Genomic DNA, 72089 nt, shown 5'->3' on the forward strand with positions numbered 1-72089 from the left:
GGTAATGATCAGTACACTAAGGCGACTTGGTTCCCGAAACTTCGTTCTTCTATGTTGAAGCGTTCATTTCCAGTAACAGTTTGAATTTTTAGGTTTCATTCTGTTTTCTCCTATATTGATAGATGTATTTGGAACTCTAAATCCAACACGGTTTGTGCTAGCTTCTTGAAACTTGACACAATAAAGTAGTTTCACGATCTGTCTCTATGTTTTGTTTCCTCTTGATGTAGCCCTTAGCAGTGACTGGGAGAAACACTTTCATGGAAACGGGTTGCCAAGCGTCCAAAAATTAAGAATCTCCAGAAATCTCAGCAAATATTTTTTTCACCCAAACTTGATGATACTTTCAGGTAATGATCAGTACACTAAGCTGACTTGGTTCCCCAAATTTCATTCTTCTATGTTGAAGCGTTCATTTCCAGTAACAGTTTGAATTTTTAGGTTTCCCTCTGTTTTCTCCTATATTGATAGATGTATTTGGAACTTTAAATCCAACACGGTTTGTGCTAGCTTCTTGAAACTTGACAGAATAATGTAGTTTCACGTTCTCTCTCTATGTTTTGTTTCCTCTTGATGTAGCCCAAAGCAGTGACTGGCGAGAAACACTTCCATATAAAGGGGTTGCCAAGCGTCCAAAAATTACGAATCTCCAGAAATCTCAGCAAATATTTTTTCACCCAAACTGGATGATACTTTCAGGTAATGATCAGTACACTAAGGCGACTTGGTTCCCGCAACTTCGTCCTTCTATGTTGAAGCGTTCATTTCCAGTAACAGTTTGAATTTTTAGGTTTCACTCTATTTTCTCCTATATTGATAGATGTATTTGGAACTCTAAATCCAACACGGTTTGTGCTAGCTTCTTGAAACTTGACACAATAAAGTAGTTTCACGTTCTGTCTCTATGTTTTGTTTCCTCTTGAAGTAGCCCTTAGCAGTGACTGTCGAGAAACACGTTCATGGAAACGGGTTGCCAAGCGTCCAAAAATTACGAATCTCCAGAAATCTCAGCAAATATTTTTTCACCCAAACTCGATGAAACTTTCAGGTAATGATCAGAACACTAAGCCCACTTGGTTCACCAAATTTCGTTCTTCTATGTTGAAGCGTTCGTTTCCAGTAACAGTTTGAATTTTTAGGTTTCACTCTGTTTTCTCCTATATTGATAGATGTATTTGGAACTCTAAATACAACACGGTTTGTGCTAACTTCTTGAAACTTGACACAATAAAGTAGTTTCAGGTTCTATCTCTATGTTTTGTTTCCTCTTGATGTAGCCCTAAGCAGTGACTGGCGAGAAACACTTTCATGGAAAGGGGTTGCCAAGCATCCAAAAATTACGAATCTCCAGAAATCTCAGCAAATATTTTTTCACCCAAAATGGATGATACTTTCACATAATGATCAGCACACTAAGCTGACTTGGTTCCCCAAATTTCATTCTTCTATGTTGAAGCGTTCGTTTCCAGTAACAGTTTGAATTTTTAGGTTTCACTCTCTTTTCTCCTATATTGATAGATGTATTTGGAACTCTAAATCCAACACGGTTTGTGCTAGCATCTTGAAACTTGACACAATAATGTAGTTTCACGTTCTATCTCTATGTTTTGTTTCCTCTTGATGTAGCCCTAAGCAGTGACTGGCGAGAAACACTTCCATATAAAGGGGTTGCCAAGCGTCCAAAAATTACGAATCTCCAGAAATCTCAGCAAATATTTTTTCACCCAAACTGGATGATACTTTCAGGTAATGATCAGTACACTAAGGCGACTTGGTTCCCCAAATTTCATTCTTCTATGTTGAAGCGTTCGTTTCCAGTAACAGTTTGAATTTTTAGGTTTCACTCTGTTTTCTCCTATATTGATAGATGTATTTGGAACTCTAAATCCAACACGGTTTGTGCTAGCTTCTTGAAACTTGACACAATAATGTAGTTTCACGTTCTATCTCTATGTTTTTTTTCCTCTTGATGTAGCACTAAGCAGTGACTGGCGAGAAACACTTCCATATAAAGGGGTTGCCAAGCGTCCAAAAATTACGAATCTCCAGAAATCTCAGCAAATATTTTTTCACCCAAACTTGATGATCCTTTCAGGTAATGATCAGTACACTAATCCCACTTGGTTCACCAAATTTCGTTCTTCTATGTTGAAGCGTTCGTTTCCAGTAACAGTTTGAATTTTTCGGTTTCACTCTGTTTTCTCCTATATTGATAGATGTATTTGGAACTCTAAATCCAACACGGTTTGTGCTAGCTTCTTGAAACTTGACACAATAAAGTAGTTTCACGTTCTGTCTCTATGTTTTGTTTCCTCTTGATGTAGCCCTAAGCACTGACTGGAGAGAAACACTTCCATATAAAGGGGTTGCCAAGCGTCCAAAAATTACGAATCTCCAGAAATCTCAGCAAATATTTTTTCACCCAAACTGGATGATACTTTCAGGTAATGATCAGTACACTAAGGCGACTTGGTTCCCGAAACTTCGTTCTTCTATGTTGAAGCGTTCGTTTCCAGTAACAGTTTGAATTTTTAGGTTTCACTCTGTTTTCTCCTATATTGATAGATGTATTTGGAACTCTAAATACAACACGGTTTGTGCTAGCTTCTTTAAACTTGACACAATTATGTAGTTTCATCTTCTATCTCTACGTTTTGTTTCCTCTTGATGTACCCCTAAGCAGTGACGGGCTATAAACACTTTCATGGAAAGGGGCTGCCAAGCTTCCAAAAATTAAGTATCTCCAGAAATCTCAGCAAATATTTTTTCACCCAAACTTGATGATAGTTTCAGGTAATGATCAGTACACTAAGGCGACTTGGTTCCCGAAACTTCGTTCTTCTATGTTGAAGCGTTCATTTCCAGTAACAGTTTGAATTATTAGGTTTCATTCCGTTTTCTCCTATATTGATAGATGTATTTGGAACTCTAAATCCAACACGGTTTGTGCTAGCTTCTTGAAACTTGACGCAATAAAGTAGTTTCACGTTCTGTCTCTATGTTTTGTTTCCTCTTGATGTAGCCCTTAGCAGTGACTGGCGAGAAACACTTCCATATAAAGGGGTTGCCAAGCGTCCAAAAATTACGAATCTCCAGAAATCTCAGCAAATATTTTTTCACCCAAACTGGATGATACTTTCAGGTAATGATCAGTACTCTAAGCTGACTTGGTTCCCCAAATTTCATTCTTCTATGTTGAAGCGTTCGTTTCCAGTAACAGTTTGAATTTTTAGGTTTCACTCTGTTTTCTCCTATATTGATAGATGTATTTGGAACTCTAAATCCAACACGGTTTGTGCTAGCTTCTTGAAACTTGACACAATAAAGTAGTTTCACGTTCTGTCTCTATGCTTTGTTTCATCTTGATGTAGCCCTAAGCAGTGACTGGCGAGAAACACTTTCATGGAAAGGGGTTGCCAAGCATCCAAAAATTACGAATCTCCAGAAATCTCAGCAAATATTTTTTCACCCAAACTTGATGATAGTTTCAGGTAATGATCAGTACACTAAGGCGACTTGGTTCCCGAAACTTCGTTCTTCTATGTTGAAACGTTCATTTCCAGTAACAGTTTGAATTTTTAGGTTTCATTCTGTTTTCTCCTATATTGATAGATGTATTTGGAACTCTAAATCCAACACGGTTTGTGCTAGCTTCTTGAAACTTGACACAATAAAGTAGTTTCATATTCTGTCTCTCTATTTTGTTTCCTCTTGATGTAGACCTTAGCAGTGACTGGGAGAAACACTTTCATGGAAACGGGTTGCCAAGCGTCCAAAAATTACGAATCTCCAGAAATCTCAGCAAATATTTTTTCACCCAAACTGGATGATACTTTCAGGTAATGATCAGTACACTAAGCTGACTTGGTTCCCCAAATTTCATTCTTCTATGTTGAAGCGTTCGTTTCCAGTAACAGTTTGAATTTTTAGGTTTCACTCTGTTTTCTCCTATATTGATAGATGTATTTGGAACTCTAAATCCAACACGGTTTGTGCTAGCTTCTTGAAACTTGACAGAATAATGTAGTTTCACGTTCTCTCTCTATGTTTTGTTTCCTCTTGATGTAGCCCTAAGCAGTGACTGGCGAGAAACACTTCCATATAAAGGGGTTGCCAAGCGTCCAAAAATTACGAATCTCCAGAAATCTCAGCAAATATTTTTTCACCCAAACTGGATGATACTTTCAGGTAATGATCAGTACACTAAGGCGACTTGGTTCCCGCAACTTCGTCCTTCTATGTTGAAGCGTTCATTTTCAGTAACAGTTTGAATTTTTAGGTTTCACTCTATTTTCTCCTATATTGATAGATGTATTTGGAACTCTAAATCCAACACGGTTTGTGCTAGCTTCTTGAAACTTGACGCAATAAAGTAGTTTCACGTTCTGTCTCTATGTTTTGTTTCCTCTTGATGTAGCCCTTAGCAGTGACTGGCGAGAAACACTTTCATGGAAACGGGTTGCCAAGCGTCCAAAAATTATGAATCTCCAGAAATCTCAGCAAATATTTTTTCACCCAAACTGGATGAAACTTTCAGGTAATGATCAGAACACTAAGCCCACTTGGTTCACCAAATTTCGTTCTTCTATGTTGAAGCGTTCGTTTCCAGTAACAGTTTGAATTTTTAGGTTTCACTCTGTTTTCTCCTATATTGATAGATGTATTTGGAACTCTAAATATAACACGGTTTGTGCTACCTTCTTGAAACTTGACACAATAAAGTAGTTTCAGGTTCTATCTCTATGTTTTGTTTCCTTTTGATGTAGCCCTAAGCAGTGACTGGCGAGAAACATTTTCATGGAAAGGGGTTGCCAAGCATCCAAAAATTACGAATCTCCAGAAATTTCAGCAAATATTTTTTCACCCAAACTGGATGATACTTTCACATAATGATCAGCACACTAAGCTGACTTGGTTCCCCAAATTTCATTCTTCTATGTTGAAGCGTTCGTTTCCAGTAACAGTTTGAATTTTTAGGTTTCACTCTGTTTTCTCCTATATTGATAGATGTATTTGGATCTCTAAATCCAACGCGGTTTGTGCTAGCTTCTTGAAACTTGACACAATAATGTAGTTTCACGTTCTATCTCTATGTTTTGTTTCCTCTTGATGTAGCCCTAAGCAGTGACTGGCGAGAAACACTTCCATATAAAGGGGTTGCCAAGCGTCCAAAAATTACGAATCTCCAGAAATCTCAGCATATATTTTTTCACCCAAACTTGATGATCCTTTCAGGTAATGATTAGTACACTAAGCCCACTTGGTTCACCAAATTTCGTTCTTCTATGTTGAAGCGTTCGTTTCCAGTAACAGTTTGAATTTTTCGGTTTCACTCTGTTTTCTCCTATATTGATAGATGTATTTGGAACTCTAAATCCAACACGGTTTGTGCTAGCTTCTTGAAACTTGACACAATAATGTAGTTTCACGTTCTCTCTCTATGTTTTGTTTCCTCTTGATGTAGCCCTAAGCAGTGACTGGCGAGAAACACTTCCATATAAAGGGGTTGCCAAGCGTCCAAAAATTACGAATCTCCAGAAATCTCAGCAAATATTTTTTCACCCAAACTGGATGATACTTTCAGGTAATGATCAGTACACTAAGCTGACTTGGTTCCCCAAATTTCATTCTTCTATGTTGAAGCGTTCGTTTCCAGTAACAGTTTGAATTTTTAGGTTTCACTCTGTTTTCTCCTATATTGATAGATGTATTTGGAACTCTAAATCCAACACGGTTTGTGCTAGCTTCTTGAAACTTGACACAATAAAGTAGTTTCACGTTCTATCTCTATGCTTTGTTTCCTCTTGATGTAGCCCTAAGCAGTGACTGGCGTGAAACACTTTCATGGAAATGGGTTGCCAAGCATCCAAAAATTACGAATCTCCAGAAATCTCAGCAAATATTTTTTCACCCAAACTTGATGATAGTTTCAGGTAATGATCAGTACACTAAGGCGACTTGGTTCCCGAAACTTCGTTCTTCTATGTTGAAGCGTTCATTTCCAGTAACAGTTTGAATTTTTAGGTTTCATTCTGTTTTCTCCTATATTGATAGATGTATTTGGAACTCTAAATCCAACACGGTTTGTGCTAGCTTCTTGAAACTTGACACAATAAAGTAGTTTCACGATCTGTCTCTATGTTTTGTTTCCTCTTGATGTAGCCCTTAGCAGTGACTGGGAGAAACACTTTCATGGAAACGGGTTGCCAAGCGTCCAAAAATTAAGAATCTCCAGAAATCTCAGCAAATATTTTTTTCACCCAAACTTGATGATACTTTCAGGTAATGATCAGTACACTAAGCTGACTTGGTTCCCCAAATTTCATTCTTCTATGTTGAAGCGTTCATTTCCAGTAACAGTTTGAATTTTTAGGTTTCCCTCTGTTTTCTCCTATATTGATAGATGTATTTGGAACTTTAAATCCAACACGGTTTGTGCTAGCTTCTTGAAACTTGACAGAATAATGTAGTTTCACGTTCTCTCTCTATGTTTTGTTTCCTCTTGATGTAGCCCAAAGCAGTGACTGGCGAGAAACACTTCCATATAAAGGGGTTGCCAAGCGTCCAAAAATTACGAATCTCCAGAAATCTCAGCAAATATTTTTTCACCCAAACTGGATGATACTTTCAGGTAATGATCAGTACACTAAGGCGACTTGGTTCCCGCAACTTCGTCCTTCTATGTTGAAGCGTTCATTTCCAGTAACAGTTTGAATTTTTAGGTTTCACTCTATTTTCTCCTATATTGATAGATGTATTTGGAACTCTAAATCCAACACGGTTTGTGCTAGCTTCTTGAAACTTGACACAATAAAGTAGTTTCACGTTCTGTCTCTATGTTTTGTTTCCTCTTGAAGTAGCCCTTAGCAGTGACTGTCGAGAAACACGTTCATGGAAACGGGTTGCCAAGCGTCCAAAAATTACGAATCTCCAGAAATCTCAGCAAATATTTTTTCACCCAAACTCGATGAAACTTTCAGGTAATGATCAGAACACTAAGCCCACTTGGTTCACCAAATTTCGTTCTTCTATGTTGAAGCGTTCGTTTCCAGTAACAGTTTGAATTTTTAGGTTTCACTCTGTTTTCTCCTATATTGATAGATGTATTTGGAACTCTAAATACAACACGGTTTGTGCTAACTTCTTGAAACTTGACACAATAAAGTAGTTTCAGGTTCTATCTCTATGTTTTGTTTCCTCTTGATGTAGCCCTAAGCAGTGACTGGCGAGAAACACTTTCATGGAAAGGGGTTGCCAAGCATCCAAAAATTACGAATCTCCAGAAATCTCAGCAAATATTTTTTCACCCAAAATGGATGATACTTTCACATAATGATCAGCACACTAAGCTGACTTGGTTCCCCAAATTTCATTCTTCTATGTTGAAGCGTTCGTTTCCAGTAACAGTTTGAATTTTTAGGTTTCACTCTCTTTTCTCCTATATTGATAGATGTATTTGGAACTCTAAATCCAACACGGTTTGTGCTAGCATCTTGAAACTTGACACAATAATGTAGTTTCACGTTCTATCTCTATGTTTTGTTTCCTCTTGATGTAGCCCTAAGCAGTGACTGGCGAGAAACACTTCCATATAAAGGGGTTGCCAAGCGTCCAAAAATTACGAATCTCCAGAAATCTCAGCAAATATTTTTTCACCCAAACTGGATGATACTTTCAGGTAATGATCAGTACACTAAGGCGACTTGGTTCCCCAAATTTCATTCTTCTATGTTGAAGCGTTCGTTTCCAGTAACAGTTTGAATTTTTAGGTTTCACTCTGTTTTCTCCTATATTGATAGATGTATTTGGAACTCTAAATCCAACACGGTTTGTGCTAGCTTCTTGAAACTTGACACAATAATGTAGTTTCACGTTCTATCTCTATGTTTTTTTTCCTCTTGATGTAGCACTAAGCAGTGACTGGCGAGAAACACTTCCATATAAAGGGGTTGCCAAGCGTCCAAAAATTACGAATCTCCAGAAATCTCAGCAAATATTTTTTCACCCAAACTTGATGATCCTTTCAGGTAATGATCAGTACACTAATCCCACTTGGTTCACCAAATTTCGTTCTTCTATGTTGAAGCGTTCGTTTCCAGTAACAGTTTGAATTTTTCGGTTTCACTCTGTTTTCTCCTATATTGATAGATGTATTTGGAACTCTAAATCCAACACGGTTTGTGCTAGCTTCTTGAAACTTGACACAATAAAGTAGTTTCACGTTCTGTCTCTATGTTTTGTTTCCTCTTGATGTAGCCCTAAGCACTGACTGGAGAGAAACACTTCCATATAAAGGGGTTGCCAAGCGTCCAAAAATTACGAATCTCCAGAAATCTCAGCAAATATTTTTTCACCCAAACTGGATGATACTTTCAGGTAATGATCAGTACACTAAGGCGACTTGGTTCCCGAAACTTCGTTCTTCTATGTTGAAGCGTTCGTTTCCAGTAACAGTTTGAATTTTTAGGTTTCACTCTGTTTTCTCCTATATTGATAGATGTATTTGGAACTCTAAATACAACACGGTTTGTGCTAGCTTCTTTAAACTTGACACAATTATGTAGTTTCATCTTCTATCTCTACGTTTTGTTTCCTCTTGATGTACCCCTAAGCAGTGACGGGCTATAAACACTTTCATGGAAAGGGGCTGCCAAGCTTCCAAAAATTAAGTATCTCCAGAAATCTCAGCAAATATTTTTTCACCCAAACTTGATGATAGTTTCAGGTAATGATCAGTACACTAAGGCGACTTGGTTCCCGAAACTTCGTTCTTCTATGTTGAAGCGTTCATTTCCAGTAACAGTTTGAATTATTAGGTTTCATTCCGTTTTCTCCTATATTGATAGATGTATTTGGAACTCTAAATCCAACACGGTTTGTGCTAGCTTCTTGAAACTTGACGCAATAAAGTAGTTTCACGTTCTGTCTCTATGTTTTGTTTCCTCTTGATGTAGCCCTTAGCAGTGACTGGCGAGAAACACTTCCATATAAAGGGGTTGCCAAGCGTCCAAAAATTACGAATCTCCAGAAATCTCAGCAAATATTTTTTCACCCAAACTGGATGATACTTTCAGGTAATGATCAGTACTCTAAGCTGACTTGGTTCCCCAAATTTCATTCTTCTATGTTGAAGCGTTCGTTTCCAGTAACAGTTTGAATTTTTAGGTTTCACTCTGTTTTCTCCTATATTGATAGATGTATTTGGAACTCTAAATCCAACACGGTTTGTGCTAGCTTCTTGAAACTTGACACAATAAAGTAGTTTCACGTTCTGTCTCTATGCTTTGTTTCATCTTGATGTAGCCCTAAGCAGTGACTGGCGAGAAACACTTTCATGGAAAGGGGTTGCCAAGCATCCAAAAATTACGAATCTCCAGAAATCTCAGCAAATATTTTTTCACCCAAACTTGATGATAGTTTCAGGTAATGATCAGTACACTAAGGCGACTTGGTTCCCGAAACTTCGTTCTTCTATGTTGAAACGTTCATTTCCAGTAACAGTTTGAATTTTTAGGTTTCATTCTGTTTTCTCCTATATTGATAGATGTATTTGGAACTCTAAATCCAACACGGTTTGTGCTAGCTTCTTGAAACTTGACACAATAAAGTAGTTTCATATTCTGTCTCTCTATTTTGTTTCCTCTTGATGTAGACCTTAGCAGTGACTGGGAGAAACACTTTCATGGAAACGGGTTGCCAAGCGTCCAAAAATTACGAATCTCCAGAAATCTCAGCAAATATTTTTTCACCCAAACTGGATGATACTTTCAGGTAATGATCAGTACACTAAGCTGACTTGGTTCCCCAAATTTCATTCTTCTATGTTGAAGCGTTCGTTTCCAGTAACAGTTTGAATTTTTAGGTTTCACTCTGTTTTCTCCTATATTGATAGATGTATTTGGAACTCTAAATCCAACACGGTTTGTGCTAGCTTCTTGAAACTTGACAGAATAATGTAGTTTCACGTTCTCTCTCTATGTTTTGTTTCCTCTTGATGTAGCCCTAAGCAGTGACTGGCGAGAAACACTTCCATATAAAGGGGTTGCCAAGCGTCCAAAAATTACGAATCTCCAGAAATCTCAGCAAATATTTTTTCACCCAAACTGGATGATACTTTCAGGTAATGATCAGTACACTAAGGCGACTTGGTTCCCGCAACTTCGTCCTTCTATGTTGAAGCGTTCATTTTCAGTAACAGTTTGAATTTTTAGGTTTCACTCTATTTTCTCCTATATTGATAGATGTATTTGGAACTCTAAATCCAACACGGTTTGTGCTAGCTTCTTGAAACTTGACGCAATAAAGTAGTTTCACGTTCTGTCTCTATGTTTTGTTTCCTCTTGATGTAGCCCTTAGCAGTGACTGGCGAGAAACACTTTCATGGAAACGGGTTGCCAAGCGTCCAAAAATTATGAATCTCCAGAAATCTCAGCAAATATTTTTTCACCCAAACTGGATGAAACTTTCAGGTAATGATCAGAACACTAAGCCCACTTGGTTCACCAAATTTCGTTCTTCTATGTTGAAGCGTTCGTTTCCAGTAACAGTTTGAATTTTTAGGTTTCACTCTGTTTTCTCCTATATTGATAGATGTATTTGGAACTCTAAATATAACACGGTTTGTGCTACCTTCTTGAAACTTGACACAATAAAGTAGTTTCAGGTTCTATCTCTATGTTTTGTTTCCTTTTGATGTAGCCCTAAGCAGTGACTGGCGAGAAACATTTTCATGGAAAGGGGTTGCCAAGCATCCAAAAATTACGAATCTCCAGAAATTTCAGCAAATATTTTTTCACCCAAACTGGATGATACTTTCACATAATGATCAGCACACTAAGCTGACTTGGTTCCCCAAATTTCATTCTTCTATGTTGAAGCGTTCGTTTCCAGTAACAGTTTGAATTTTTAGGTTTCACTCTGTTTTCTCCTATATTGATAGATGTATTTGGATCTCTAAATCCAACGCGGTTTGTGCTAGCTTCTTGAAACTTGACACAATAATGTAGTTTCACGTTCTATCTCTATGTTTTGTTTCCTCTTGATGTAGCCCTAAGCAGTGACTGGCGAGAAACACTTCCATATAAAGGGGTTGCCAAGCGTCCAAAAATTACGAATCTCCAGAAATCTCAGCATATATTTTTTCACCCAAACTTGATGATCCTTTCAGGTAATGATTAGTACACTAAGCCCACTTGGTTCACCAAATTTCGTTCTTCTATGTTGAAGCGTTCGTTTCCAGTAACAGTTTGAATTTTTCGGTTTCACTCTGTTTTCTCCTATATTGATAGATGTATTTGGAACTCTAAATCCAACACGGTTTGTGCTAGCTTCTTGAAACTTGACACAATAATGTAGTTTCACGTTCTCTCTCTATGTTTTGTTTCCTCTTGATGTAGCCCTAAGCAGTGACTGGCGAGAAACACTTCCATATAAAGGGGTTGCCAAGCGTCCAAAAATTACGAATCTCCAGAAATCTCAGCAAATATTTTTTCACCCAAACTGGATGATACTTTCAGGTAATGATCAGTACACTAAGGCGACTTGGTTCCCGCAACTTCGTCCTTCTATGTTGAAGCGTTCATTTCCAGTAACAGTTTGAATTTTTAGGTTTCATTCTGTTTTCTCCTATATTGATAGATGTATTTGGAACTCTAAATCCAACACGGTTTGTGCTAGCTTCTTGAAACTTGACAAAATAAAGTAGTTTCATGTTCTGTCTCTATGTTTTGTTTCCAATTGATGTAGCCCTTAGCAGTTACTGGGAGAAACACTTTCATTGAAACGGGTTGCCAAGCGTCCAAAAATTACGAATCTCCAGAAATCTCAGCAAATATTTTTTCACCCAAACTGGATGATACTTTCAGGTAATGATCAGTACACTAAGCTGACTTGGTTCCCCAAATTTCATTCTTCTATGTTGAAGCGTTCGTTTCCAGTAACAGTTTGAATTTTTAGGTTTCACTCTGTTTTCTCCTATATTGATAGATGTATTTGGAACTCTAAATCCAACACGGTTTGTGCTAGCTTCTTGAAACTTGACGCAATAAAGTAGTTTCACGTTCTGTCTCTATGTTTTGTTTCCTCTTGATGTAGCCCTTAGCAGTGACTGGCGAGAAACACTTTCATGGAAACGGGTTGCCAAGCGTCCAAAAATTACGAATCTCCAGAAATCTCAGCAAATATTTTTTCACCCAAACTGGATGAAACTTTCAGGTAATGATCAGAACACTAAGCCCACTTGGTTCACCAAATTTCGTTCTTCTATGTTGAAGCGTTCGTTTCCAGTAACAGTTTGAATTTTTAGGTTTCACTCTGTTTTCTCCTATATTGATAGATGTATTTGGAACTCTAAATCCAACACGGTTTGTGCTAGCTTCTTGAAACTTGACACAATAAAGTAGTTTCACGTTCTGTCTCTATGTTTTGTTTCCTCTTGATGTAGCCCTTAGCAGTGACTGGGAGAAACACTTTCATGGAAACGGGTTGCCAAGCGTCCAAAAATTACGAATCTCCAGAAATCTCAGCAAATATTTTTTCACCCAAACTGGATGAAACTTTCAGGTAATGATCAGAACACTAAGCCCACTTGGTTCACCAAATTTCGTTCTTCTATGTTGAAGCGTTCGTTTCCAGTAACAGTTTGAATTTTTAGGTTTCACTCTGTTTTCTCCTATATTGATAGATGTATTTGGAACTCTAAATCCAACACGGTTTGTGCTAGCTTCTTGAAACTTGACACAATAAAGTAGTTTCACGTTCTGTCTCTATGTTTTGTTTCCTCTTGATGTAGCCCTTAGCAGTGACTGGGCGAAACACTTTCATGGAAACGGGTTGCCAAGCGTCCAAAAATTACGAATCTCCAGAAATTTCAGCAAATATTTTTTCACCCAAACTTGATGATAGTTTCAGGTAATGATCAGTACACTAAGGCGACTTGGTTCCCGAAACTTCGTTCTTCTATGTTGAAGCGTTCATTTCCAGTAACAGTTTGAATTTTTAGGTTTCATTCCGTTTTCTCCTATATTGATAGATGTATTTGGAACTCTAAATCCAACACGGTTTGTGCTAGCTTCTTGAAACTTGACGCAATAAAGTAGTTTCACGTTCTGTCTCTATGTTTTGTTTCCTCTTGATGTAGCCCTTAGCAGTGACTGGCGAGAAACACTTCCATATAAAGGGGTTGCCAAGCGTCCAAAAATTACGAATCTCCAGAAATCTCAGCAAATATTTTTTCACCCAAACTGGATGATACTTTCAGGTAATGATCAGTACACTAAGCCCACTTGGTTCACCAAATTTCGTTCTTCTATGTTGAAGCGTTCGTTTCCAGTAACAGTTTGAATTTTTCGGTTTCACTCTGATTTCTCCTATATTGATAGATGTATTTGGAACTCTAAATACAACACGGTTTGTGCTAGCTTCTTGAAACTTGACACAATAATGTAGTTTCACGTTCTATCTCTATGTTTTGTTTCCTCTTGATGTAGCCCTAAGCACTGACTGGAGAGAAACACTTCAATATAAAGGGGTTGACAAGCGTCCAAAAATTACGAATCTCCAGAAATCTCAGCAAATATTTTTTCACCCAAACTTGATGATAGTTTCAGGTAATGATCAGTACACTAAGGCGACTTGGTTCCCGAAACTTCGTTCCTCTATGTTGAAGCGTTCGTTTCCAGTAACAGTTTGAATTTTTAGGTTTCACTCTGTTTTCTCCTATATTGATAGATGTATTTGGAACTCTAAATACAACACGGTTTGTGCTAGCTTCTTTAAACATGACACAATAACGTAGTTTAATCTTCTATCTCTACCTTTTGTTTCCTCTTGATGTACCCCTAAGCAGTGACGGGCGATAAACACTTTCATGGAAAGGGGCTGCCAAGCTTCCAAAAATTACGTATCTCCAGAAATCTCAGCAAATATTTTTTCACCCAAACTTGATGATAGTTTCAGGTAATGATCAGTACACTAAGGCGACTTGGTTCCCGAAACTTCGTTCTTCTATGTTGAAGCGTTCATTTCCAGTAACAGTTTGAATTATTAGGTTTCATTCCGTTTTCTCCTATATTGATAGACGTATTTGGAACTCTAAATCCAACACGGTTTGTGCTAGCTTCTTGAAACTTGACAGAATAATGTAGTTTCAGGTTCTCTCTCTATGTTTTGTTTCCTCTTGATGTACCCCTAAGCAGTGACTGGCGAGAAACACTTCCATATAAAGGGGTTGCCAAGCGTCCAAAAATTACGAATCTCCAGAAATCTCAGCAAATATTTTTTCACCCAAACTGGATGATACTTTCAGGTAAGGATCAGTACACTAAGGCGACTTGGTTCCCGCAACTTCGTCCTTCTATGTTGAAGCGTTCATTTCCAGTAACAGTTTGAATTTTTAGGTTTCACTCTAATTTCTCCTATATTGATAGATGTATTTGGAACTCTAAATCCAACACGGTTTGTGCTAGCTTCTTGAAACTTGACACAATAAAGTACTTTCACCTTCTGTCTCTATGTTTTGTTTCCTCTTGATGTAGCCCTTAGCAGTGACTGGCGAGAAACACTTTCATGGAAACGGGTTGCCAAGCGTCCAAAAATTACGAATCTCCAGAAATCTCAGCAAATATTTTTTCACCCAAACTGGATGAAACTTTCAGGTAATGATCAGAACACTAAGCCCACTTGGTTCACCAAATTTCGTTCTTCTATGTTGAAGCGTTCGTTTCCAGTAACAGTTTGAATTTTTAGGTTTCACTCTGTTTTCTCCTATATTGATAGATGTATTTGGAACTCTAAATACAACACGGTTTGTGCTAACTTCTTGAAACTTGACACAATAAAGTAGTTTCAGGTTCTATCTCTATGTTTTGTTTCCTCTTGATGTAGCCCTAAGCAGTGACTGGCGACAAACACTTCCATATAAAGGGGTTGCCAAGCGTCCAAAAATTACGAATCTCCAGAAATCTCAGCAAATATTTTTTCACCCAAACTGGATGATACTTTCAGGTAATGATCAGTACACTAAGCTGACTTGGTTCCCCAAATTTCATTCTTCTATGTTGAAGCGTTTGTTTCCAGTAACAGTTTGAATTTTTAGGTTTCACTCTGTTTTCTCCTATATTGATAGATGTATTTGGAACTCTAAATACAACACGGTTTGTGCTAGCTTCTTGAAACTTGACACAATAATGTAGTTTCACGTTCTATCTCTATGTTTTGTTTCCTCTTGATGTAGCCCTAAACACTGACTGGAGAGAAACACTTCCATATAAAGGGGTTGCCAAGCGTCCAAAAATTACGAATCTCCAGAAATCTCAGCAAATATTTTTTCACCCAAACTTGATGATCCTTTCAGGTAATGATCAGTACACTAAGGCGACTTGGTTCCCGAAACTTCGTTCTTCTATGTTGAAGCGTTCGTTTCCAGTAACAGTTTGAATTATTAGGTTTCATTCCGTTTTCTCCTATATTGATAGATGTATTTGGAACTCTAAATCCAACACGGTTTGTGCTAGCTTCTTGAAACTTGACGCAATAAAGTAGTTTCACGTTCTGTCTCTATGTTTTGTTTCCTCTTGATGTAGCCCTTAGCAGTGACTGGCGAGAAACACTTCCATATAAAGGGGTTGCCAAGCGTCCAAAAATTACGAATCTCCAGAAATCTCAGCAAATATTTTTTCACCCAAACTGGATGATACTTTCAGGTAATGATCAGTACACTAAGCTGACTTGGTTCCCCAAATTTCATTCTTCTATGTTGAAGCGTTCGTTTCCAGTAACAGTTTGAATTTTTAGGTTTCACTCTGTTTTCTCCTATATTGATAGATGTATTTGGAACTCTAAATCCAACACGGTTTGTGCTAGCTTCTTGAAACTTGACACAATAAAGTAGTTTCACGTTCTATCTCTATGCTTTGTTTCCTCTTGATGTAGCCCTAAGCAGTGACTGGCGAGAAAAACTTTCATGGAAAGGGGTTGCCAAGCATCCAAAAATTACGAATCTCCAGAAATCTCAGCAAATATTTTTTCACCCAAACTTGATGATAGTTTCAGGTAATGATCAGTACACTAAGGCGACTTGGTTCCCGAAACTTCGTTCTTCTATGTTGAAGCGTTCATTTCCAGTAACAGTTTGAATTTTTAGGTTTCATTCTGTTTTCTCCTATATTGATAGATGTATTTGGAACTCTAAATCCAACACGGTTTGTGCTAGCTTCTTGAAACTTGACACAATAAAGTAGTTTCACGATCTGTCTCTATGTTTTGTTTCCTCTTGATGTAGCCCTTAGCAGTGACTGGGAGAAACACTTTCATGGAAACGGGTTGCCAAGCGTCCAAAAATTAAGAATCTCCAGAAATCTCAGCAAATATTTTTTTCACCCAAACTTGATGATACTTTCAGGTAATGATCAGTACACTAAGCTGACTTGGTTCCCCAAATTTCATTCTTCTATGTTGAAGCGTTCATTTCCAGTAACAGTTTGAATTTTTAGGTTTCACTCTGTTTTCTCCTATATTGATAGATGTATTTGGAACTTTAAATCCAACACGGTTTGTGCTAGCTTCTTGAAACTTGACAGAATAATGTAGTTTCACGTTCTCTCTCTATGTTTTGTTTCCTCTTGATGTAGCCCAAAGCAGTGACTGGCGAGAAACACTTCCATATAAAGGGGTTGCCAAGCGTCCAAAAATTACGAATCTCCAGAAATCTCAGCAAATATTTTTTCACCCAAACTGGATGATACTTTCAGGTAATGATCAGTACACTAAGGCGACTTGGTTCCCGCAACTTCGTCCTTCTATGTTGAAGCGTTCATTTCCAGTAACAGTTTGAATTTTTAGGTTTCACTCTATTTTCTCCTATATTGATAGATGTATTTGGAACTCTAAATCCAACACGGTTTGTGCTAGCTTCTTGAAACTTGACACAATAAAGTAGTTTCACGTTCTGTCTCTATGTTTTGTTTCCTCTTGAAGTAGCCCTTAGCAGTGACTGTCGAGAAACACGTTCATGGAAACGGGTTGCCAAGCGTCCAAAAATTACGAATCTCCAGAAATCTCAGCAAATATTTTTTCACCCAAACTCGATGAAACTTTCAGGTAATGATCAGAACACTAAGCCCACTTGGTTCACCAAATTTCGTTCTTCTATGTTGAAGCGTTCGTTTCCAGTAACAGTTTGAATTTTTAGGTTTCACTCTGTTTTCTCCTATATTGATAGATGTATTTGGAACTCTAAATACAACACGGTTTGTGCTAACTTCTTGAAACTTGACACAATAAAGTAGTTTCAGGTTCTATCTCTATGTTTTGTTTCCTCTTGATGTAGCCCTAAGCAGTGACTGGCGAGAAACACTTTCATGGAAAGGGGTTGCCAAGCATCCAAAAATTACGAATCTCCAGAAATCTCAGCAAATATTTTTTCACCCAAAATGGATGATACTTTCACATAATGATCAGCACACTAAGCTGACTTGGTTCCCCAAATTTCATTCTTCTATGTTGAAGCGTTCGTTTCCAGTAACAGTTTGAATTTTTAGGTTTCACTCTCTTTTCTCCTATATTGATAGATGTATTTGGAACTCTAAATCCAACACGGTTTGTGCTAGCATCTTGAAACTTGACACAATAATGTAGTTTCACGTTCTATCTCTATGTTTTGTTTCCTCTTGATGTAGCCCTAAGCAGTGACTGGCGAGAAACACTTCCATATAAAGGGGTTGCCAAGCGTCCAAAAATTACGAATCTCCAGAAATCTCAGCAAATATTTTTTCACCCAAACTGGATGATACTTTCAGGTAATGATCAGTACACTAAGCTGACTTGGTTCCCCAAATTTCATTCTTCTATGTTGAAGCGTTCGTTTCCAGTAACAGTTTGAATTTTTAGGTTTCACTCTGTTTTCTCCTATATTGATAGATGTATTTGGAACTCTAAATCCAACACGGTTTGTGCTAGCTTCTTGAAACTTGACACAATAATGTAGTTTCACGTTCTATCTCTATGTTTTTTTTCCTCTTGATGTAGCACTAAGCAGTGACTGGCGAGAAACACTTCCATATAAAGGGGTTGCCAAGCGTCCAAAAATTACGAATCTCCAGAAATCTCAGCAAATATTTTTTCACCCAAACTTGATGATACTTTCAGGTAATGATCAGTACACTAAGCCCACTTGGTTCACCAAATTTCGTTCTTCTATGTTGAAGCGTTCGTTTCCAGTAACAGTTTGAATTTTTCGGTTTCACTCTGTTTTCTCCTATATTGATAGATGTATTTGGAACTCTAAATCCAACACGGTTTGTGCTAGCTTCTTGAAACTTGACACAATAATGTAGTTTCACGTTCTCTCTCTATGTTTTGTTTCCTCTTGATGTAGCCCTAAGCAGTGACTGGCGAGAAACACTTCCATATAAAGGGGTTGCCAAGCGTCCAAAAATTACGAATCTCCAGAAATCTCAGCAAATATTTTTTCACCCAAACTGGATGATACTTTCAGGTAATGATCAGTACACTAAGGCGACTTGGTTCCCGCAACTTCGTCCTTCTATGTTGAAGCGTTCATTTCCAGTAACAGTTTGAATTTTTAGGTTTCATTCTGTTTTCTCCTATATTGATAGATGTATTTGGAACTCTAAATCCAACACGGTTTGTGCTAGCTTCTTGAAACTTGACAAAATAAAGTAGTTTCATGTTCTGTCTCTATGTTTTGTTTCCAATTGATGTAGCCCTTAGCAGTTACTGGGAGAAACACTTTCATTGAAACGGGTTGCCAAGCGTCCAAAAATTACGAATCTCCAGAAATCTCAGCAAATATTTTTTCACCCAAACTGGATGATACTTTCAGGTAATGATCAGTACACTAAGCTGACTTGGTTCCCCAAATTTCATTCTTCTATGTTGAAGCGTTCGTTTCCAGTAACAGTTTGAATTTTTAGGTTTCACTCTGTTTTCTCCTATATTGATAGATGTATTTGGAACTCTAAATCCAACACGGTTTGTGCTAGCTTCTTGAAACTTGACGCAATAAAGTAGTTTCACGTTCTGTCTCTATGTTTTGTTTCCTCTTGATGTAGCCCTTAGCAGTGACTGGCGAGAAACACTTTCATGGAAACGGGTTGCCAAGCGTCCAAAAATTACGAATCTCCAGAAATCTCAGCAAATATTTTTTCACCCAAACTGGATGAAACTTTCAGGTAATGATCAGAACACTAAGCCCACTTGGTTCACCAAATTTCGTTCTTCTATGTTGAAGCGTTCGTTTCCAGTAACAGTTTGAATTTTTAGGTTTCACTCTGTTTTCTCCTATATTGATAGATGTATTTGGAACTCTAAATCCAACACGGTTTGTGCTAGCTTCTTGAAACTTGACACAATAAAGTAGTTTCACGTTCTGTCTCTATGTTTTGTTTCCTCTTGATGTAGCCCTTAGCAGTGACTGGGAGAAACACTTTCATGGAAACGGGTTGCCAAGCGTCCAAAAATTACGAATCTCCAGAAATCTCAGCAAATATTTTTTCACCCAAACTGGATGAAACTTTCAGGTAATGATCAGAACACTAAGCCCACTTGGTTCACCAAATTTCGTTCTTCTATGTTGAAGCGTTCGTTTCCAGTAACAGTTTGAATTTTTAGGTTTCACTCTGTTTTCTCCTATATTGATAGATGTATTTGGAACTCTAAATCCAACACGGTTTGTGCTAGCTTCTTGAAACTTGACACAATAAAGTAGTTTCACGTTCTGTCTCTATGTTTTGTTTCCTCTTGATGTAGCCCTTAGCAGTGACTGGGAGAAACACTTTCATGGAAACGGGTTGCCAAGCGTCCAAAAATTACGAATCTCCAGAAATTTCAGCAAATATTTTTTCACCCAAACTTGATGATAGTTTCAGGTAATGATCAGTACACTAAGGCGACTTGGTTCCCGAAACTTCGTTCTTCTATGTTGAAGCGTTCATTTCCAGTAACAGTTTGAATTTTTAGGTTTCATTCCGTTTTCTCCTATATTGATAGATGTATTTGGAACTCTAAATCCAACACGGTTTGTGCTAGCTTCTTGAAACTTGACGCAATAAAGTAGTTTCACGTTCTGTCTCTATGTTTTGTTTCCTCTTGATGTAGCCCTTAGCAGTGACTGGCGAGAAACACTTCCATATAAAGGGGTTGCCAAGCGTCCAAAAATTACGAATCTCCAGAAATCTCAGCAAATATTTTTTCACCCAAACTGGATGATACTTTCAGGTAATGATCAGTACACTAAGCCCACTTGGTTCACCAAATTTCGTTCTTCTATGTTGAAGCGTTCGTTTCCAGTAACAGTTTGAATTTTTCGGTTTCACTCTGATTTCTCCTATATTGATAGATGTATTTGGAACTCTAAATCCAACACGGTTTGTGCTAGCTTCTTGAAACTTGACACAATAATGTAGTTTCACGTTCTCTCTCTATGTTTTGTTTCCTCTTGATGTAGCCCTAAGCAGTGACTGGCGAGAAACACTTCCATATAAAGGGGTTGCCAAGCGTCCAAAAATTACGAATCTCCAGAAATCTCAGCAAATATTTTTTCACCCAAACTGGATGATACTTTCAGGTAATGATCAGTACACTAAGGCGACTTGGTTCCCGCAACTTCGTCCTTCTATGTTGAAGCGTTCATTTCCAGTAACAGTTTGAATTTTTAGGTTTCATTCTGTTTTCTCCTATATTGATAGATGTATTTGGAACTCTAAATCCAACACGGTTTGTGCTAGCTTCTTGAAACTTGACAAAATAAAGTAGTTTCATGTTCTGTCTCTATGTTTTGTTTCCAATTGATGTAGCCCTTAGCAGTTACTGGGAGAAACACTTTCATTGAAACGGGTTGCCAAGCGTCCAAAAATTACGAATCTCCAGAAATCTCAGCAAATATTTTTTCACCCAAACTGGATGATACTTTCAGGTAATGATCAGTACACTAAGCTGACTTGGTTCCCCAAATTTCATTCTTCTATGTTGAAGCGTTCGTTTCCAGTAACAGTTTGAATTTTTAGGTTTCACTCTGTTTTCTCCTATATTGATAGATGTATTTGGAACTCTAAATCCAACACGGTTTGTGCTAGCTTCTTGAAACTTGACGCAATAAAGTAGTTTCACGTTCTGTCTCTATGTTTTGTTTCCTCTTGATGTAGCCCTTAGCAGTGACTGGCGAGAAACACTTTCATGGAAACGGGTTGCCAAGCGTCCAAAAATTACGAATCTCCAGAAATCTCAGCAAATATTTTTTCACCCAAACTGGATGAAACTTTCAGGTAATGATCAGAACACTAAGCCCACTTGGTTCACCAAATTTCGTTCTTCTATGTTGAAGCGTTCGTTTCCAGTAACAGTTTGAATTTTTAGGTTTCACTCTGTTTTCTCCTATATTGATAGATGTATTTGGAACTCTAAATCCAACACGGTTTGTGCTAGCTTCTTGAAACTTGACACAATAAAGTAGTTTCACGTTCTGTCTCTATGTTTTGTTTCCTCTTGATGTAGCCCTTAGCAGTGACTGGGAGAAACACTTTCATGGAAACGGGTTGCCAAGCGTCCAAAAATTACGAATCTCCAGAAATCTCAGCAAATATTTTTTCACCCAAACTGGATGAAACTTTCAGGTAATGATCAGAACACTAAGCCCACTTGGTTCACCAAATTTCGTTCTTCTATGTTGAAGCGTTCGTTTCCAGTAACAGTTTGAATTTTTAGGTTTCACTCTGTTTTCTCCTATATTGATAGATGTATTTGGAACTCTAAATCCAACACGGTTTGTGCTAGCTTCTTGAAACTTGACACAATAAAGTAGTTTCACGTTCTGTCTCTATGTTTTGTTTCCTCTTGATGTAGCCCTTAGCAGTGACTGGGAGAAACACTTTCATGGAAACGGGTTGCCAAGCGTCCAAAAATTACGAATCTCCAGAAATTTCAGCAAATATTTTTTCACCCAAACTTGATGATAGTTTCAGGTAATGATCAGTACACTAAGGCGACTTGGTTCCCGAAACTTCGTTCTTCTATGTTGAAGCGTTCATTTCCAGTAACAGTTTGAATTTTTAGGTTTCATTCCGTTTTCTCCTATATTGATAGATGTATTTGGAACTCTAAATCCAACACGGTTTGTGCTAGCTTCTTGAAACTTGACGCAATAAAGTAGTTTCACGTTCTGTCTCTATGTTTTGTTTCCTCTTGATGTAGCCCTTAGCAGTGACTGGCGAGAAACACTTCCATATAAAGGGGTTGCCAAGCGTCCAAAAATTACGAATCTCCAGAAATCTCAGCAAATATTTTTTCACCCAAACTGGATGATACTTTCAGGTAATGATCAGTACACTAAGCCCACTTGGTTCACCAAATTTCGTTCTTCTATGTTGAAGCGTTCGTTTCCAGTAACAGTTTGAATTTTTCGGTTTCACTCTGATTTCTCCTATATTGATAGATGTATTTGGAACTCTAAATACAACACGGTTTGTGCTAGCTTCTTGAAACTTGACACAATAATGTAGTTTCACGTTCTATCTCTATGTTTTGTTTCCTCTTGATGTAGCCCTAAGCACTGACTGGAGAGAAACACTTCAATATAAAGGGGTTGACAAGCGTCCAAAAATTACGAATCTCCAGAAATCTCAGCAAATATTTTTTCACCCAAACTTGATGATAGTTTCAGGTAATGATCAGTACACTAAGGCGACTTGGTTCCCGAAACTTCGTTCTTCTATGTTGAAGCGTTCGTTTCCAGTAACAGTTTGAATTTTTAGGTTTCACTCTGTTTTCTCCTATATTGATAGATGTATTTGGAACTCTAAATACAACACGGTTTGTGCTAGCTTCTTTAAACATGACACAATAACGTAGTTTAATCTTCTATCTCTACCTTTTGTTTCCTCTTGATGTACCCCTAAGCAGTGACGGGCGATAAACACTTTCATGGAAAGGGGCTGCCAAGCTTCCAAAAATTACGTATCTCCAGAAATCTCAGCAAATATTTTTTCACCCAAACTTGATGATAGTTTCAGGTAATGATCAGTACACTAAGGCGACTTGGTTCCCGAAACTTCGTTCTTCTATGTTGAAGCGTTCATTTCCAGTAACAGTTTGAATTATTAGGTTTCATTCCGTTTTCTCCTATATTGATAGACGTATTTGGAACTCTAAATCCAACACGGTTTGTGCTAGCTTCTTGAAACTTGACAGAATAATGTAGTTTCACGTTCTCTCTCTATGTTTTGTTTCCTCTTGATGTACCCCTAAGCAGTGACTGGCGAGAAACACTTCCATATAAAGGGGTTGCCAAGCGTCCAAAAATTACGAATCTCCAGAAATCTCAGCAAATATTTTTTCACCCAAACTGGATGATACTTTCAGGTAAGGATCAGTACACTAAGGCGACTTGGTTCCCGCAACTTCGTCCTTCTATGTTGAAGCGTTCATTTCCAGTAACAGTTTGAATTTTTAGGTTTCACTCTAATTTCTCCTATATTGATAGATGTATTTGGAACTCTAAATCCAACACGGTTTGTGCTAGCTTCTTGAAACTTGACACAATAAAGTACTTTCACCTTCTGTCTCTATGTTTTGTTTCCTCTTGATGTAGCCCTTAGCAGTGACTGGCGAGAAACACTTTCATGGAAACGGGTTGCCAAGCGTCCAAAAATTACGAATCTCCAGAAATCTCAGCAAATATTTTTTCACCCAAACTGGATGAAACTTTCAGGTAATGATCAGAACACTAAGCCCACTTGGTTCACCAAATTTCGTTCTTCTATGTTGAAGCGTTCGTTTCCAGTAACAGTTTGAATTTTTAGGTTTCACTCTGTTTTCTCCTATATTGATAGATGTATTTGGAACTCTAAATACAACACGGTTTGTGCTAACTTCTTGAAACTTGACACAATAAAGTAGTTTCAGGTTCTATCTCTATGTTTTGTTTCCTCTTGATGTAGCCCTAAGCAGTGACTGGCGAGAAACACTTTCATGGAAAGGGGTTGCCAAGCATCCAAAAATTACGAATCTCCAGAAATCTCAGCAAATATTTTTTCACCCAAACTGGATGATACTTTCACATAATGATCAGCACACTAAGCTGACTTGGTTCCCCAAATTTCATTCTTCTATGTTGAAGCGTTCGTTTCCAGTAACAGTTTGAATTTTTAGGTTTCACTCTGTTTTCTCCTATATTGATAGATGTATTTGGAACTCTAAATCCAACACGGTTTGTGCTAGCTTCTTGAAACTTGACACAATAATGTAGTTTCACGTTCTATCTCTATGTTTTGTTTCCTCTTGATGTAGCCCTAAGCAGTGACTGGCGACAAACACTTCCATATAAAGGGGTTGCCAAGCGTCCAAAAATTACGAATCTCCAGAAATCTCAGCAAATATTTTTTCACCCAAACTGGATGATACTTTCAGGTAATGATCAGTACACTAAGCTGACTTGGTTCCCCAAATTTCATTCTTCTATGTTGAAGCGTTTGTTTCCAGTAACAGTTTGAATTTTTAGGTTTCACTCTGTTTTCTCCTATATTGATAGATGTATTTGGAACTCTAAATCCAACACGGTTTGTGCTAGCTTCTTGAAACTTGACACAATAATGTAGTTTCACATTCTATCTCTATGTTTTGTTTCCTCTTGATGTAGCCCTAAGCAGTGACTGGCGAGAAACACTTCCATATAAAGGGGTTGCCAAGCGTCCAAAAATTACGAATCTCCAGAAATCTCAGCAAATATTTTTTCACCCAAACTTGATGATCCTTTCAGGTAATGATCAGTACACTAAGCCCACTTGGTTCACCAAATTTCGTTCTTCTATGTTGAAGCGTTCGTTTCCAGTAACAGTTTGAATTTTTCGGTTTCACTCTGTTTTCTCCTATATTGATAGATGTATTTGGAACTCTAAATACAACACGGTTTGTGCTAGCTTCTTGAAACTTGACACAATAATGTAGTTTCACGTTCTATCTCTATGTTTTGTTTCCTCTTGATGTAGCCCTAAACACTGACTGGAGAGAAACACTTCCATATAAAGGGGTTGCCAAGCGTCCAAAAATTACGAATCTCCAGAAATCTCAGCAAATATTTTTTCACCCAAACTTGATGATCCTTTCAGGTAATGATCAGTACACTAAGGCGACTTGGTTCCCGAAACTTCGTTCTTCTATGTTGAAGCGTTCGTTTCCAGTAACAGTTTGAATTATTAGGTTTCATTCCGTTTTCTCCTATATTGATAGATGTATTTGGAACTCTAAATCCAACACGGTTTGTGCTAGCTTCTTGAAACTTGACGCAATAAAGTAGTTTCACGTTCTGTCTCTATGTTTTGTTTCCTCTTGATGTAGCCCTTAGCAGTGACTGGCGAGAAACACTTCCATATAAAGGGGTTGCCAAGCGTCCAAAAATTACGAATCTCCAGAAATCTCAGCAAATATTTTTTCACCCAAACTGGATGATACTTTCAGGTAATGATCAGTACACTAAGCTGACTTGGTTCCCCAAATTTCATTCTTCTATGTTGAAGCGTTCGTTTCCAGTAACAGTTTGAATTTTTAGGTTTCACTCTGTTTTCTCCTATATTGATAGATGTATTTGGAACTCTAAATCCAACACGGTTTGTGCTAGCTTCTTGAAACTTGACACAATAAAGTAGTTTCACGTTCTATCTCTATGCTTTGTTTCCTCTTGATGTAGCCCTAAGCAGTGACTGGCGAGAAACACTTTCATGGAAAGGGGTTGCCAAGCATCCAAAAATTACGAATCTCCAGAAATCTCAGCAAATATTTTTTCACCCAAACTTGATGATAGTTTCAGGTAATGATCAGTACACTAAGGCGACTTGGTTCCCGAAACTTCGTTCTTCTATGTTGAAGCGTTCATTTCCAGTAACAGTTTGAATTTTTAGGTTTCATTCTGTTTTCTCCTATATTGATAGATGTATTTGGAACTCTAAATCCAACGCGGTTTGTGCTAGCTTCTTGAAACTTGACACAATAAAGTAGTTTCACGATCTGTCTCTATGTTTTGTTTCCTCTTGATGTAGCCCTTAGCAGTGACTGGGAGAAACACTTTCATGGAAACGGGTTGCCAAGCGTCCAAAAATTAAGAATCTCCAGAAATCTCAGCAAATATTTTTTTCACCCAAACTTGATGATACTTTCAGGTAATGATCAGTACACTAAGCTGACTTGGTTCCCCAAATTTCATTCTTCTATGTTGAAGCGTTCATTTCCATTAACAGTTTGAATTTTTAGGTTTCACTCTGTTTTCTCCTATATTGATAGATGTATTTGGAACTTTAAATCCAACACGGTTTGTGCTAGCTTCTTGAAACTTGACAGAATAATGTAGTTTCACGTTCTCTCTCTATGTTTTGTTTACTCTTGATGTAGCCCAAAGCAGTGACTGGCGAGAAACACTTCCATATAAAGGGGTTGCCAAGCGTCCAAAAATTACGAATCTCCAGAAATGTCAGCAAATATTTTTTCACCCAAACTGGATGATACTTTCAGGTAATGATCAGTACACTAAGGCGACTTGGTTCCCGCAACTTCGTCCTTCTATGTTGAAGCGTTCATTTCCAGTAACAGTTTGAATTTTTAGGTTTCACTCTATTTTCTCCTATATTGATAGATGTATTTGGAACTCTAAATCCAACACGGTTTGTGCTAGCTTCTTGAAACTTGACACAATAAAGTAGTTTCACGTTCTGTCTCTATGTTTTGTTTCCTCTTGAAGTAGCCCTTAGCAGTGACTGTCGAGAAACACGTTCATGGAAACGGGTTGCCAAGCGTCCAAAAATTACGAATCTCCAGAAATCTCAGCAAATATTTTTTCACCCAAACTCGATGAAACTTTCAGGTAATGATCAGAACACTAAGCCCACTTGGTTCACCAAATTTCGTTCTTCTATGTTGAAGCGTTCGTTTCCAGTAACAGTTTGAATTTTTAGGTTTCACTCTGTTTTCTCCTATATTGATAGATGTATTTGGAACTCTAAATACAACACGGTTTGTGCTAACTTCTTGAAACTTGACACAATAAAGTAGTTTCAGGTTCTATCTCTATGTTTTGTTTCCTCTTGATGTAGCCCTAAGCAGTGACTGGCGAGAAACACTTTCATGGAAAGGGGTTGCCAAGCATCCAAAAATTACGAATCTCCAGAAATCTCAGCAAATATTTTTTCACCCAAAATGGATGATACTTTCACATAATGATCAGCACACTAAGCTGACTTGGTTCCCCAAATTTCATTCTTCTATGTTGAAGCGTTCGTTTCCAGTAACAGTTTGAATTTTTAGGTTTCACTCTCTTTTCTCCTATATTGATAGATGTATTTGGAACTCTAAATCCAACACGGTTTGTGCTAGCATCTTGAAACTTGACACAATAATGTAGTTTCACGTTCTATCTCTATGTTTTGTTTCCTCTTGATGTAGCCCTAAGCAGTGACTGGCGAGAAACACTTCCATATAAAGGGGTTGCCAAGCGTCCAAAAATTACGAATCTCCAGAAATATCAGCAAATATTTTTTCACCCAAACTGGATGATACTTTCAGGTAATGATCAGTACACTAAGCTGACTTGGTTCCCCAAATTTCATTCTTCTATGTTGAAGCGTTCGTTTCCAGTAACAGTTTGAATTTTTAGGTTTCACTCTGTTTTCTCCTATATTGATAGATGTATTTGGAACTCTAAATCCAACACGGTTTGTGCTAGCTTCTTGAAACTTGACACAATAATGTAGTTTCACGTTCTATCTCTATGTTTTTTTTCCTCTTGATGTAGCACTAAGCAGTGACTGGCGAGAAACACTTCCATATAAAGGGGTTGCCAAGCGTCCAAAAATTACGAATCTCCAGAAATCTCAGCAAATATTTTTTCACCCAAACTTGATGATCCTTTCAGGTAATGATCAGTACACTAAGCCCACTTGGTTCACCAAATTTCGTTCTTCTATGTTGAAGCGTTCGTTTCCAGTAACAGTTTGAATTTTTCGGTTTCACTCTGTTTTCTCCTATATTGATAGATGTATTTGGAACTCTAAATCCAACACGGTTTGTGCTAGCTTCTTGAAACTTGACACAATAAAGTAGTTTCACGTTCTGTCTCTATGTTTTGTTTCCTCTTGATGTAGCCCTAAGCACTGACTGGAGAGAAACACTTCCATATAAAGGGGTTGCCAAGCGTCCAAAAATTACGAATCTCCAGAAATCTCAGCAAATATTTTTTCACCCAAACTGGATGATACTTTCAGGTAATGATCAGTACACTAAGGCGACTTGGTTCCCGAAACTTCGTTCTTCTATGTTGAAGCGTTCGTTTCCAGTAACAGTTTGAATTTTTAGGTTTCACTCTGTTTTCTCCTATATTGATAGATGTATTTGGAACTCTAAATACAACACGGTTTGTGCTAGCTTCTTTAAACTTGACACAATTATGTAGTTTCATCTTCTATCTCTACGTTTTGTTTCCTCTTGATGTACCCCTAAGCAGTGACGGGCTATAAACACTTTCATGGAAAGGGGCTGCCAAGCTTCCAAAAATTAAGTATCTCCAGAAATCTCAGCAAATATTTTTTCACCCAAACTTGATGATAGTTTCAGGTAATGATCAGTACACTAAGGCGACTTGGTTCCCGAAACTTCGTTCTTCTATGTTGAAGCGTTCATTTCCAGTAACAGTTTGAATTATTAGGTTTCATTCCGTTTTCTCCTATATTGATAGATGTATTTGGAACTCTAAATCCAACACGGTTTGTGCTAGCTTCTTGAAACTTGACGCAATAAAGTAGTTTCACGTTCTGTCTCTATGTTTTGTTTCCTCTTGATGTAGCCCTTAGCAGTGACTGGCGAGAAACACTTCCATATAAAGGGGTTGCCAAGCGTCCAAAAATTACGAATCTCCAGAAATCTCAGCAAATATTTTTTCACCCAAACTGGATGATACTTTCAGGTAATGATCAGTACTCTAAGCTGACTTGGTTCCCCAAATTTCATTCTTCTATGTTGAAGCGTTCGTTTCCAGTAACAGTTTGAATTTTTAGGTTTCACTCTGTTTTCTCCTATATTGATAGATGTATTTGGAACTCTAAATCCAACACGGTTTGTGCTAGCTTCTTGAAACTTGACACAATAAAGTAGTTTCACGTTCTGTCTCTATGCTTTGTTTCATCTTGATGTAGCCCTAAGCAGTGACTGGCGAGAAACACTTTCATGGAAAGGGGTTGCCAAGCATCCAAAAATTACGAATCTCCAGAAATCTCAGCAAATATTTTTTCACCCAAACTTGATGATAGTTTCAGGTAATGATCAGTACACTAAGGCGACTTGGTTCCCGAAACTTCGTTCTTCTATGTTGAAACGTTCATTTCCAGTAACAGTTTGAATTTTTAGGTTTCATTCTGTTTTCTCCTATATTGATAGATGTATTTGGAACTCTAAATCCAACACGGTTTGTGCTAGCTTCTTGAAACTTGACACAATAAAGTAGTTTCATATTCTGTCTCTCTATTTTGTTTCCTCTTGATGTAGACCTTAGCAGTGACTGGGAGAAACACTTTCATGGAAACGGGTTGCCAAGCGTCCAAAAATTACGAATCTCCAGAAATCTCAGCAAATATTTTTTCACCCAAACTGGATGATACTTTCAGGTAATGATCAGTACACTAAGCTGACTTGGTTCCCCAAATTTCATTCTTCTATGTTGAAGCGTTCGTTTCCAGTAACAGTTTGAATTTTTAGGTTTCACTCTGTTTTCTCCTATATTGATAGATGTATTTGGAACTCTAAATCCAACACGGTTTGTGCTAGCTTCTTGAAACTTGACAGAATAATGTAGTTTCACGTTCTCTCTCTATGTTTTGTTTCCTCTTGATGTAGCCCTAAGCAGTGACTGGCGAGAAACACTTCCATATAAAGGGGTTGCCAAGCGTCCAAAAATTACGAATCTCCAGAAATCTCAGCAAATATTTTTTCACCCAAACTGGATGATACTTTCAGGTAATGATCAGTACACTAAGGCGACTTGGTTCCCGCAACTTCGTCCTTCTATGTTGAAGCGTTCATTTTCAGTAACAGTTTGAATTTTTAGGTTTCACTCTATTTTCTCCTATATTGATAGATGTATTTGGAACTCTAAATCCAACACGGTTTGTGCTAGATTCTTGAAACTTGACGCAATAAAGTAGTTTCACGTTCTGTCTCTATGTTTTGTTTCCTCTTGATGTAGCCCTTAGCAGTGACTGGCGAGAAACACTTTCATGGAAACGGGTTGCCAAGCGTCCAAAAATTATGAATCTCCAGAAATCTCAGCAAATATTTTTTCACCCAAACTGGATGAAACTTTCAGGTAATGATCAGAACACTAAGCCCACTTGGTTCACCAAATTTCGTTCTTCTATGTTGAAGCGTTCGTTTCCAGTAACAGTTTGAATTTTTAGGTTTCACTCTGTTTTCTCCTATATTGATAGATGTATTTGGAACTCTAAATATAACACGGTTTGTGCTACCTTCTTGAAACTTGACACAATAAAGTAGTTGCAGGTTCTATCTCTATGTTTTGTTTCCTTTTGATGTAGCCCTAAGCAGTGACTGGCGAGAAACATTTTCATGGAAAGGGGTTGCCAAGCATCCAAAAATTACGAATCTCCAGAAAACTCAGCAAATATTTTTTCACCCAAACTGGATGAAACTTTCAGGTAATGATCAGAACACTAAGCCCACTTGGTTCACCAAATTTCGTTCTTCTATGTTGAAGCGTTCGTTTCCAGTAACAGTTTGAATTTTTCGGTTTCACTCTGTTTTCTCCTATATTGATAGATGTATTTGGATCTCTAAATCCAACGCGGTTTGTGCTAGCTTCTTGAAACTTGACACAATAATGTAGTTTCACGTTCTATCTCTATGTTTTGTTTCCTCTTGATGTAGCCCTAAGCAGTGACTGGCGAGAAACACTTCCATATAAAGGGGTTGCCAAGCGTCCAAAAATTACGAATCTCCAGAAATCTCAGCATATATTTTTTCACCCAAACTTGATGATCCTTTCAGGTAATGATTAGTACACTAAGCCCACTTGGTTCACCAAATTTCGTTCTTCTATGTTGAAGCGTTCGTTTCCAGTAACAGTTTGAATTTTTCGGTTTCACTCTGTTTTCTCCTATATTGATAGATGTATTTGGAACTCTAAATCCAACACGGTTTGTGCTAGCTTCTTGAAACTTGACACAATAATGTAGTTTCACGTTCTCTCTCTATGTTTTGTTTCCTCTTGATGTAGCCCTAAGCAGTGACTGGCGAGAAACACTTCCATATAAAGGGGTTGCCAAGCGTCCAAAAATTACGAATCTCCAGAAATCTCAGCAAATATTTTTTCACCCAAACTGGATGATACTTTCAGGTAATGATCAGTACACTAAGGCGACTTGGTTCCCGCAACTTCGTCCTTCTATGTTGAAGCGTTCATTTCCAGTAACAGTTTGAATTTTTAGGTTTCATTCTGTTTTCTCCTATATTGATAGATGTATTTGGAACTCTAAATCCAACCCGGTTTGTGCTAGCTTCTTGAAACTTGACAAAATAAAGTAGTTTCATGTTCTGTCTCTATGTTTTGTTTCCAATTGATGTAGCCCTTAGCAGTTACTGGGAGAAACACTTTCATTGAAACGGGTTGCCAAGCGTCCAAAAATTACGAATCTCCAGAAATCTCAGCAAATATTTTTTCACCCAAACTGGATGATACTTTCAGGTAATGATCAGTACACTAAGCTGACTTGGTTCCCCAAATTTCATTCTTCTATGTTGAAGCGTTCGTTTCCAGTAACAGTTTGAATTTTTCGGTTTCACTCTGTTTTCTCCTATATTGATAGATGTATTTGGAACTCTAAATCCAACACGGTTTGTGCTAGCTTCTTGAAACTTGACGCAATAAAGTAGTTTCACGTTCTGTCTCTGTTTTGTTTCCTCTTGATGTAGCCCTTAGCAGTGACTGGCGAGAAACACTTTCATGGAAACGGGTTGCCAAGCGTCCAAAAATTACGAATCTCCAGAAATCTCAGCAAATATTTTTTCACCCAAACTGGATGAAACTTTCAGGTAATGATCAGAACACTAAGCCCACTTGGTTCACCAAATTTCGTTCTTCTATGTTGAAGCGTTCGTTTCCAGTAACAGTTTGAATTTTTAGGTTTCACTCTGTTTTCTCCTATATTGATAGATGTATTTGGAACTCTAAATCCAACACGGTTTGTGCTAGCTTCTTGAAACTTGACACAATAAAGTAGTTTCACGTTCTGTCTCTATGTTTTGTTTCCTCTTGATGTAGCCCTTAGCAGTGACTGGGAGAAACACTTTCATGGAAACGGGTTGCCAAGCGTCCAAAAATTACGAATCTCCAGAAATCTCAGCAAATATTTTTTCACCCAAACTGGATGAAACTTTCAGGTAATGATCAGAACACTAAGCCCACTTGGTTCACCAAATTTCGTTCTTCTATGTTGAAGCGTTCGTTTCCAGTAACAGTTTGAATTTTTAGGTTTCACTCTGTTTTCTCCTATATTGATAGATGTATTTGGAACTCTAAATCCAACACGGTTTGTGCTAGCTTCTTGAAACTTGACACAATAAAGTAGTTTCACGTTCTGTCTCTATGTTTTGTTTCCTCTTGATGTAGCCCTTAGCAGTGACTGGGAGAAACACTTTCATGGAAACGGGTTGCCAAGCGTCCAAAAATTACGAATCTCCAGAAATTTCAGCAAATATTTTTTCACCCAAACTTGATGATAGTTTCAGGTAATGATCAGTACACTAAGGCGACTTGGTTCCCGAAACTTCGTTCTTCTATGTTGAAGCGTTCATTTCCAGTAACAGTTTGAATTTTTAGGTTTCATTCCGTTTTCTCCTATATTGATAGATGTATTTGGAACTCTAAATCCAACACGGTTTGTGCTAGCTTCTTGAAACTTGACGCAATAAAGTAGTTTCACGTTCTGTCTCTATGTTTTGTTTCCTCTTGATGTAGCCCTTAGCAGTGACTGGCGAGAAACACTTCCATATAAAGGGGTTGCCAAGCGTCCAAAAATTACGAATCTCCAGAAATCTCAGCAAATATTTTTTCACCCAAACTGGATGATACTTTCAGGTAATGATCAGTACTCTAAGGTGACTTGGTTCCCCAAATTTCATTCTTCTATGTTGAAGCGTTCGTTTCCAGTAACAGTTTGAATTTTTAGGTTTCACTCTGTTTTCTCCTATATTGATAGATGTATTTGGAACTCTAAATCCAACACGGTTTGTGCTAGCTTCTTGAAACTTGACACAATAAAGTAGTTTCACGTTCTATCTCTATGCTTTGTTTCCTCTTGATGTAGCCCTAAGCAGTGACTGGCAAGAAACACTTTCATGGAAAGGGGTTGCCAAGCATCCAAAAATTACGAATCTCCAGAAATCTCAGCAAATATTTTTTCACCCAAACTGGATGATACTTTCAGGTAATGATCAGTACACTAAGCTGACTTGGTTCCCCAAATTTCATTCTTCTATGTTGAAGCGTTCGTTTCCAGTAACAGTTTGAATTTTTCGGTTTCACTCTGTTTTCTCCTATATTGATAGATGTATTTGGAACTCTAAATCCAACACGGTTTGGGCTAGCTTCTTGAAACTTGACACAATAAAGTAGTTTCACCTTCTGTCTCTATGTTTTGTTTCCTCTTGATGTAGCCCTAAGCAGTGACTGGCGAGAAACACTTCCATATAAAGGGGTTGCCAAGCGTCCAAAAATTACGAATCTCCAGAAATCTCAGCAAATATTTTTTCACCCAAACTGGATGATACTTTCTGGTAATGATCAGTACACTAAGGCGACTTGGTTCCCGCAACTTCGTCCTTCTATGTTGAAGCGTTCGTTTCCAGTAACAGTTTGAATTTTTAGGTTTCACTCTGTTTTCTCCTATATTGATAGATGTATTTGGAACTCTAAATCCAACACGGTTTGTGCTAGCTTCTTGAAACTTGACGCAATAAAGTAGTTTCACGTTCTGTCTCTATGTTTTGTTTCCTCTTGATGTAGCCCTTAGCAGTGACTGGCGAGAAACACTTTCATGGAAACGGGTTGCCAAGCGTCCAAAATTTACGAATCTCCAGAAATCTCAGCAAATATTTTTTCACCCAAACTGGATGAAACTTTCAGGTAATGATCAGAACACTAAGCCCACTTGGTTCACCAAATTTCGTTCTTCTATGTTGAAGCGTTCGTTTCCAGTAACAGTTTGAATTTTTAGGTTTCACTCTGTTTTCTCCTATATTGATAGATGTATTTGGAACTCTAAATCCAACACGGTTTGTGCTAGCTTCTTGAAACTTGACACAATAAAGTAGTTTCACGTTCTGTCTCTATGTTTTGTTTCCTCTTGATGTAGCCCTTAGCAGTGACTGGGAGAAACACTTTCATGGAAACGGGTTGCCAAGCGTCCAAAAATTACGAATCTCCAGAAATTTCAGCAAATATTTTTTCACCCAAACTTGATGATAGTTTCAGGTAATGATCAGTACACTAAGGCGACTTGGTTCCCGAAACTTCGTTCTTCTATGTTGAAGCGTTCATTTCCAGTAACAGTTTGAATTTTTAGGTTTCATTCCGTTTTCTCCTATATTGATAGATGTATTTGGAACTCTAAATCCAACACGGTTTGTGCTAGCTTCTTGAAACTTGACGCAATAAAGTAGTTTCACGTTCTGTCTCTATGTTTTGTTTCCTCTTGATGTAGCCCTTAGCAGTGACTGGCGAGAAACACTTCCATATAAAGGGGTTGCCAAGCGTCCAAAAATTACGAATCTCCAGAAATCTCAGCAAATATTTTTTCACCCAAACTGGATGATACTTTCAGGTAATGATCAGTACTCTAAGGTGACTTGGTTCCCCAAATTTCATTCTTCTATGTTGAAGCGTTCGTTTCCAGTAACAGTTTGAATTTTTAGGTTTCACTCTGTTTTCTCCTATATTGATAGATGTATTTGGAACTCTAAATCCAACACGGTTTGTGCTAGCTTCTTGAAACTTGACACAATAAAGTAGTTTCACGTTCTATCTCTATGCTTTGTTTCCTCTTGATGTAGCCCTAAGCAGTGACTGGCAAGAAACACTTTCATGGAAAGGGGTTGCCAAGCATCCAAAAATTACGAATCTCCAGAAATCTCAGCAAATATTTTTTCACCCAAACTGGATGATACTTTCAGGTAATGATCAGTACACTAAGGCGACTTGGTTCCCGCAACTTCGTCCTTCTATGTTGAAGCGTTCATTTCCAGTAACAGTTTGAATTTTTAGGTTTCATTCTGTTTTCTCCTATATTGATAGATGTATTTGGAACTCTAAATCCAACACGGTTTGTGCTAGCTTCTTGAAACTTGACAAAATACAGTAGTTTCACGTTCTGTCTCTATGTTTTGTTTCCAATTGATGTAGCCCTTAGCAGTTACTGGGAGAAACACTTTCATTGAAACAGGTTGCCAAGCGTCCAAAAATTACGAATCTCCAGAAATCTCAGCAAATATTTTTTCACCCAAACTGGATGATACTTTCAGGTAATGATCAGTACACTAAGCTGACTTGGTTCCCCAAATTTCATTCTTCTATGTTGAAGCGTTCGTTTCCAGTAACAGTTTGAATTTTTCGGTTTCACTCTGTTTTCTCCTATATTGATAGATGTATTTGGAACTCTAAATCCAACACGGTTTGGGCTAGCTTCTTGAAACTTGACACAATAAAGTAGTTTCACCTTCTGTCTCTATGTTTTGTTTCCTCTTGATGTAGCCCTAAGCAGTGACTGGCGAGAAACACTTCCATATAAAGGGGTTGCCAAGCGTCCAAAAATTACGAATCTCCAGAAATCTCAGCAAATAGTTTTTCACCCAAACTGGATGATACTTTCTGGTAATGATCAGTACACTAAGGCGACTTGGTTCCCGCAACTTCGTCCTTCTATGTTGAAGCGTTCGTTTCCAGTAACAGTTTGAATTTTTAGGTTTCACTCTGTTTTCTCCTATATTGATAGATGTATTTGGAACTCTAAATCCAACACGGTTTGTGCTAGCTTCTTGAAACTTGACGCAATAAAGTAGTTTCACGTTCTGTCTCTATGTTTTGTTTCCTCTTGATGTAGCCCTTAGCAGTGACTGGCGAGAAACACTTTCATGGAAACGGGTTGCCAAGCGTCCAAAATTTACGAATCTCCAGAAATCTCAGCAAATATTTTTTCACCCAAACTGGATGAAACTTTCAGGTAATGATCAGAACACTAAGCCCACTTGGTTCACCAAATTTCGTTCTTCTATGTTGAAGCGTTCGTTTCCAGTAACAGTTTGAATTTTTAGGTTTCACTCTGTTTTCTCCTATATTGATAGATGTATTTGGAACTCTAAATCCAACACGGTTTGTGCTAGCTTCTTGAAACTTGACACAATAAAGTAGTTTCACGTTCTGTCTCTATGTTTTGTTTCCTCTTGATGTAGGCCTTAGCAGTGACTGGGAGAAACACTTTCATGGAAACGGGTTGCCAAGCGTCCAAAAATTACGAATCTCCAGAAATCTCAGCAAATATTTTTTCACCCAAACTGGATGATACTTTCAGGTAATGATCAGTACACTAAGCTGACTTGGTTCCCCAAATTTCATTCTTCTATGTTGAAGCGTTCGTTTCCAGTAACAGTTTGAATTTTTAGGTTTCACTCTGTTTTCTCCTATATTGATAGATGTATTTGGAACTCTAAATCCAACACGGTTTGTGCTAGCTTCTTGAAACTTGACACAATAATGTAGTTTCACGTTCTCTCTCTATGTTTTGTTTCCTCTTGATATAGCCCTAAGCAGTGACTGGCGAGAAACACTTCCATATAAAGGGGTTGCCAAGCGTCCAAAAATTACGAATCTCCAGAAATCTCAGCAAATATTTTTTCACCCAAACTGGATGATACTTTCAGGTAATGATCAGTACGCTAAGCTGACTTGGTTCCCCAAATTTCATTCTTCTATGTTGAAGCGTTCGTTTCCAGTAACAGTTTGAATTTTTAGGTTTCACTCTGTTTTCTCCTATATTGATAGATGTATTTGGAACTCTAAATCCAACACGGTTTGTGCTAGCTTCTTGAAACTTGACACAATAAAGTAGTTTCACGTTCTATCTCTATGCTTTGTTTCCTCTTGATGTAGCCCTAAGCACTGACTGGCGAGAAACACTTCCATGGAAAGGGGTTGCCAAGCATCCAAAAATTACGAATCTCCAGAAATCTCAGCAAATATTTTTTCACCCAAACTGGATGATACTTTCAGGTAATGATCAGTACACTAAGGCGACTTGGTTCCCGCAACTTCGTCCTTCTATGTTGAAGCGTTCATTTCCAGTAACAGTTTGAATTTTTAGGTTTCATTCTGTTTTCTCCTATATTGATAGATGTATTTGGAACTCTAAATCCAACACGGTTTGTGCTAGCTTCTTGAAACTTGACACAATAAAGTAGTTTCACGTTCTGTCTCTATGTTTTGTTTCCTCTTGATGTAGCCCTTAGCAGTGACTGGGAGAAACACTTTCATTGAAAGGGGTTGCCAAGCGTCCAAAAATTACGAATCTCCAGAAATCTCAGCAAATATTTTTTAACCCAAACTGGATGATACTTTCAGGTAATGATCAGTACACTAAGCTGACTTGGTTCCCCAAATTTCATTCTTCTATGTTGAAGCGTTCGTTTCCAGTAACAGTTTGAATTTTTAGGTTTCACTCTGTTTTCTCCTATATTGATAGATGTATTTGGAACTCTAAATCCAACACGGTTTGTGCTAGCTTCTTGAAACTTGACACAATAATGTAGTTTCACGTTCTCTCTCTATGTTTTGTTTCCTCTTGATGTAGCCCTAAGCAGTGACTGGCGAGAAACACTTCCATATAAAGTGGTTGCCAAGCGTCCAAAAATTACGAATCTCCAGAAATCTCAGCAAATATTTTTTCACCCAAACTTGATGATAGTTTCAGGTAATGATCAGTACACTAAGGCGACTTGGTTCCCGCAACTTCGTCCTTCTATGTTGAAGCGTTCATTTTCAGTAACAGTTTGAATTTTTAGGTTTCACTCTATTTTCTCCTATATTGATAGATGTATTTGGAACTCTAAATCCAACACGGTTTGTGCTAGCTTCTTGAAACTTGACGCAATAAAGTAGTTTCACGTTCTGTCTCTATGTTTTGTTTCCTCTTGATGTAGCCCTTAGCAGTGACTGGCGAGAAACACTTTCATGGAAACGGGTTGCCAAGCGTCCAAAATTACGAATCTCCAGAAATCTCAGCAAATATTTTTTCACCCAAACTGGATGAAACTTTCAGGTAATGATCAGAACACTAAGCCCACTTGGTTCACCAAATTTCGTTCTTCTATGTTGAAGCGTTCGTTTCCAGTAACAGTTTGAATTTTTAGGTTTCACTCTGTTTTCTCCTATATTGATAGATGTATTTGGAACTCTAAATACAACACGGTTTGTGCTAACTTCTTGAAACTTGACACAATAAAGTAGTTTCAGGTTCTATCTCTATGTTTTGTTTCCTCTTGATGTAGCCCTAAGCAGTGACTGGCGAGAAACTCTTTCATGGAAAGGGGTTGCCAAGCATCCAAAAATTACGAATCTCCAGAAATCTCAGCAAATATTTTTTCACCCAAACTTGATGATAGTTTCAGGTAATGATCAGTACACTAAGGCGACTTGGTTCCCGAAACTTCGTTCTTCTATGTTGAAGCGTTCATTTCCAGTAACAGTTTGAATTTTTAGGTTTCATTCCGTTTTCTCCTATATTGATAGATGTATTTGGAACTCTAAATCCAACACGGTTTGTGCTAGCTTCTTGAAACTTGACGCAATAAAGTAGTTTCACGTTCTGTCTCTATGTTTTGTTTCCTCTTGATGTAGCCCTTAGCAGTGACTGGCGAGAAACACTTCCATATAAAGGGGTTGCCAAGCATCCAAAAATTATGAATCTCCAGAAATCTCAGCAAATATTTTTTCACCCAAATATGGTGATACTTTCGGGTAATGATCAGTACACTAAGCTGACGTGGTTCCCCAAATTTCATTCTTCTATGTTGAAGCGTTCGTTTCCAGTAACAGTTTGAATTTTTAGGTTTCACTCTGTTTTCTCCTATATTGATAGATGTATTTGGAACTCTAAATCCAACACGGTTTGTGCTAGCTTCTTGAAACTTGACACAATAATGTAGTTTCACGTTCTATCTCTATGTTTTGTTTCCTCTTGATGTAGCCCTAAGCAGTGACTGGCGAGAAACACTTCCATATAAAGGGGTTGCCAAGCGTCCAAAAATTACGAATCTCCAGAAATCTCAGCAAATATTTTTTCACCCAAACTTGATGATAGTTTCAGGTAATGATCAGTACACTAAGGCGACTTGGTTCCCGAAACTTCGTTCTTCTATGTTGAAGCGTTCATTTCCAGTAACAGTTTGAATTTTAGGTTTCATTCTGTTTTCTCCTATATTGATAGATGTATTTGGAACTCTAAATCCAACACGGTTTGTGCTAGCTTCTTGAAACTTGACACAATAAAGTAGTTTTACGTTCTGTCTCTATGTTTTGTTTCCTCTTGATGTAGCCCTTAGCAGTGACTGGGAGAAACACTTTCATGGAAACGGGTTGCCAAGCGTCCAAAAATTACGAATCTCCAGAAATCTCAGCAAATATTTTTTCACCCAAACTGGATGATACTTTCAGGTAATGATCAGTACACTAAGCTGACTAGGTTCCCCAAATTTCATTCTTCTATGTTGAAGCGTTCTATCCAGTAACAGTTTGAATTTTTAGGTTTCATTCCGTTTTCTCCTATATTGATAGATGTATTTGGAACTCTAAATCCAACACGGTTTGTGCTAGCTTCTTGAAACTTGACAGAATAATGTAATTTCACGTTCTCTCTCTATGTTTTGTTTCCTCTTGATGTAGCCCTTAGCAGTGACTGGCGAGAAACACTTTCATGGAAACGGGTTGCCAAGCGTCCAAAAATTACGAATCTCCAGAAATCTCAGCAAATATTTTTTCACCCAAACTGGATGAAACTTTCAGGTAATGATCAGAACACTAAGCCCACTTGGTTCACCAAATTTCGTTCTTCTATGTTGAAGCGTTCATTTCCAGTAACAGTTTGAATTTTTAGGTTTCACTCTGTTTTCTCCTATATTGATAGATGTATTTGGAACTCTAAATACAACACGGTTTGTGCTAACTTCTTGAAACTTGATACAATAAAGTAGTTTCAGGTTCTATCTCTATGTTTTGTTTCCTCTTGATGTAGCCCTAAGCAGTGACTGGCGAGAAACACTTTCATGGAAAGGGGTTGCCAAGCATCCAAAAATTACGAATCTCCAGAAATCTCAGCAAATATTTTTTCACCCAAACTTGATGATAGTTTCAGGTAATGATCAGTACACTAAGGCGACTTGGTTCCCGAAACTTCGTTCTTCTATGTTGAAGCGTTCATTTCCATTAACAGTTTGAATTTTTAGGTTTCATTCTGTTTTCTTCTATATTGATAGATGTATTTGGAACTCTAAATCCAACACGGTTTGTGCTAGCTTCTTGAAACTTGACACAATAAAGTAGTTTCACGTTATGTCTCTATGTTTTGTTTCCTCTTGATGTAGGCCTTAGCAGTGACTGGGAGAAACACTTCCATGGAAACGGGTTGCCAAGCGTCCAAAAATTACGAATCTCCAGAAATCTCAGCAAATATTTTTTCACCCAAACTGGATGATACTTTCAGGTAATGATCAGTACACTAAGCTGACTTGGTTCCCAAAATTTCATTCTTCTATGTTGAAGCGTTCGTTTCCAGTAACAGTTTGAGTTTTTAGGTTTCACTCTGTTTTCTCCTATATTGATAGATGTATTTGGAACTCTAAATCCAACACGGTTTGTGCTAGCTTCTTGAAACTTGACAGAATAATGTAGTTTCACGTTCTCTCTCTATGTTTTGTTTCCTCTTGATGTAGCCCTAAGCAGTGACTGGCGAGAAACACTTCCATATAAAGGGGTTGCCAAGCGTCCAAAAATTACGAATCTCCAGAAATCTCAGCAAATATTTTTTCACCCAAACTGGATGATACTTTCAGGTAATGATCAGTACACTAAGGCGACTTGGTTCCCGCAACTTCGTCCTTCTATGTTGAAGCGTTCATTTTCAGTAACAGTTTGAATTTTTAGGTTTCACTCTATTTTCTCCTATATTGATAGATGTATTTGGAACTCTAAATCCAACACGGTTTGTGCTAGCTTCTTGAAACTTGACGCAATAAAGTAGTTTCACGTTCTGTCTCTATGTTTTGTTTCCTCTTGATGTAGCCCTTAGCAGTGACTGGCGAGAAACACTTTCATTGAAACGGGTTGCCAAGCGTCCAAAAATTACGAATCTCCAGAAATCTCAGCAAATATTTTTTCACACAAACTGGATGATCCTTTCAGGTAATGATCAGAACACTAAGCCCACTTGGTTCACCAAATTTCGTTCTTCTATGTTGAAGCGTTCTTTTCCAGTAACAGTTTGAATTTTTAGGTTTCACTCTGTTTTCTCCTATATTGATAGATGTATTTGGAACTCTAAATCCAACACGGTTTGTCCTAGCTTCTTGAAACTTGACAGAATAATATAGTTTCACGTTCTCTCTCTATGTTTTGTTTCCTCTTGATGTAGCCCTAAGCAGTGACTGGCGAGAAACACTTCCATATAAAGGGGTTGCCAAGCGTCCAAAAATTACGAATCTCCAGAAATCTCAGCAAATATTTTTTCACCCAAACTGGATGATACTTTCAGGTAATGATCAGTACACTAAGGCGACTTGGTTCCCGCAACTTCGTCCTTCTATGTTGAAGCGTTCATTTTCAGTAACAGTTTGAATTTTTAGGTTTCACTCTATTTTCTCCTATATTGATAGATGTATTTGGAACTCTAAATCCAACACGGTTTGTGCTAGCTTCTTGAAACTTGACGCAATAAAATAGTTTCACGTTCTGTCTCTATGTTTTGTTTCCTCTTGATGTAGCCCTTAGCAGTGACTGGCGAGAAACACTTTCATGGAAACGGGTTGCCAAGCGTCCAAAAATTACGAATCTCCAGAAATCTAAGCAAATATTTTTTCACACAAACTGGATGATCCTTTCAGGTAATGATCAGAACACTAAGCCCACTTGGTTCACCAAATTTCGTTCTTCTATGTTGAAGCGTTCTTTTCCAGTAACAGTTTGAATTTTTAGGTTTCACTCTGTTTTCTCCTATATTGATAGATGTATTTGGAACTCTAAATCCAACACGGTTTGTGCTAGCTTCTTGAAACTTGACACAATAAAGTAGTTTCACGTTCTATCTCTATGTTTTGTTTCCTCTTGATGTAGCCCTAAGCAGTGACTGGCGAGAAACACTTTCATGGAAAGGGGTTGCCAAGCATCCAAAAATTACGAATCTCCAGAAATCTCAGCAAATATTTTTTCACCCAAATATGATGATAGTTTCAGGTAATGATCAGTACACTAAGGCGACTTGGTTCCCGAAACTTCGTTCTTCTATGTTGAAGCGTTCGTTTCCAGTAACAGTTTGAATTTTTAGGTTTCACTCTGTTTTCTCCTATATTGATAGATGTATTTGGAACTCTAAATACAACACGGTTTGTGCTAGCTTCTTTAAACTTGACACAATAATGTAGTTTCATCTTCTATCTCTACGTTTTGTTTCCTCTTGATGTACCCCTAAGCAGTGACGGGCGATAAACACTTTCATGGAAAGGGGCTGCCAAGCTTCCAAAAATTACGTATCTCCAGAAATCTCAGCAAATATTTTTTCACCCAAACTTGATGATAGTTTCAGGTAATGATCAGTACACTAAGGCGACTTGGTTCCCGCAACTTCGTTCTTCCATGTTGAAGCGTTCATTTCCAGTAACAGTTTGAATTTTTAGGTTTCATTCCGTTTTCTCCTATATTGATAGATGTATTTGGAACTCTGAATCCAACACGGTTTGTGCTAGCTTCTTGAAACTTGACACAATAAAGTAGTTTCACGTTCTATCGCTATGCTTTGTTTCCTCTTGATGTAGCCCTAAGCAGTGACTGGCGAGAAACACTTTCATGGAAAGGGGTTGCCAAGCATCCAAAAATTACGAATCTCCAGAAATCTCAGCAAATATTTTTTCACCCAAACTTGATGATAGTTTCAGGTAATGATCAGTACACTAAGGCGACTTGGTTCCCAAAACTTCGTTCTTCTATGTTGAAGCGTTCATTTCCAGTAACAGTTTGAATTTTTAGGTTTCATTCTGTTTTCTCCTATATTGATAGATGTATTTGGAACTCTAAATCCAACACGGTTTGTGCTAGCTTCTTGAAACTTGACACAATAAAGTAGTTTCACGTTCTGTCTCTATGTTTTGTTTCCTCTTGATGTAGCCCTTAGCAGTGACTGGGAGAAACACTTTCATGGAAACGGGTTGCCAAGCGTCCAAAAATTACGAATCTCCAGAAATCTCAGCAAATATTTTTTCACCCAAACTGGATGATACTTTCAGGTAATGATCAGTACACTAAGGCAACTTGGTTCCCGCAACTTCGTCCTTCTATGTTGAAGCGTTCATTTCCAGTAACAGTTTGAATTTTTAGGTTTCACTCTGTTTTCTCCTATATTGATAGATGTATTTGGAACTGAAAATCCAACACGGTTTGTGCTAGCTTCTTGAAACTTGACACAATAATGTAGTTTCACGTTCTATCTCTATGTTTTGTTTCCTCTTGATGTAGCCCTAAGCAGTGACTGGCGAGAAGCACTTCCATATAAAGGGGTTGCCAAGCGTCCAAAAATTACGAATCTCCAGAAATCTCAGCAAATATTTTTTCACCCAAACTTGATGATAGTTTCGGGTAATGATCAGAACACTAAGCTGACTTGGTTCCCCAAATTTCATTCTTCTATGTTGAAGCGTTCGTTTCCAGTAACAGTTTGAATTTTTAGGTTTCACTCTGTTTTCTCCTATATTGATAGATGTATTTGGAACTCTAAATCCAACACGGTTTGTGCTAGCTTCTTGAAACTTGACACAATAATGTAGTTTCACGTTCTATCTCTATGTTTTGTTTCCTCTTGATGTAGCCCTAAGCAGTGACTGGCGAGAAACACTTCCATATAAAGGGGTTGCCAAGCGTCCAAAAATTACGAATCTCCAGAAATCTCAGCAAATATTTTTTCACCCAAACTTGATGATAGTTTCAGGTAATGATCAGTACACTAAGGCGACTTGGTTCCCGAAACTTCGTTCTTCTATGTTGAAGCGTTCATTTCCAGTAACAGTTTGAATTTTAGGTTTCATTCTGTTTTCTCCTATATTGATAGATGTATTTGGAACTCTAAATCCAACACGGTTTGTGCTAGCTTCTTGAAACTTGACACAATAAAGTACATTCACGTTCTGTCTCTATGTTTTGTTTCCTCTTGATGTAGCCCTTAGCAGTGACTGGGAGAAACACTTTCATGGAAACGGGTTGCCAAGCGTCCAAAAATTACGAATCTCCAGAAATCTCAGCAAATATTTTTTCACCCAAACTGGATGATACTTTCAGGTAATGATCAGTACACTAAGCTGACTTGGTTCCCCAAATTTCATTCTTCTATGTTGAAGCGTTCGATCCAGTAACAGTTTGAATTTTTAGGTTTCATTCCGTTTTCTCCTATATTGATAGATGTATTTGGAACTCTAAATCCAACACGGTTTGTGCTAGCTTCTTGAAACTTGACAGAATAATGTAATTTCACGTTCTCCCTCTATGTTTTGTTTCCTCTTGATGTAGCCCTTAGCAGTGACTGGCGAGAAACACTTTCATTGAAACGGGTTGCCAAGCGTCCAAAAATTACGAATCTCCAGAAATCTCAGCAAATATTTTTTCACCCAAACTGGATGAAACTTTCAGGTAATGATCAGAACACTAAGCCCACTTGGTTCACCAAATTTCGTTCTTCTATGTTGAAGCGTTCATTTCCAGTAACAGTTTGAATTTTTAGGTTTCACTCTGTTTTCTCCTATATTGATAGATGTATTTGGAACTCTAAATACAACACGGTTTGTGCTAACTTCTTGAAACTTGACACAATAAAGTAGTTTCAGGTTCTATCTCTATGTTTTGTTTCCTCTTGATGTAGCCCTAAGCAGTGACTGGCGAGAAACACTTTCATGGAAAGGGGTTGCCAAGCATCCAAAAATTACGAATCTCCAGAAATCTCAGCAAATATTTTTTCACCCAAACTTGATGATAGTTTCAGGTAATGATCAGTACACTAAGGCGACTTGGTTCCCGAAACTTCGTTCTTCTATGTTGAAGCGTTCATTTCCAGTAACAGTTTGAATTTTTAGGTTTCATTCTGTTTTCTCCTATATTGATAGATGTATTTGGAACTCTAAATCCAACACGGTTTGTGCTAGCTTCTTGAAACTTGACACAATAAAGTAGTTTCACGTTATGTCTCTATGTTTTGTTTCCTCTTGATGTAGGCCTTAGCAGTGACTGGGAGAAACACTTTCATGGAAACGGGTTGCCAAGCGTCCAAAAATTACGAATCTCCAGAAATCTCAGCAAATATTTTTTCACCCAAACTGGATGATACTTTCAGGTAATGATCAGTACACTAAGCTGACTTGGTTCCCCAAATTTCATTCTTCTATGTTGAAGCGTTCGTTTCCAGTAACAGTTTGAATTTTTAGGTTTCACTCTGTTTTCTCCTATATTGATAGATGTATTTGGAACTCTAAATCCAACACGGTTTGTGCTACCTTCTTGAAACTTGACAGAATAATGTAGTTTCACGTTCTCTCTCTATGTTTTGTTTCCTCTTGATGTAGCCCTAAGCAGTGACTGGCGAGAAACACTTCCATATAAAGGGGTTGCCAAGCGTCCAAAAATTACGAATCTCAAGAAATCTCAGCAAATATTTTTTCACCCAAACTGGATGATACTTTCAGGTAATGATCAGTACACTAAGGCGACTTGGTTCCCGCAACTTCGTCCTTCTATGTTGAAGCGTTCATTTTCAGTAACAGTTTGAATTTTTAGGTTTCACTCTATTTTCTCCTATATTGATAGATGTATTTGGAACTCTAAATCCAACACGGTTTGTGCTAGCTTCTTGAAACTTGACGCAATAAAGTAGTTTCACGTTCTGTCTCTATGTTTTGTTTCCTCTTGATGTAGCCCTTAGCAGTGACTGGCGAGAAACACTTTCATGGAAACGGGTTGCCAAGCGTCCAAAAATTACGAATCTCCAGAAATCTCAGCAAATATTTTTTCACACAAACTGGATGATCCTTTCAGGTAATGATCAGAACACTAAGCCCACTTGGTTCACCAAATTTCGTTCTTCTATGTTGAAGCGTTCTTTTCCAGTAACAGTTTGAATTTTTAGGTTTCACTCTGTTTTCTCCTATATTGATAGATGTATTTGGAACTCTAAATCCAACACGGTTTGTGCTAGCTTCTTGAAACTTGACACAATAGTGTAGTTTCACCTTCTATCTCTATGTTTTGTTTCCTCTTGATGTAGCCCTAAGCAGTGACTGGCGAGAAACATTTCCATATAAAGGGGTTGCCAAGCGTCCAAAAATTACGAATCTCCAGAAATCTCAGCAAATATTTTTTCACCCAAACTGGATGATACTTTCAGGTAATGATCAGTGCACTAAGCTGACTTGGTTCCCCAAATTTCATTCTTCTATGTTGAAGCGTTCGTTTCCAGTAACAGTTTGAATTTTTAAGTTTCACTCTGTTTTCTCCTATATTGATAGATGTATTTGGAACTCTAAATCCAACACGGTTTGTCCTAGCTTCTTGAAACTTGACACAATAAAGTAGTTTCACGTTCTATCTCTATGTTTTGTTTCCTCTTGATGTAGCCCTGAGCAGTGACTGGCGAGAAACACTTTCATGGAAAGGGGTTGCCAAGCATCCAAAAATTACGAATCTCCAGAAATCTCAGCAAATATTTTTTCACCCAAACATGATGATAGTTTCAGGTAATGATCAGTACACTAAGGCGACTTGGTTCCCGAAACTTCGTTCTTCTATGTTGAAGCGTTCGTTTCCAGTAACAGTTTGAATTTTTAGGTTTCACTCTGTTTTCTCCTATATTGATAGATGTATTTGGAACTCTAAATACAACACGGTTTGTGCTAGCTTCTTTAAACTTGACACAATAATGTAGTTTCATCTTCTAACTCTACGTTTTGTTTCCTCTTGATGTACCCCTAAGCAGTGACGGGCGATAAACACTTTCATGTAAAGGGGCTGCCAAGCTTCCAAAAATTACGTATCTCCAGAAATCTCAGCAAATATTTTTTCACCCAAACTTGATGATAGTTTCAGGTAATGATCAGTACACTAAGGCAAATTGATTCCCGAAATTTCGTTCTTCTATGTTGAAGCGTTCATTTCCAGTAACAGTTTGAATTTTTAGGTTTCATTCCGTTTTCTCCTATATTGATAGATATATTTGGAACTCTAAATCCAACACGGTTTGTGCTAGCTTCTTGAAACTTGACGCAATAAAGTAGTTTCACGTTCTGTCTCTATGTTTTGTTTCCTCTTGATGTAGCCCTTAGCAGTGACTGGCGAGAAACACTTCCATATAAAGGGGTAGCCAAGCGTCCAAAAATTACGAATCTCCAGAAATCTCAGCAAATATTTTTTCACCCAAACTGGATGATACTTTCAGGTAATGATCAGTACTCTAAGCTGAGTTGGTTCCCCAAATTTCATTCTTCTATGTTGAAGCGTTCGTTTCCAGTAACAGTTTGAATTTTTAGGTTTCACTCTGTTTTCTCCTATATTGATAGATGTATTTGGAACTCTAAATCCAACACGGTTTGTGCTAGCTTCTTGAAACTTGACACAATAAAGTAGTTTCACGTTCTATTTCTATGCTTTGTTTCCTCTTGATGTAGCCCTAAGCAGTGACTGGCGAGAAACACTTTCATGGAAAGGGGTTGCCAAGCATCCAAAAATTACAAATCTCCAGAAATCTCAGCAAATATTTTTTCACCCAAACTGGATGAAACTTTCAGGTAATGATCAGTACACTAAGGCGAATTGGTTCCCCAAATTTCATTCTTCTATGTTGAAGCGTTCGTTTCCAGTAACAGTTTGAATTTTTAGGTTTCACTCTGTTTTCTCCTATATTGATAGATGTATTTGGAACTCTAAATCCAACACGGTTTGTGCTAGCTTCTTGAAACTTGACACAATAATGTAGTTTCACGTTCTATCTCTATGTTTTGTTTCCTCTTGATGTAGCCCTAAGCAGTGACTGGCGAGAAACACTTCCATATAAAGGGGTTGCCAAGCGTCCAAAAATTACGAATCTCCAGAAATCTCAGCAAATATTTTTTCACCCAAACTGGATGATACTTTCGGGTAATGATCAGTACACTAAGCTGACTTGGTTCCCCAAATTTCATTCTTCTATGTTGAAGCGTTCGTTTCCAGTAACAGTTTGAATTTTTAGGTTTCACTCTGTTTTCTCCTATATTGATAGATGTATTTGGAACTCTAAATCCAACACGGTTTGTGCTAGCTTCTTGAAACTTGACACAATAATGTAGTTTCACGTTCTATCTCTATGTTTTGTTACCTCTTGATGTAGCCCTAAGCAGTGACTGGCGAGAAACACTTCCATATAAAGGGGTTGCCAAGCGTCCAAAAATTACGAATCTCCAGAAATCTCAGCAAATATTTTTTCACCCAAACTTGATGATAGTTTCAGGTAATGATCAGTACACTAAGGCGACTTGGTTCCCGAAACTTTGTTCTTCTATGTTGAAGCGTTCATTTCCAGTAACAGTTTGAATTTTTAGGTTTCATTCTGTTTTCTCCTATATTGATAGATGTATTTGGAACTCTAAATCCAACACGGTTTGTGCTGGCTTCTTGAAACTTGACACAATAAAGTAGTTTCACGTTCTGTCTCTATGTTTTGTTTCCTCTTGATGTAGCCCTTAGCAGTGACTGGGAGAAACACTTTCATGGAAACGGGTTGCCAAGCGTCCAAAAATTACGAATCTCCAGAAATCTCAGCAAATATTTTTTCACCCAAACTGGATGATACTTTCAGGTAATGATCAGTACACTAAGCTGACTTGGTTCCCCAAATTTCATTCTTCTATGTTGAAGCGTTCGTTTCCAGTAACAGTTTGAATTTTTAGGTTTCACTCTGTTTTCTCCTATATTGATAGATGTATTTGGAACTCTAAATCCAACACGGTTTGTGCTAGCTTCTTGAAACTTGACAGAATAATGTAGTTTCACGTTCTCTCTCTATGTTTTGTTTCCTCTTGATGTAGCCCTTAGCAGTGACTGGCGAGAAACACTTTCATGGAAACGGGTTGCCAAGCGTCCAAAAATTACGAATCTCCAGAAATCTCAGCAAATATTTTTTCACCCAAACTGGATGATACTTTCAGGTAATGATCAGTACACTAAGCTGACTTGGTTCCCAAAATTTCATTCTTCTATGTTGAAGCGTTCGTTTCCAGTAACAGTTTGAATTTTTAGGTTTCACTCTGTTTTCTCCTATATTGATAGATGTATTTGGAACTCTAAATCCAACACGGTTTGTGCTAGCTTCTTGAAACTTGACAGAATAATGTAGTTTCACGTTCTCTCTCTATGTTTTGTTTCCTCTTGATGTAGCCCTAAGCAGTGACTGGCGAGAAACACTTCCATATAAAGGGGTTGCCAAGCGTCCAAAAATTACGAATCTCCAGAAATCTCAGCAAATATTTTTTCACCCAAACTGGATGATACTTTCAGGTAATGATCAGTACACTAAGGCGACTTGGTTCCCGCAACTTCGTCCTTCTATGTTGAAGCGTTCATTTTCAGTAACAGTTTGAATTTTTAGGTTTCACTCTATTTTCTCCTATATTGATAGATGTATTTGGAACTCTAAATCCAACACGGTTTGTGCTAGCTTCTTGAAACTTGACGCAATAAAGTAGTTTCACGTTCTGTCTCTATGTTTTGTTTCCTCTTGATGTAGCCCTTAGCAGTGACTGGCGAGAAACACTTTCATGGAAACGGGTTGCCAAGCGTCCAAAAATTACGAATCTCCAGAAATCTCAGCAAATATTTTTTCACACAAACTGGATGATCCTTTCAGGTAATGATCAGAACACTAAGCCCACTTGGTTCACCAAATTTCGTTCTTCTATGTTGAAGCGTTCTTTTCCAGTAACAGTTTGAATTTTTAGGTTTCACTCTGTTTTCTCCTATATTGATAGATGTATTTGGAACTCTAAATCCAACACGGTTTGTGCTAGCTTCTTGAAACTTGACACAATAGTGTAGTTTCACCTTCTATCTCTATGTTTTGTTTCCTCTTGATGTAGCCCTAAGCAGTGACTGGCGAGAAACATTTCCATATAAAGGGGTTGCCAAGCGTCCAAAAATTACGAATCTCCAGAAATCTCAGCAAATATTTTTTCACCCAAACTGGATGATACTTTCAGGTAATGATCAGTACACTAAGGCGACTTGGTTCCCGCAACTTCGTCCTTCTATGTTGAAGCGTTCATTTTCAGTAACAGTTTGAATTTTTAGGTTTCACTCTATTTTCTCCTATATTGATAGATGTATTTGGAACTCTAAATCCAACACGGTTTGTGCTAGCTTCTTGAAACTTGACGCAATAAAGTAGTTTCACGTTCTGTCTCTATGTTTTGTTTCCTCTTGATGTAGCCCTTAGCAGTGACTGGCGAGAAACACTTTCATGGAAACGGGTTGCCAAGCGTCCAAAAATTACGAATCTCCAGAAATCTAAGCAAATATTTTTTCACACAAACTGGATGATCCTTTCAGGTAATGATCAGAACACTAAGCCCACTTGGTTCACCAAATTTCGTTCTTCTATGTTGAAGCGTTCTTTTCCAGTAACAGTTTGAATTTTTAGGTTTCACTCTGTTTTCTCCTATATTGATAGATGTATTTGGAACTCTAAATCCAACACGGTTTGTGCTAGCTTCTTGAAACTTGACACAATAAAGTAGTTTCACGTTCTATCTCTATGTTTTGTTTCCTCTTGATGTAGCCCTAAGCAGTGACTGGCGAGAAACACTTTCATGGAAAGGGGTTGCCAAGCATCCAAAAATTACGAATCTCCAGAAATCTCAGCAAATATTTTTTCACCCAAATATGATGATAGTTTCAGGTAATGATCAGTACACTAAGGCGACTTGGTTCCCGAAACTTCGTTCTTCTATGTTGAAGCGTTCGTTTCCAGTAACAGTTTGAATTTTTAGGTTTCACTCTGTTTTCTCCTATATTGATAGATGTATTTGGAACTCTAAATACAACACGGTTTGTGCTAGCTTCTTTAAACTTGACACAATAATGTAGTTTCATCTTCTATCTCTACGTTTTGTTTCCTCTTGATGTACCCCTAAGCAGTGACGGGCGATAAACACTTTCATGGAAAGGGGCTGCCAAGCTTCCAAAAATTACGTATCTCCAGAAATCTCAGCAAATATTTTTTCACCCAAACTTGATGATAGTTTCAGGTAATGATCAGTACACTAAGGCAACTTGGTTCCCGAAACTTCGTTCTTCTATGTTGAAGCGTTCATTTCCAGTAACAGTTTGAATTTTTAGGTTTCATTCCGTTTTCTCCTATATTGATAGATGTATTTGGAACTCTGAATCCAACACGGTTTGTGCTAGCTTCTTGAAACTTGACACAATAAAGTAGTTTCACGTTCTATCGCTATGCTTTGTTTCCTCTTGATGTAGCCCTAAGCAGTGACTGGCGAGAAACACTTTCATGGAAAGGGGTTGCCAAGCATCCAAAAATTACGAATCTCCAGAAATCTCAGCAAATATTTTTTCACCCAAACTTGATGATAGTTTCAGGTAATGATCAGTACACTAAGGCGACTTGGTTCCCAAAACTTCGTTCTTCTATGTTGAAGCGTTCATTTCCAGTAACAGTTTGAATTTTTAGGTTTCATTCTGTTTTCTCCTATATTGATAGATGTATTTGGAACTCTAAATCCAACACGGTTTGTGCTAGCTTCTTGAAACTTGACACAATAAAGTAGTTTCACGTTCTGTCTCTATGTTTTGTTTCCTCTTGATGTAGCCCTTAGCAGTGACTGGGAGAAACACTTTCATGGAAACGGGTTGCCAAGCGTCCAAAAATTACGAATCTCCAGAAATCTCAGCAAATATTTTTTCACCCAAACTGGATGATACTTTCAGGTAATGATCAGTACACTAACGCAACTTGGTTCCCGCAACTTCGTCCTTCTATGTTGAAGCGTTCATTTGCAGTAACAGTTTGAATTTTTAGGTTTCACTCTGTTTTCTCCTATATTGATAGATGTATTTGGAACTGAAAATACAACACGGTTTGTGCTAGCTTCTTGAAACTTGACAGAATAATGTAGTTTCACGTTCTCTCTCTATGTTTTGTTTCCTCTTGATGTAGCCCTTAGCAGTGACTGGCGAGAAACACTTTCATGGAAACGGGTTGCCAAGCGTCCAAAAATTACGAATCTCCAGAAATCTCAGCAAATATTTTTTCACCCAAACTGGATGATACTTTCAGGTAATGATCAGTACACTAAGCTGACTTGGTTCCCAAAATTTCATTCTTCTATGTTGAAGCGTTCGTTTCCAGTAACAGTTTGAATTTTTAGGTTTCACTCTGTTTTCTCCTATATTGATAGATGTATTTGGAACTCTAAATCCAACACGGTTTGTGCTAGCTTCTTGAAACTTGACAGAATAATGTAGTTTCACGTTCTCTCTCTATGTTTTGTTTCCTCTTGATGTAGCCCTAAGCAGTGACTGGCGAGAAACACTTCCATATAAAGGGGTTGCCAAGCGTCCAAAAATTACGAATCTCCAGAAATCTCAGCAAATATTTTTTCACCCAAACTGGATGATACTTTCAGGTAATGATCAGTACACTAAGGCGACTTGGTTCCCGCAACTTCGTCCTTCTATGTTGAAGCGTTCATTTTCAGTAACAGTTTGAATTTTTAGGTTTCACTCTATTTTCTCCTATATTGATAGATGTATTTGGAACTCTAAATCCAACACGGTTTGTGCTAGCTTCTTGAAACTTGACGCAATAAAGTAGTTTCACGTTCTGTCTCTATGTTTTGTTTCCTCTTGATGTAGCCCTTAGCAGTGACTGGCGAGAAACACTTTCATGGAAACGGGTTGCCAAGCGTCCAAAAATTACGAATCTCCAGAAATCTCAGCAAATATTTTTTCACACAAACTGGATGATCCTTTCAGGTAATGATCAGAACACTAAGCCCACTTGGTTCACCAAATTTCGTTCTTCTATGTTGAAGCGTTCTTTTCCAGTAACAGTTTGAATTTTTAGGTTTCACTCTGTTTTCTCCTATATTGATAGATGTATTTGGAACTCTAAATCCAACACGGTTTGTGCTAGCTTCTTGAAACTTGACACAATAGTGTAGTTTCACCTTCTATCTCTATGTTTTGTTTCCTCTTGATGTAGCCCTAAGCAGTGACTGGCGAGAAACACTTCCATATAAAGGGGTTGCCAAGCGTCCAAAAATTACGAATCTCCAGAAATCTCAGCAAATATTTTTTCACCCAAACTTGATGATAGTTTCAGGTAATGATCAGTACACTAAGGCGACTTGGTTCCCGAAACTTCGTTCTTCTATGTTGAAGCGTTCATTTCCAGTAACAGTTTGAATTTTAGGTTTCATTCTGTTTTCTCCTATATTGATAGATGTATTTGGAACTCTAAATCCAACACGGTTTGTGCTAGCTTCTTGAAACTTGACACAATAAAGTACATTCACGTTCTGTCTCTATGTTTTGTTTCCTCTTGATGTAGCCCTTAGCAGTGACTGGGAGAAACACTTTCATGGAAACGGGTTGCGAAGCGTCCAAAAATTACGAATCTCCAGAAATCTCAGCAAATATTTTTTCACCCAAACTGGATGATACTTTCAGGTAATGATCAGTACACTAAGCTGACTTGGTTCCCCAAATTTCATTCTTCTATGTTGAAGCGTTCGATCCAGTAACAGTTTGAATTTTTAGGTTTCATTCCGTTTTCTCCTATATTGATAGATGTATTTGGAACTCTAAATCCAACACGGTTTGTGCTAGCTTCTTGAAACTTGACAGAATAATGTAATTTCACGTTCTCCCTCTATGTTTTGTTTCCTCTTGATGTAGCCCTTAGCAGTGACTGGCGAGAAACACTTTCATTGAAACGGGTTGCCAAGCGTCCAAAAATTACGAATCTCCAGAAATCTCAGCAAATATTTTTTCACCCAAACTGGATGAAACTTTCAGGTAATGATCAGAACACTAAGCCCACTTGGTTCACCAAATTTCGTTCTTCTATGTTGAAGCGTTCATTTCCAGTAACAGTTTGAATTTTTAGGTTTCACTCTGTTTTCTCCTATATTGATAGATGTATTTGGAACTCTAAATACAACACGGTTTGTGCTAACTTCTTGAAACTTGACACAATAAAGTAGTTTCAGGTTCTATCTCTATGTTTTGTTTCCTCTTGATGTAGCCCTAAGCAGTGACTGGCGAGAAACACTTTCATGGAAAGGGGTTGCCAAGCATCCAAAAATTACGAATCTCCAGAAATCTCAGCAAATATTTTTTCACCCAAACTGGATGATACTTTCAGGTAATGATCAGTACACTAAGCTGACTTGGTTCCCCAAATTTCATTCTTCTATGTTGAAGCGTTCGTTTCCAGTAACAGTTTGAATTTTTAGGTTTCACTCTGTTTTCTCCTATATTGATAGATGTATTTGGAACTCTAAATCCAACACGGTTTGTGCTACCTTCTTGAAACTTGACAGAATAATGTAGTTTCACGTTCTCTCTCTATGTTTTGTTTCCTCTTGATGTAGCCCTAAGCAGTGACTGGCGAGAAACACTTCCATATAAAGGGGTTGCCAAGCGTCCAAAAATTACGAATCTCAAGAAATCTCAGCAAATATTTTTTCACCCAAACTGGATGATACTTTCAGGTAATGATCAGTACACTAAGGCGACTTGGTTCCCGCAACTTCGTCCTTCTATGTTGAAGCGTTCATTTTCAGTAACAGTTTGAATTTTTAGGTTTCACTCTATTTTCTCCTATATTGATAGATGTATTTGGAACTCTAAATCCAACACGGTTTGTGCTAGCTTCTTGAAACTTGACGCAATAAAGTAGTTTCACGTTCTGTCTCTATGTTTTGTTTCCTCTTGATGTAGCCCTTAGCAGTGACTGGCGAGAAACACTTTCATGGAAACGGGTTGCCAAGCGTCCAAAAATTACGAATCTCCAGAAATCTCAGCAAATATTTTTTCACACAAACTGGATGATCCTTTCAGGTAATGATCAGAACACTAAGCCCACTTGGTTCACCAAATTTCGTTCTTCTATGTTGAAGCGTTCTTTTCCAGTAACAGTTTGAATTTTTAGGTTTCACTCTGTTTTCTCCTATATTGATAGATGTATTTGGAACTCTAAATCCAACACGGTTTGTGCTAGCTTCTTGAAACTTGACACAATAGTGTAGTTTCACCTTCTATCTCTATGTTTTGTTTCCTCTTGATGTAGCCCTAAGCAGTGACTGGCGAGAAACATTTCCATATAAAGGGGTTGCCAAGCGTCCAAAAATTACGAATCTCCAGAAATCTCAGCAAATATTTTTTCACCCAAACTGGATGATACTTTCAGGTAATGATCAGTGCACTAAGCTGACTTGGTTCCCCAAATTTCATTCTTCTATGTTGAAGCGTTCGTTTCCAGTAACAGTTTGAATTTTTAAGTTTCACTCTGTTTTCTCCTATATTGATAGATGTATTTGGAACTCTAAATCCAACACGGTTTGTCCTAGCTTCTTGAAACTTGACACAATAAAGTAGTTTCACGTTCTATCTCTATGTTTTGTTTCCTCTTGATGTAGCCCTAAGCAGTGACTGGCGAGAAACACTTTCATGGAAAGGGGTTGCCAAGCATCCAAAAATTACGAATCTCCAGAAATCTCAGCAAATATTTTTTCACCCAAACATGATGATAGTTTCAGGTAATGATCAGTACACTAAGGCGACTTGGTTCCCGAAACTTCGTTCTTCTATGTTGAAGCGTTCGTTTCCAGTAACAGTTTGAATTTTTAGGTTTCACTCTGTTTTCTCCTATATTGATAGATGTATTTGGAACTCTAAATACAACACGGTTTGTGCTAGCTTCTTTAAACTTGACACAATAATGTAGTTTCATCTTCTAACTCTACGTTTTGTTTCCTCTTGATGTACCCCTAAGCAGTGACGGGCGATAAACACTTTCATGTAAAGGGGCTGCCAAGCTTCCAAAAATTACGTATCTCCAGAAATCTCAGCAAATATTTTTTCACCCAAACTTGATGATAGTTTCAGGTAATGATCAGTACACTAAGGCAAATTGATTCCCGAAATTTCGTTCTTCTATGTTGAAGCGTTCATTTCCAGTAACAGTTTGAATTTTTAGGTTTCATTCCGTTTTCTCCTATATTGATAGATATATTTGGAACTCTAAATCCAACACGGTTTGTGCTAGCTTCTTGAAACTTGACGCAATAAAGTAGTTTCACGTTCTGTCTCTATGTTTTGTTTCCTCTTGATGTAGCCCTTAGCAGTGACTGGCGAGAAACACTTCCATATAAAGGGGTAGCCAAGCGTCCAAAAATTACGAATCTCCAGAAATCTCAGCAAATATTTTTTCACCCAAACTGGATGATACTTTCAGGTAATGATCAGTACTCTAAGCTGAGTTGGTTCCCCAAATTTCATTCTTCTATGTTGAAGCGTTCGTTTCCAGTAACAGTTTGAATTTTTAGGTTTCACTCTGTTTTCTCCTATATTGATAGATGTATTTGGAACTCTAAATCCAACACGGTTTGTGCTAGCTTCTTGAAACTTGACACAATAAAGTAGTTTCACGTTCTATTTCTATGCTTTGTTTCCTCTTGATGTAGCCCTAAGCAGTGACTGGCGAGAAACACTTTCATGGAAAGGGGTTGCCAAGCATCCAAAAATTACAAATCTCCAGAAATCTCAGCAAATATTTTTTCACCCAAACTGGATGAAACTTTCAGGTAATGATCAGTACACTAAGGCGAATTGGTTCCCCAAATTTCATTCTTCTATGTTGAAGCGTTCGTTTCCAGTAACAGTTTGAATTTTTAGGTTTCACTCTGTTTTCTCCTATATTGATAGATGTATTTGGAACTCTAAATCCAACACGGTTTGTGCTAGCTTCTTGAAACTTGACACAATAATGTAGTTTCACGTTCTATCTCTATGTTTTGTTTCCTCTTGATGTAGCCCTAAGCAGTGACTGGCGAGAAACACTTCCATATAAAGGGGTTGCCAAGCGTCCAAAAATTACGAATCTCCAGAAATCTCAGCAAATATTTTTTCACCCAAACTGGATGATACTTTCGGGTAATGATCAGTACACTAAGCTGACTTGGTTCCCCAAATTTCATTCTTCTATGTTGAAGCGTTCGTTTCCAGTAACAGTTTGAATTTTTAGGTTTCACTCTGTTTTCTCCTATATTGATAGATGTATTTGGAACTCTAAATCCAACACGGTTTGTGCTAGCTTCTTGAAACTTGACACAATAATGTAGTTTCACGTTCTATCTCTATGTTTTGTTACCTCTTGATGTAGCCCTAAGCAGTGACTGGCGAGAAACACTTCCATATAAAGGGGTTGCCAAGCGTCCAAAAATTACGAATCTCCAGAAATCTCAGCAAATATTTTTTCACCCAAACTTGATGATAGTTTCAGGTAATGATCAGTACACTAAGGCGACTTGGTTCCCGAAACTTTGTTCTTCTATGTTGAAGCGTTCATTTCCAGTAACAGTTTGAATTTTTAGGTTTCATTCTGTTTTCTCCTATATTGATAGATGTATTTGGAACTCTAAATCCAACACGGTTTGTGCTGGCTTCTTGAAACTTGACACAATAAAGTAGTTTCACGTTCTGTCTCTATGTTTTGTTTCCTCTTGATGTAGCCCTTAGCAGTGACTGGGAGAAACACTTTCATGGAAACGGGTTGCCAAGCGTCCAAAAATTACGAATCTCCAGAAATCTCAGCAAATATTTTTTCACCCAAACTGGATGATACTTTCAGGTAATGATCAGTACACTAAGCTGACTTGGTTCCCCAAATTTCATTCTTCTATGTTGAAGCGTTCGTTTCCAGTAACAGTTTGAATTTTTAGGTTTCACTCTGTTTTCTCCTATATTGATAGATGTATTTGGAACTCTAAATCCAACACGGTTTGTGCTAGCTTCTTGAAACTTGACAGAATAATGTAGTTTCACGTTCTCTCTCTATGTTTTGTTTCCTCTTGATGTAGCCCTTAGCAGTGACTGGCGAGAAACACTTTCATGGAAACGGGTTGCCAAGCGTCCAAAAATTACGAATCTCCAGAAATCTCAGCAAATATTTTTTCACCCAAACTGGATGATACTTTCAGGTAATGATCAGTACACTAAGCTGACTTGGTTCCCAAAATTTCATTCTTCTATGTTGAAGCGTTCGTTTCCAGTAACAGTTTGAATTTTTAGGTTTCACTCTGTTTTCTCCTATATTGATAGATGTATTTGGAACTCTAAATCCAACACGGTTTGTGCTAGCTTCTTGAAACTTGACAGAATAATGTAGTTTCACGTTCTCTCTCTATGTTTTGTTTCCTCTTGATGTAGCCCTAAGCAGTGACTGGCGAGAAACACTTCCATATAAAGGGGTTGCCAAGCGTCCAAAAATTACGAATCTCCAGAAATCTCAGCAAATATTTTTTCACCCAAACTGGATGATACTTTCAGGTAATGATCAGTACACTAAGGCGACTTGGTTCCCGCAAATTCGTCCTTCTATGTTGAAGCGTTCATTTTCAGTAACAGTTTGAATTTTTAGGTTTCACTCTATTTTCTCCTATATTGATAGATGTATTTGGAACTCTAAATCCAACACGGTTTGTGCTAGCTTCTTGAAACTTGACGCAATAAAGTAGTTTCACGTTCTGTCTCTATGTTTTGTTTCCTCTTGATGTAGCCCTTAGCAGTGACTGGCGAGAAACACTTTCATGGAAACGGGTTGCCAAGCGTCCAAAAATTACGAATCTCCAGAAATCTCAGCAAATATTTTTTCACACAAACTGGATGATCCTTTCAGGTAATGATCAGAACACTAAGCCCACTTGGTTCACCAAATTTCGTTCTTCTATGTTGAAGCGTTCTTTTCCAGTAACAGTTTGAATTTTTAGGTTTCACTCTGTTTTCTCCTATATTGATAGATGTATTTGGAACTCTAAATCCAACACGGTTTGTGCTAGCTTCTTGAAACTTGACACAATAGTGTAGTTTCACCTTCTATCTCTATGTTTTGTTTCCTCTTGATGTAGCCCTAAGCAGTGACTGGCGAGAAACATTTCCATATAAAGGGGTTGCCAAGCGTCCAAAAATTACGAATCTCCAGAAATCTCAGCAAATATTTTTTCACCCAAACTGGATGATACTTTCAGGTAATGATCAGTACACTAAGGCGACTTGGTTCCCGCAACTTCGTCCTTCTATGTTGAAGCGTTCATTTTCAGTAACAGTTTGAATTTTTAGGTTTCACTCTATTTTCTCCTATATTGATAGATGTATTTGGAACTCTAAATCCAACACGGTTTGTGCTAGCTTCTTGAAACTTGACGCAATAAAGTAGTTTCACGTTCTGTCTCTATGTTTTGTTTCCTCTTGATGTAGCCCTTAGCAGTGACTGGCGAGAAACACTTTCATGGAAACGGGTTGCCAAGCGTCCAAAAATTACGAATCTCCAGAAATCTAAGCAAATATTTTTTCACACAAACTGGATGATCCTTTCAGGTAATGATCAGAACACTAAGCCCACTTGGTTCACCAAATTTCGTTCTTCTATGTTGAAGCGTTCTTTTCCAGTAACAGTTTGAATTTTTAGGTTTCACTCTGTTTTCTCCTATATTGATAGATGTATTTGGAACTCTAAATCCAACACGGTTTGTGCTAGCTTCTTGAAACTTGACACAATAAAGTAGTTTCACGTTCTATCTCTATGTTTTGTTTCCTCTTGATGTAGCCCTAAGCAGTGACTGGCGAGAAACACTTTCATGGAAAGGGGTTGCCAAGCATCCAAAAATTACGAATCTCCAGAAATCTCAGCAAATATTTTTTCACCCAAATATGATGATAGTTTCAGGTAATGATCAGTACACTAAGGCGACTTGGTTCCCGAAACTTCGTTCTTCTATGTTGAAGCGTTCGTTTCCAGTAACAGTTTGAATTTTTAGGTTTCACTCTGTTTTCTCCTATATTGATAGATGTATTTGGAACTCTAAATACAACACGGTTTGTGCTAGCTTCTTTAAACTTGACACAATAATGTAGTTTCATCTTCTATCTCTACGTTTTGTTTCCTCTTGATGTACCCCTAAGCAGTGACGGGCGATAAACACTTTCATGGAAAGGGGCTGCCAAGCTTCCAAAAATTACGTATCTCCAGAAATCTCAGCAAATATTTTTTCACCCAAACTTGATGATAGTTTCAGGTAATGATCAGTACACTAAGGCGACTTGGTTCCCGAAACTTCGTTCTTCTATGTTGAAGCGTTCATTTCCAGTAACAGTTTGAATTTTTAGGTTTCATTCCGTTTTCTCCTATATTGATAGATGTATTTGGAACTCTGAATCCAACACGGTTTGTGCTAGCTTCTTGAAACTTGACACAATAAAGTAGTTTCACGTTCTATCGCTATGCTTTGTTTCCTCTTGATGTAGCCCTAAGCAGTGACTGGCGAGAAACACTTTCATGGAAAGGGGTTGCCAAGCATCCAAAAATTACGAATCTCCAGAAATCTCAGCAAATATTTTTTCACCCAAACTTGATGATAGTTTCAGGTAATGATCAGTACACTAAGGCGACTTGGTTCCCAAAACTTCGTTCTTCTATGTTGAAGCGTTCATTTCCAGTAACAGTTTGAATTTTTAGGTTTCATTCTGTTTTCTCCTATATTGATAGATGTATTTGGAACTCTAAATCCAACACGGTTTGTGCTAGCTTCTTGAAACTTGACACAATAAAGTAGTTTCACGTTCTGTCTCTATGTTTTGTTTCCTCTTGATGTAGCCCTTAGCAGTGACTGGGAGAAACACTTTCATGGAAACGGGTTGCCAAGCGTCCAAAAATTACGAATCTCCAGAAATCTCAGCAAATATTTTTTCACCCAAACTGGATGATACTTTCAGGTAATGATCAGTACACTAACGCAACTTGGTTCCCGCAACTTCGTCCTTCTATGTTGAAGCGTTCATTTGCAGTAACAGTTTGAATTTTTAGGTTTCACTCTGTTTTCTCCTATATTGATAGATGTATTTGGAACTGAAAATCCAACACGGTTTGTGCTAGCTTCTTGAAACTTGACACAATAATGTAGTTTCACGTTCTATCTCTATGTTTTGTTTCCTCTTGATGTAGCCCTAAGCAGTGACTGGCGAGAAGCACTTCCATATAAAGGGGTTGCCAAGCGTCCAAAAATTACGAATCTCCAGAAATCTCAGCAAATATTTTTTCACCCAAACTGGATGATACTTTCGGGTAATGATCAGTACACTAAGCTGACTTGGTTCCCCAAATTTCATTCTTCTATGTTGAAGCGTTCGTTTCCAGTAACAGTTTGAATTTTTAGGTTTCACTCTGTTTTCTCCTATATTGATAGATGTATTTGGAACTCTAAATCCCACACGGTTTGTGCTAGCTTCTTGAAACTTGACACAATAATGTAGTTTCACGTTCTATCTCTATGTTTTGTTTCCTCTTGATGTAGCCCTAAGCAGTGACTGGCGAGAAACACTTCCATATAAAGGGGTTGCCAAGCGTCCAAAAATTACGAATCTCCAGAAATCTCAGCAAATATTTTTTCACCCAAACTTGATGATAGTTTCAGGTAATGATCAGTACACTAAGGCGACTTGGTTCCCGAAACTTTGTTCTTCTATGTTGAAGCGTTCATTTCCAGTAACAGTTTGAATTTTTAGGTTTCATTCTGTTTTCTCCTATATTGATAGATGTATTTGGAACTCTAAATCCAACACGGTTTGTGCTGGCTTCTTGAAACTTGACACAATAAAGTAGTTTCACGTTCTGTCTCTATGTTTTGTTTCCTCTTGATGTAGCCCTTAGCAGTGACTGGGAGAAACACTTTCATGGAAACGGGTTGCCAAGCGTCCAAAAATTACGAATCTCCAGAAATCTCAGCAAATATTTTTTCACCCAAACTGGATGATACTTTCAGGTAATGATCAGTACACTAAGCTGACTTGGTTCCCCAAATTTCATTCTTCTATGTTGAAGCGTTCTTTTCCAGTAACAGTTTGAATTTTTAGGTTTCACTCTGTTTTCTCCTATATTGATAGATGTATTTGGAACTCTAAATCCAACACGGTTTGTGCTAGCTTCTTGAAACTTGACAGAATAATGTAGTTTCACGTTCTCTCTCTATGTTTTGTTTCCTCTTGATGTAGCCCTTAGCAGTGACTGGCGAGAAACACTTTCATGGAAACGGGTTGCCAAGCGTCCAAAAATTACGAATCTCCAGAAATCTCAGCAAATATTTTTTCACCCAAACTGGATGATACTTTCAGGTAATGATCAGTACACTAAGCTGACTTGGTTCCCAAAATTTCATTCTTCTATGTTGAAGCGTTCGTTTCCAGTAACAGTTTGAATTTTTAGGTTTCACTCTGTTTTCTCCTATATTGATAGATGTATTTGGAACTCTAAATCCAACACGGTTTGTGCTAGCTTCTTGAAACTTGACAGAATAATGTAGTTTCACGTTCTCTCTCTATGTTTTGTTTCCTCTTGATGTAGCCCTAAGCAGTGACTGGCGAGAAACACTTCCATATAAAGGGGTTGCCAAGCGTCCAAAAATTACGAATCTCCAGAAATCTCAGCAAATATTTTTTCACCCAAACTGGATGATACTTTCAGGTAATGATCAGTACACTAAGGCGACTTGGTTCCCGCAACTTCGTCCTTCTATGTTGAAGCGTTCATTTTCAGTAACAGTTTGAATTTTTAGGTTTCACTCTATTTTCTCCTATATTGATAGATGTATTTGGAACTCTAAATCCAACACGGTTTGTGCTAGCTTCTTGAAACTTGACGCAATAAAGTAGTTTCACGTTCTGTCTCTATGTTTTGTTTCCTCTTGATGTAGCCCTTAGCAGTGACTGGCGAGAAACACTTTCATGGAAACGGGTTGCCAAGCGTCCAAAAATTACGAATCTTCAGAAATCTCAGCAAATATTTTTTCACACAAACTGGATGATCCTTTCAGGTAATGATCAGAACACTAAGCCCACTTGGTTCACCAAATTTCGTTCTTCTATGTTGAAGCGTTCTTTTCCAGTAACAGTTTGAATTTTTAGGTTTCACTCTGTTTTCTCCTATATTGATAGATGTATTTGGAACTCTAAATCCAACACGGTTTGTGCTAGCTTCTTGAAACTTGACACAATAGTGTAGTTTCACCTTCTATCTCTATGTTTTGTTTCCTCTTGATGTAGCCCTAAGCAGTGACTGGCGAGAAACATTTCCATATAAAGGGGTTGCCAAGCGTCCAAAAATTACGAATCTCCAGAAATCTCAGCAAATATTTTTTCACCCAAACTGGATGATACTTTCAGGTAATGATCAGTACACTAAGGCGACTTGGTTCCCGCAGCTTCGTCCTTCTATGTTGAAGCGTTCATTTTCAGTAACAGTTTGAATTTTTAGGTTTCACTCTATTTTCTCCTATATTGATAGATGTATTTGGAACTCTAAATCCAACACGGTTTGTGCTAGCTTCTTGAAACTTGACGCAATAAAGTAGTTTCACGTTCTGTCTCTATGTTTTGTTTCCTCTTGATGTAGCCCTTAGCAGTGACTGGCGAGAAACACTTTCATGGAAACGGGTTGCCAAGCGTCCAAAAATTACGAATCTCCAGAAATCTAAGCAAATATTTTTTCACACAAACTGGATGATCCTTTCAGGTAATGATCAGAACACTAAGCCCACTTGGTTCACCAAATTTCGTTCTTCTATGTTGAAGCGTTCTTTTCCAGTAACAGTTTGAATTTTTAGGTTTCACTCTGTTTTCTCCTATATTGATAGATGTATTTGGAACTCTAAATCCAACACGGTTTGTGCTAGCTTCTTGAAACTTGACACAATAAAGTAGTTTCACGTTCTATCTCTATGTTTTGTTTCCTCTTGATGTAGCCCTAAGCAGTGACTGGCGAGAAACACTTTCATGGAAAGGGGTTGCCAAGCATCCAAAAATTACGAATCTCCAGAAATCTCAGCAAATATTTTTTCACCCAAATATGATGATAGTTTCAGGTAATGATCAGTACACTAAGGCGACTTGGTTCCCGAAACTTCGTTCTTCTATGTTGAAGCGTTCGTTTCCAGTAACAGTTTGAATTTTTAGGTTTCACTCTGTTTTCTCCTATATTGATAGATGTATTTGGAACTCTAAATACAACACGGTTTGTGCTAGCTTCTTTAAACTTGACACAATAATGTAGTTTCATCTTCTATCTCTACGTTTTGTTTCCTCTTGATGTACCCCTAAGCAGTGACGGGCGATAAACACTTTCATGGAAAGGGGCTGCCAAGCTTCCAAAAATTACGTATCTCCAGAAATCTCAGCAAATATTTTTTCACCCAAACTTGATGATAGTTTCAGGTAATGATCAGTACACTAAGGCGACTTGGTTCCCGAAACTTCGTTCTTCTATGTTGAAGCGTTCATTTCCAGTAACAGTTTGAATTTTTAGGTTTCATTCCGTTTTCTCCTATATTGATAGATGTATTTGGAACTCTGAATCCAACACGGTTTGTGCTAGCTTCTTGAAACTTGACACAATAAAGTAGTTTCACGTTCTATCGCTATGCTTTGTTTCCTCTTGATGTAGCCCTAAGCAGTGACTGGCGAGAAACACTTTCATGGAAAGGGGTTGCCAAGCATCCAAAAATTACGAATCTCCAGAAATCTCAGCAAATATTTTTTCACCCAAACTTGATGATAGTTTCAGGTAATGATCAGTACACTAAGGCGACTTGGTTCCCAAAACTTCGTTCTTCTATGTTGAAGCGTTCATTTCCAGTAACAGTTTGAATTTTTAGGTTTCATTCTGTTTTCTCCTATATTGATAGATGTATTTGGAACTCTAAATCCAACACGGTTTGTGCTAGCTTCTTGAAACTTGACACAATAAAGTAGTTTCACGTTCTGTCTCTATGTTTTGTTTCCTCTTGATGTAGCCCTTAGCAGTGACTGGGAGAAACACTTTCATGGAAACGGGTTGCCAAGCGTCCAAAAATTACGAATCTCCAGAAATCTCAGCAAATATTTTTTCACCCAAACTGGATGATACTTTCAGGTAATGATCAGTACACTAACGCAACTTGGTTCCCGCAACTTCGTCCTTCTATGTTGAAGCGTTCATTTGCAGTAACAGTTTGAATTTTTAGGTTTCACTCTGTTTTCTCCTATATTGATAGATGTATTTGGAACTGAAAATCCAACACGGTTTGTGCTAGCTTCTTGAAACTTGACACAATAATGTAGTTTCACGTTCTATCTCTATGTTTTGTTTCCTCTTGATGTAGCCCTAAGCAGTGACTGGCGAGAAGCACTTCCATATAAAGGGGTTGCCAAGCGTCCAAAAATTACGAATCTCCAGAAATCTCAGCAAATATTTTTTCACCCAAACTGGATGATACTTTCGGGTAATGATCAGTACACTAAGCTGACTTGGTTCCCCAAATTTCATTCTTCTATGTTGAAGCGTTCGTTTCCAGTAACAGTTTGAATTTTTAGGTTTCACTCTGTTTTCTCCTATATTGATAGATGTATTTGGAACTCTAAATCCCACACGGTTTGTGCTAGCTTCTTGAAACTTGACACAATAATGTAGTTTCACGTTCTATCTCTATGTTTTGTTTCCTCTTGATGTAGCCCTAAGCAGTGACTGGCGAGAAACACTTCCATATAAAGGGGTTGCCAAGCGTCCAAAAATTACGAATCTCCAGAAATCTCAGCAAATATTTTTTCACCCAAACTTGATGATAGTTTCAGGTAATGATCAGTACACTAAGGCGACTTGGTTCCCGAAACTTCGTTCTTCTATGTTGAAGCGTTCATTTCCAGTAACAGTTTGAATTTTAGGTTTCATTCTGTTTTCTCCTATATTGATAGATGTATTTGGAACTCTAAATCCAACACGGTTTGTGCTAGCTTCTTGAAACTTGACACAATAAAGTACATTCACGTTCTGTCTCTATGTTTTGTTTCCTCTTGATGTAGCCCTTAGCAGTGACTGGGAGAAACACTTTCATGGAAACGGGTTGCGAAGCGTCCAAAAATTACGAATCTCCAGAAATCTCAGCAAATATTTTTTCACCCAAACTGGATGATACTTTCAGGTAATGATCAGTACACTAAGCTGACTTGGTTCCCCAAATTTCATTCTTCTATGTTGAAGCGTTCGATCCAGTAACAGTTTGAATTTTTAGGTTTCATTCCGTTTTCTCCTATATTGATAGATGTATTTGGAACTCTAAATCCAACACGGTTTGTGCTAGCTTCTTGAAACTTGACAGAATAATGTAATTTCACGTTCTCCCTCTATGTTTTGTTTCCTCTTGATGTAGACCTTAGCAGTGACTGGCGAGAAACACTTTCATTGAAACGGGTTGCCAAGCGTCCAAAAATTACGAATCTCCAGAAATCTCAGCAAATATTTTTTCACCCAAACTGGATGAAACTTTCAGGTAATGATCAGAACACTAAGCCCACTTGGTTCACCAAATTTCGTTCTTCTATGTTGAAGCGTTCATTTCCAGTAACAGTTTGAATTTTTAGGTTTCACTCTGTTTTCTCCTATATTGATAGATGTATTTGGAACTCTAAATACAACACGGTTTGTGCTAACTTCTTGAAACTTGACACAATAAAGTAGTTTCAGGTTCTATCTCTATGTTTTGTTTCCTCTTGATGTAGCCCTAAGCAGTGACTGGCGAGAAACACTTTCATGGAAAGGGGTTGCCAAGCATCCAAAAATTACGAATCTCCAGAAATCTCAGCAAATATTTTTTCACCCAAACTTGATGATAGTTTCAGGTAATGATCAGTACACTAAGGCGACTTGGTTCCCGAAACTTCGTTCTTCTATGTTGAAGCGTTCATTTCCAGTAACAGTTTGAATTTTTAGGTTTCATTCTGTTTTCTCGTATATTGATAGATGTATTTGGAACTCTAAATCCAACACGGTTTGTGCTAGCTTCTTGAAACTTGACACAATAAAGTAGTTTCACGTTATGTCTCTATGTTTTGTTTCCTCTTGATGTAGGCCTTAGCAGTGACTGGGAGAAACACTTTCATGGAAACGGGTTGCCAAGCGTCCAAAAATTACGAATCTCCAGAAATCTCAGCAAATATTTTTTCACCCAAACTGGATGATACTTTCAGGTAATGATCAGTACACTAAGCTGACTTGGTTCCCCAAATTTCATTCTTCTATGTTGAAGCGTTCGTTTCCAGTAACAGTTTGAATTTTTAGGTTTCACTCTGTTTTCTCCTATATTGATAGATGTATTTGGAACTCTAAATCCAACACGGTTTGTGCTAGCTTCTTGAAACTTGACAGAATAATGTAGTTTCACCTTCTCTCTCTATGTTTTGTTTCCTCTTGATGTAGCCCTAAGCAGTGACTGGCGAGAAACACTTCCATATAAAGGGGTTGCCAAGCGTCCAAAAATTACGAATCTCAAGAAATCTCAGCAAATATTTTTTCACCCAAACTGGATGATACTTTCAGGTAATGATAAGTACACTAAGGCGACTTGGTTCCCGCAACTTCGTCCTTCTATGTTGAAGCGTTCATTTTCAGTAACAGTTTGAATTTTTAGGTTTCACTCTATTTTCTCCTATATTGATAGATGTATTTGGAACTCTAAATCCAACACGGTTTGTGCTAGCTTCTTGAAACTTGACGCAATAAAGTAGTTTCACGTTCTGTCTCTATGTTTTGTTTCCTCTTGATGTAGCCCTTAGCAGTGACTGGCGAGAAACACTTCATGGAAACGGGTTGCCAAGCGTCCAAAAATTACGAATCTCCAGAAATCTCAGCAAATATTTTTTCACACAAACTGGATGATCCTTTCAGGTAATGATCAGAACACTAAGCCCACTTGGTTCACCAAATTTCGTTCTTCTATGTTGAAGCGTTCTTTTCCAGTAACAGTTTGAATTTTTAGGTTTCACTCTGTTTTCTCCTATATTGATAGATGTATTTGGAACTCTAAATCCAACACGGTTTGTGCTAGCTTCTTGAAACTTGACACAATAGTGTAGTTTCATCTTCTATCTCTATGTTTTGTTTCCTCTTGATGTAGCCCTAAGCAGTGACTGGCGAGAAACATTTCCATATAAAGGGGTTGCCAAGCGTCCAAAAATTACGAATCTCCAGAAATCTCAGCAAATATTTTTTCACCCAAACTGGATGATACTTTCAGGTAATGATCAGTGCACTAAGCTGACTTGGTTCCCCAAATTTCATTCTTCTATGTTGAAGCGTTCGTTTCCAGTAACAGTTTGAATTTTTAGGTTTCACTCTGTTTTCTCCTATATTGATAGATGTATTTGGAACTCTAAATCCAACACGGTTTGTCCTAGCTTCTTGAAACTTGACACAATAAAGTAGTTTCACGTTCTATCTCTATGTTTTGTTTCCTCTTGATGTAGCCCTAAGCAGTGACTGGCGAGAAACACTTTCATGGAAAGGGGTTGCCAAGCATCCAAAAATTACGAATCTCCAGAAATCTCAGCAAATATTTTTTCACCCAAACATGATGATAGTTTCAGGTAATGATCAGTACACTAAGGCGACTTGGTTCCCGAAACTTCGTTCTTCTATGTTGAAGCGTTCGTTTCCAGTAACAGTTTGAATTTTTAGGTTTCACTCTGTTTTCTCCTATATTGATAGATGTATTTGCAACTCTAAATACAACACGGTTTGTGCTAGCTTCTTTAAACTTGACACAATAATGTAGTTTCATCTTCTATCTCTACGTTTTGTTTCCTCTTGATGTACCCCTAAGCAGTGACGGGCGATAAACACTTTCATGGAAAGGGGCTGCCAAGCTTCCAAAAATTACGTATCTCCAGAAATCTCAGCAAATATTTTTTCACCCAAACTTGATGATAGTTTCAGGTAATGATCAGTACACTAAGGCAAATTGATTCCCGAAATTTCGTTCTTCTATGTTGAAGCGTTCATTTCCAGTAACAGTTTGAATTTTTAGGTTTCATTCCGTTTTCTCCTATATTGATAGATATATTTGGAACTCTAAATCCAACACGGTTTGTGCTAGCTTCTTGAAACTTGACGCAATAAAGTAGTTTCATGTTCTGTCTCTATGTTTTGTTTCCTCTTGATGTAGCCCTTAGCAGTGACTGGCGAGAAACACTTCCATATAAAGGGGTTGCCAAGCGTCCAAAAATTACGAATCTCCAGAAATCTCAGCAAATATTTTTTCACCCAAACTGGATGATACTTTCAGGTAATGATCAGTACTCTAAGCTGAGTTGGTTCCCCAAATTTCATTCTTCTATGTTGAAGCGTTCGTTTCCAGTAACAGTTTGAATTTTTAGGTTTCACTCTGTTTTCTCCTATATTGATAGATGTATTTGGAACTCTAAATCCCACACGGTTTGTGCTAGCTTCTTGAAACTTGACACAATAATGTAGTTTCACGTTCTATCTCTATGTTTTGTTTCCTCTTGATGTAGCCCTAAGCAGTGACTGGCGAGAAACACTTCCATATAAAGGGGTTGCCAAGCGTCCAAAAATTACGAATCTCCAGAAATCTCAGCAAATATTTTTTCACCCAAACTTGATGATAGTTTCAGGTAATGATCAGTACACTAAGGCGACTTGGTTCCCGAAACTTCGTTCTTCTATGTTGAAGCGTTCATTTCCAGTAACAGTTTGAATTTTAGGTTTCATTCTGTTTTCTCCTATATTGATAGATGTATTTGGAACTCTAAATCCAACACGGTTTGTGCTAGCTTCTTGAAACTTGACACAATAAAGTACATTCACGTTCTGTCTCTATGTTTTGTTTCCTCTTGATGTAGCCCTTAGCAGTGACTGGGAGAAACACTTTCATGGAAACGGGTTGCGAAGCGTCCAAAAATTACGAATCTCCAGAAATCTCAGCAAATATTTTTTCACCCAAACTGGATGATACTTTCAGGTAATGATCAGTACACTAAGCTGACTTGGTTCCCCAAATTTCATTCTTCTATGTTGAAGCGTTCGATCCAGTAACAGTTTGAATTTTTAGGTTTCATTCCGTTTTCTCCTATATTGATAGATGTATTTGGAACTCTAAATCCAACACGGTTTGTGCTAGCTTCTTGAAACTTGACAGAATAATGTAATTTCACGTTCTCCCTCTATGTTTTGTTTCCTCTTGATGTAGACCTTAGCAGTGACTGGCGAGAAACACTTTCATTGAAACGGGTTGCCAAGCGTCCAAAAATTACGAATCTCCAGAAATCTCAGCAAATATTTTTTCACCCAAACTGGATGAAACTTTCAGGTAATGATCAGAACACTAAGCCCACTTGGTTCACCAAATTTCGTTCTTCTATGTTGAAGCGTTCATTTCCAGTAACAGTTTGAATTTTTAGGTTTCACTCTGTTTTCTCCTATATTGATAGATGTATTTGGAACTCTAAATACAACACGGTTTGTGCTAACTTCTTGAAACTTGACACAATAAAGTAGTTTCAGGTTCTATCTCTATGTTTTGTTTCCTCTTGATGTAGCCCTAAGCAGTGACTGGCGAGAAACACTTTCATGGAAAGGGGTTGCCAAGCATCCAAAAATTACGAATCTCCAGAAATCTCAGCAAATATTTTTTCACCCAAACTTGATGATAGTTTCAGGTAATGATCAGTACACTAAGGCGACTTGGTTCCCGAAACTTCGTTCTTCTATGTTGAAGCGTTCATTTCCAGTAACAGTTTGAATTTTTAGGTTTCATTCTGTTTTCTCGTATATTGATAGATGTATTTGGAACTCTAAATCCAACACGGTTTGTGCTAGCTTCTTGAAACTTGACACAATAAAGTAGTTTCACGTTATGTCTCTATGTTTTGTTTCCTCTTGATGTAGGCCTTAGCAGTGACTGGGAGAAACACTTTCATGGAAACGGGTTGCCAAGCGTCCAAAAATTACGAATCTCCAGAAATCTCAGCAAATATTTTTTCACCCAAACTGGATGATACTTTCAGGTAATGATCAGTACACTAAGCTGACTTGGTTCCCCAAATTTCATTCTTCTATGTTGAAGCGTTCGTTTCCAGTAACAGTTTGAATTTTTAGGTTTCACTCTGTTTTCTCCTATATTGATAGATGTATTTGGAACTCTAAATCCAACACGGTTTGTGCTAGCTTCTTGAAACTTGACAGAATAATGTAGTTTCACCTTCTCTCTCTATGTTTTGTTTCCTCTTGATGTAGCCCTAAGCAGTGACTGGCGAGAAACACTTCCATATAAAGGGGTTGCCAAGCGTCCAAAAATTACGAATCTCAAGAAATCTCAGCAAATATTTTTTCACCCAAACTGGATGATACTTTCAGGTAATGATAAGTACACTAAGGCGACTTGGTTCCCGCAACTTCGTCCTTCTATGTTGAAGCGTTCATTTTCAGTAACAGTTTGAATTTTTAGGTTTCACTCTATTTTCTCCTATATTGATAGATGTATTTGGAACTCTAAATCCAACACGGTTTGTGCTAGCTTCTTGAAACTTGACGCAATAAAGTAGTTTCACGTTCTGTCTCTATGTTTTGTTTCCTCTTGATGTAGCCCTTAGCAGTGAC

Source organism: Spermophilus citellus, assembly GCF_964194105.1.
Source record: "Spermophilus citellus genome assembly, chromosome: 5".
In the NCBI taxonomy this organism is placed as follows: Eukaryota; Metazoa; Chordata; class Mammalia; order Rodentia; family Sciuridae; genus Spermophilus; species Spermophilus citellus.